This window comes from Sceloporus occidentalis, unplaced genomic scaffold (genome assembly GCF_023333645.1).
Source record: "Sceloporus occidentalis isolate IW3139 unplaced genomic scaffold, rSceOcc1.0.p SCAF_5, whole genome shotgun sequence".
NCBI classification, from domain to species: Eukaryota; Metazoa; Chordata; class Lepidosauria; order Squamata; family Phrynosomatidae; genus Sceloporus; species Sceloporus occidentalis.
Genome location: NW_028316985.1, coordinates 46,901,007 through 46,973,095, shown reverse-complemented (window position 1 = coordinate 46,973,095; position 72,089 = coordinate 46,901,007). Strand labels below are relative to the sequence as shown.

Sequence of the window (72,089 nt, the reverse complement as noted above, 5' to 3'; positions counted from 1 at the left end):
TGAATTGCCACTACCACTACACTTGCTGAGGCAAAATGGCCAAATAATCGTAATCCCAAAACAATTACTCTAGATCAGGAGTTCCCAACCTGGGAGTCGCAACCCCTTTGGGGGTCACTTAATCCTTTCTCGGGGCCCACCAGGTTGGGATTCCCCCCTGCCTCCCCCTCCTTCTCTTTTCACCACAGGTGCTGGCGCTGGTGCCGGCAACCACAAGGAGAAGGAGCTGGGGCTGGGGCCGCTGCCTCCTCTTCCCCTTCTCTTCATGGGTGCCAGCAAAGGCACCCACGAGGAGAAGGGGCCGGGGCCACCTCCTCCTCTTCCCCTTCTCTTCGCGGGTGCCAGTGAAGGCACCTGGAAGGAGAAGGTGACAAGGACGGGGCTGCAAGCCCCAGCGGCCTTTGCGGCCAGAAGTCCCGCCCCTTCTTTGCCAGTGGCTTCCCTGATTGGATGGGAGGCCAGGAAGGGGCAGGACTTCTAGCCGCAAAGGCCGCTGGGGCTTGTAGGCAGCCAAAGGTCCCGCCTCTTCCTGGCCTCCCAACCAATGAGGGAGGCCACGGGCAGGACTTTCGCCCGCAATGGGGGTCGCGGCCCAACAAAGGTTGGGAACTGCTGCTCTATATCATGTCATGAATAACCTGCAGGATAACGGTTTTACCTTCCAGCAAACCTAAATCATTTCAAGGATGTGTGGCAGAACCTTTAGTCCTCCATGCTCAGTGAGTGCTTCAAAACACCAAATGCGAGAGAGAGAGAGAGAGAGAGAGAGAGAGAGAGAGAGAGAGCCAAGACCTGCAGGACCTTAAATAACCCTTCATCTCATCTCTTCACTCCCTGTGACACAATTAGCATGGCCTCTCCTTCCCAGGAACCAGCAAAGCTGCATCCTCCTCCTGATGGCTGCACCAGATGGGGAAATCCAAATTCTATTCTTTTATATTACTCAAAGCACCTTTGTCCAAGACAGTATAAAAATGTCACTTGATTTTGTCTGTTCTACACTTTCCACTTTTGCTGCTATATCATCAATGCACTCGTTAAGGCTACCTCTTTTTCATGATTTATACAGATTGCCAGAAAAGTGGCGGGGGGGGGGGGGGGATAAATCATTCAGGGATGGAAGGCAATCTTTGACACTGTGCTGTGAAATGTGTCCATCTCACCATCCTTGAAAAAAATGTAATCCCCACTTGCCACCCCTATTTTGAGGCTGGAAGCAAAACTCTGATTAGGGATGACCAGTAGGCACTGAAATTCTGATATATTTAATTATTTAGTTCATGTTTCTCATGCATACTCAGAAGAAACATTGCCACAGGACAGGTCTGTTAACAGAGAAGGGGGATTGTTCTGTTACAGAGTAACAGGTGTGAATTGGAGATCCTTGCTGAAACATAAAATGAAAGTCAGCCTTAATTACTGAGTCACAACTGGCACTCTCAAACTCTCTGGAGATACAAATAAACTCTGCAGAGGCCTTGCCTTGTGGAGTTTGTGAAAGAAGATTAATGATCTGCTGTGTTCTACAGTTTTGGAGCAAGGCTGCCCATAGAAAATGTCAATAATTTTGCTTGTTTTATCATGTGCTGTACAGTTTGGTGATTTAAGAAACAAAAACAACAACAAAACTATGTGAGAATTCCTGGGAAATAAATTGCAGACTATGGGAAAAAAAGATATGGTTCCAAGGTTATTTAAACAACAATGGTAACCAGAAAAACATACCATTTACTTCAGATTTGTTCCTCACATTCATACCATTGATATTTATAATGTTTCTTTAGATTTTTATTTTGCTCAGTTTCTGCATTCAGCAAACAAGCTCTCTCTCTCTCTCTCTCTCTCTCTCTATCCCTCTCCCCCCCCCCCCCCCCCACACACACACACCACCATTGTTTGTGGTCCATAGCTTTGTCAAAGTTCAGAAAATTTGTCTGAAGCTGTAGATAGCAGTGTTGTGGTTTATTCTCAGATCAAAAAGATTGCTGATTTAAAACCTGTGAATATGAACAGTGCCCTATATAAATCCTGGGGCTGAGACTGTTCATTTATGTCCTCTCTTCTACTTGACTAATAGTTACTTTAATAGTATCTATCCACCTTCAAATCTGAAGCAGCAATTAGCTCTAATTGCCATGAAACTACACATATTTAAAGAAAATGTACTAATCAGTAGTCATTATTGCATATTCCTCCATTGTATGATGCTGGTCATTATCTTTTTGTTATGTACAAAGTAGTCAAAAGTCAGTGCTCAGTGCATTGGGTGGAAGTTTTGATATTTCTTCATCTAGAATTTTGCCTTGTTTTGAGACAAACTCAAAATATGGAAACATTCTTTAACTTTTTTCTTTTTTTTTTTTTTATTTTACTATAGATCCAAGAACCTGCCCAAGCCCTGATCATATAATTTGTCCAAGTAGCCTAGCATGCTTTATGTTGACTGGCAGTTTATCTCCATGACCTTGTTCACATCACCTGGTTATTATCTACAGAAGGGAATATGATAAAGGAGCTTATTGCTCAGCATTTTAAACCAGCTCCAGCCTCCCGGGCTGGAGCCGGGACACATGATGAAGGCAGGGATTCTCGCACAATAAGTCACTGCCAAACTACTGGCCACCATTAGCCCAGGTCCTAGTCAGGTCCATATCGTGCTTCTCCAGCACTTTTTAGAAGTTGGAAAGTGCTGACAGAGCACAGCTGGGACCTGGGCTGATAATGGCTGGTATTTCAGTGGTGATTTAGTGTGTGATAATCCCTGCCTCCATTCCATGTCTCGGTTCCAGCCCAGGAGGCTGGAGCTGGTTTAAAATGCATAGCGATAAGCTCCAAAGACTGATTTTAAGACAGACTTTCCCTACCTGGTGCATTCCAGATTATGCATGCAAAAAGGAATGACTTCAAGCCTCTTCTCCTCTTAGGTGAGATTATGAGAGTTTTTGAGCACTTTTAGTAGCTGTTTTGTGCTTTGGAATGCTTGTGTGAAAAATGCATTTGCACAAGGAACTTGTTTTCTGTGTAAAAACAATTGGGTTTTATGGGAGAGAAACAACATTTTTGAACAGAAAACAGTGTAGTTGTGCAACAATCCCATAATCACACAGCCTGGCTGTGAAAAGGTTATGTGCTTCTTTGAGGGGGGGGGGAATATTTCTAAAAAAAATTATTCAATAATAGCCCATTCAGAAAGTAAAAAAATATCAATAATACCCTTCTGCTTTTAGCATGGCTGTTTGATAACCACTTGCAAGCTTACTATCAATAGCTCAGCATGGATGCGTGGGGAAACTTTAGCCTTTGAGACATTCCTCAGCAACAACTCCCAGCATCCCTGACCATTTGCCATGCAGGTAGGAACTTGAGCAAAGAGGAGTTTCATGTGTTTGCTCTATCCCATAAATGGCATCCCTTCAAACATTCTAAAAAGGGTTTTATGTCACCTCTCACTGAGAGAAAACATAATAGCCATCTTTAGATATTTGAAAGGATGTCATGCAGAAGATGGAACAAGCTCGTGGGTTCAATTTAGGGGCTCATCTGCACTGGCCACAATACTCTGGGAGCAGCCCAGACTATTCTGGTTCCTGGAGGTGCCTCAGACTGCACTGTTACCTTGGCACTTTACAGCGACACTGGGCAGCTATCTACATACAGTATATATCTCTGCTGTGTTGCCCAGCATTGCCACTGCTGGCTTGAGTCAGAAACAAGATGCCCAGCATCTATCACATGGCTGGGCACTTTGTTTTAACTTCAGAGGGTGCAACACATACCAACAGCAACAGCAGTAGACAACACAGTGGAGATGTATGTGTGGACAGCTATCTGGTGTTCCTGCAAAGTGCTCCAGGTTTCCCTTGAAAATCTAGACCAAAAGATGAGTTATTTTAAACCATTTTAAGGCTGGTATGATGCAGATTCAGTGCAGAACTGGTCTTACATGATGAGGACAATCCACACACAAATTGAAGATTGGGCTTTGCATCATATGGACAGGTCACCATGATGATGGTGGGGAGACCAGTTTAATTGCCCCATGTAAACAAGCCTGTACTAGCGAAAAAAATTCACCTAAACATTAGAAAGAACTTCCTGGTGGGAAGAGCTGTTCAGCAATGGAACAGACAGTTTCAAAGGTTGGTGGACTGTCCATCTTTGGTTGTCTTTAAAATAAAGATGGGTGGCCATCTCTCATGAAGCCTTTAGCTGTATGTTTCTGAACTGCAGAAGGTTGCCCCTTGCAGTCCCTCTCACTCTATGGAAATTATTGCACTGGTGTCCATAATGTTCCGATTGCATCCCAGAAACACTTTGGCGGGTTATAAGCCGCTGCTTTGAGGTGGTCTGCCACCGCTGCCATTTGCTCCGTGCGGGAGCCGCAGCAGCCACACCGGAGCTTCTTTAAGCGGTGCCTCTGTGACGTCGCGAGGTGCCAGGGGCGCATTCGCGACGTCACAGACGCCGCGACATGTTCGGACGCACAGCGTCCGATACGTAAAGATGGCACCAGCCGTGTGGAATGGCCGGCGCCATAACGTACAGACAGAGTCCGTATTAGAGCCAGGGGCGTCTAGAAGAGACGCCCCTTTTTAAAAATGGGACGTCCTGCGGACATCCCAAGTGGCGGTTTGTAACCCGCCCGTGTAAACTAATGATATGGGAATGGGTCTTATCGCATTTGACTTGTAATTATGTGATTTTAATGTGATGACAAGGAATACTATCACACACCCTTTGCTGTTCTAGTGGTAATGGTGCTCAGGTCATTTGTAATGTGTCCCTTTTATGTGCATGCATACTTTTGCTGTGAGGGTTGTAGTACTGAGCTTGCACATGACATCATCATTCTATGGTCCTATTACTTTGTACTACTGCCTTCCTGTGAAGTTTTATTAGGGCTGAGGAAAAAATAAAATTACCTGTGTCACCCTCCTCACCACCAGAAAAAGAGTAGAGCTTGGAGGATGTTCTAGGATAGGAGGGAAGGAGGGAATCCCAATCAATCAGAACATAAGGACAGATTGAGACTGGTAGGATTATCATGCACACATCACCTGGAACAACCCAAAAGCAGTCATGACAGCTATGAAGGGAATTTTCCCATTTTTGACCAGGAATGGGAGAAGGCCAGCCTGGGTGCAGGATAAGTACTGCATGAGAACGGGATGTGCAATGACATTCATTCAGTTCAGGTTACATCTCATGCCCAGCCCAGTAGAAAAACACTGTGCAATAATCTTCCATGTTTTTGCGATTCTGGGAACTCATGGGACTTGAATTGTAACAACAGGAGAGAACAGGTACCCCAGTCCTGATATAAAGATTTGTAATTACTATACATCTAGGCTAACAATTTGAGTTATGCATTTATTGGGAAATAGTTTTGTATCGTCCATGCTGTAATTGAAAATGAAAGGATAATTTGTCTCACCATAAAAATTCAGTGTGAGTAGAAAATGAGGAATGATGTATTACAAGCGCAATAACAGGACAATCCAATTCATGCCTAGCCAAAAGAGAACCCCATTGAGTTTCATGGGACTTGCTTCCAGGTAAATGGATGTACGATTAAAGCCCAATCCATGAATTACTCTAAAGTCAATATGGCAATGGTTGTAGTGACACCTAGTGGTAAATATTAAAATGTTTTAATAATGGTTTATGGTACAATTGAGAATTACTGTTACCTGTTTATGAACTTCAAGAGCCAGCGTGGTGCAGTGGTTTGAGCATTGGACTATGACTCGGGAGAAAGGGGTATTTAAACCCACTCAGCCATGGAAACCCACTGGCTTGACCTTGGGCAAATCACACTCTCTCAGTCTCAGAGGAAGGCATAAGCAAACCCCTCTGAACAAAGCTTGCATCCCAATATGCAGTTTGGCTTGCAAAATACTCCCCAAACCACTGTGGTCAATATGTGTGCATTAGACTTGGACCAACAGTATGTGAAAAGCAACAACAATAGCAGCAGCAGCAACTCTGTTTTTTACTCAGAGTATCTGGACTTGATTTCCACCTCCTTCAGTCTAGCCTATCTAACATATGAATGGAGAAGAAAAGAGACTGTTTTATTGCATAGTAAGGGGATTTTTTTCAATGTACAAACCCAGCTTTTCAATGTTGTTTCAGACTGATTTCTTCACAGATTTTTGCTAACAGATGTTTTAATATAATTGCATTTGTTTTCTCCAAATAGCCATTCTGACATTGGCACGCTTATCCAGTCCTTACTTAAGTTATTCTATCTAGTGAAGTACAAATTAAAATTTTCTTATTATTTGGAACCAGCAAGACTAGTGATTTTCTATACATTTCTTATTTTAATTTACCCAAGTACAATCTCTGCTGGTTAGATCGAACTCTGAAATTGTGGTTGCTGTTAAAATTCAATAGTTGTCCCACATGGATATTTGTATGCAGGGCCTGGAGCAAGAGCTTAAACTGAAAAATACAAATCCTTTCTTTTCTTTTCTGATTTTTTACAGCATCCCTTAAGTCAAAGCAAGAAAGAATTAATTCCTGTATGTAGTGCTTGTCACTTAATACATTATAGCATTGCCATTTTGCAAGTAACTGTAATTTTGATTTGTTGTTAGCAAAGCAATCATTAAGGCAAAGCATTGCGAATGTCAACCAAGCTCAGAGATCTTAAAATCTTTCACTTCGAAGATACAATGGCTGTGCTAGTTCAGTCAGGGGGGAAATCCATTCTCAGGGTAAACTATTAGGCTTAGATAAACATTGTACACTCCAGTGGGCTTATCTCTGGTCTTTTTAAGATAAAGATTCTCTCTTCCCCTAAGGAGGCATACACCAGAGGAGCCTTCCTTTTTTCTTTTTAACCTTGTTCTCCTTCCAGCCAACTCCCTACTGCTGAAGGTCTGTTTTTCTTTAGTCCCCAGCAGTTCAGTATGGCGTGTCCTTTCCTTTTCTGATTCTCCATGACCAAAGGGAAGCTGATGAGATTTCTCCATCATACTAAAAAATGCAATGAAACTAGATCATTCAAACATCTGTGACCAGGACTAACCCAAGGTATAGCAGGACTCATCAGAAGCTGAGGCAAGCAATCAGTCAGAAGGCAAGAACCAAAATGCAAGAAAAGAAAACACCTTGGAATAAGAATTGCAATTTTGTTGAGCTGTTTGTGGAAGAAAGCAGTACAGTGAGAGAGGCTCTCCAGATAGGTCAATGCTTGACAGTGAGAAGAAAGATCACATCAGCGGAAGGGAGAAAAAAGAGATGAATAAAAGTGCTTCAGAAAGTAGCTCTGGTTACAGTGAATGTGAGGGACATGAGGAGTAGAAAGTCAAAACAAGAACATATGTAACTGCTGGGTATGAAAGGCTATTCTTAAAAAGCAGACCGCAGCTTTGTACAGAAAAAAGGCATTATTTAAACATGTGAAGAAATTGAACTGAGTGAACAAAAGCCTGTCAGAATTCTCCACCCTCTTTGTGTGTACAGAAATTGTGAGGACCATTTTGCCAAGTCTCTCCAGGAGGAAGAGAAATCCCGCAGCTGTTTTGTCAATCTAACTTCACCATTAACAGTGACAGTAGTACAGCATCTTTCCCTTTTCCTAACATCCCTGTATTAAAACAAAAACAAAAACAGATATGATTTCCTCACCCATTTGTTAGGTGAGAGATTAAAACTCACTGTCTTCTGCTTATCAACCTGTATCTAGCTAAACTGGGTTACCATTTGGGTCACATGAGCTTCCAAGGTTGTAAACAACAGTATTATCTGATAGGCAGATCAATATCAACATTCCCCTTAAGAATGGAAATGTATATCATAGGAGAATAAACATTCAGCTGTATAATCCATTGTATATTTAATGGTTTTACTTTAATAAATATACAATGGATTATACAGCTGAATGTTTATTCTCCTATGATATAAATAGTTTATGCAGTTACACATTTCTTGGGGATTTCTTCTCACGCATTTCCAGTGTAGGTATATTTACTATCATGGATCTTACTAGGACTGCATCTGCACTGCAGGAATAATGCAGTTTGACAACACTTTAGCTGACTTGGTTCAGTGTTATGGAATTCTGGGGTTTGTAGTTTCTTGTGACATCAGAGATCTCTGAAAAAGATGGCTAAATATCTTGCAGAACTTCAAATCCTAGAATTCCATAGTATTGAGCCATAGCAGTCAAAGTGGTATCTGCACAGCATTATTTCTGCAGTGCAGATACAGCCCAAGTCTAAGCTTATAACTCTTATCATAGACTTTGTGTAGTCTAGGCACATTGCTTTCTATAGACATTATATCATCTAGGCATTTTATATTATCTCTTATAATGCATTTCACACTGTAATGCATTTTTAACAGAGACAAATTGTACTGATAGTACACTGAGCATGGTGCTTGCAGTTCATTGCCATGATAAGGATTATCGTTTTATACAATACCAAGGCATCATAACTCATATAGCATATGTTAAGGGCATTGGCATCCATTGGCATACCTCATATAGGCATTTAGATCTTTGTAGTATTTGCTAGCAATGCAGGACTTGAGTACATTGCATTAATTCAGCATTTTATTACAGGGTTTCCTGCCACTTCTGATTCTGGAAGGTACTTGCTTCTGGGTATCCCTCTATGGTCTTGGATTTCAACTCCAAGTCATAGTTCTCCCATGGATGGGTTTCCCTGTCTCTGCTGCAGATTTCTGCAGTTCCTTCAGAATTACCAATGGCCTCTTGTTTGTTTCTCAGAGTAATGACCTGGTCACTGAGTTTGGGTAGATGGCTTTTTCTAGACAGAGTTGTGGTTGACCCATAATTCTTGAAAGTCTCCCAATTCTTTACTTATACAGCCACAAGCAGCAAATATATATACGCCTCTGACTTTACCATTTCAGATCTGGCATTGAGGGTATGCTCTTTATTCTGCTTTCAGATTCTTGTTAGCTACAGTTATTAAGATCCATTTAATCAGCTAAGACAGGAAATAAGAACTGAGCATTTAATACATTAGCATTCCACTGGCTTGTAGAAAAGAGTTGGTACTCAAGAAATATCATATCTATCACTCTTTAATGCACTCTTGGCAGAGTTCCCTGACTTTTCAAAAATTACACTTAGTATGAAGTACTCCAGCCAAACTTGTCACTTTTACTAAAAATTACAGACACATTAGTACAGTTCACTCCTGATTATTCCAACTTACCCATTAGTAAATGATTAATAACCCAGATATTTTAAATGTCAAATAAAGCCTTTCATAGTAACATTTTCATACAGTTTGGGCATATAGACAGTTAGCTGCTGGATTCTTTCTCAAAATTTACATTCTGATCTTAAAACATGGAAATGTTTCTGAATGTCTTGAAATTTCAGGTTTGACCATTATAGGATAGCTTATATTTTTTTATTCTAGGCTACATTAATAGAAGTATAGTCCCTAGATCCAGGGAAGTAATAGAACCACTCTAGTCTACCTTGGTCAGACCTCACCTGGATTACTGTGTTCAGTTCTAGGCACTACAATTCAAAAAGGATGTTGACAAGCTGGAGCGTATCCAGAGGAGGGTGACCAAAATGATGAAAGCTCTGGAAACCATGCCCTATGAGGAGCAACTTAGAGAGCTGGTTATGTTTAGCCTGGAGGAGAGACAGTTAAAAGGTAATATAATAGCCTCTTTAAATATTTGAAGGGAAGTCATATTGAGGATAAAGTAAGCTTGTTTTCTGCACCTCCAGAGAATAGGACCCAGATCAATGGATTCAAACTACAGGAAAAGAGAGTCCACCTGAACATTACAGCTGTTCGACAGTGAAACATGCTTCCCCAGAGTGTGGTGGAGTCTTCTTACATGAAATAGAGGCTGGATGGCCATCTGTCAGGGGTGCTTTGATTGTGTATTTCTGCATGGCAGGGGGTAGGACTGGATCACCCTTCCAACTCTATGAACTTTTGGAATCTATATGAATCCTCTCACCTCCACAATTTCCCCAGATTTGTACAGCCATGAGATATTGATTAGCTGGCCCTGAAAGGTGCCAGGTTCTTCACATATTTGTGAGTGCAGCCTTTTTTCCACCTGACTAAGATAATTAAACCCACTCTTCTTTCTTTCTGACTCCAACTCCAGGAATGATAGCAATATTGTGTCTATTTATAGAAACACATTTCTGTTTGCATTTTAAGTTGCTGTACCTTATTTTAAAAAGGGAAATATTTCTCCTTAATATGTGCAACTGTGTGGTGAAGAATGTCTCACATAAAGAACATAAGCCAAAAAAATAGATGTGGGGAGCCATGTCTTCAATGTGCATAATTTCCCATTGTGCACAATTGAGTCTTCAATGTGCATAATTTCCTTTTGTTCTTCCATTAATCTTGTACTTATCCACCTCTGTATAATGCCTTTGTCCACAAAGCTCTCTTTCTCAGTACAGCCTCTGGTTCTGATTTGCAATTTACAGACTGCTGTTGTGTGACCCACTGGTGAGTCATCTTGTATTCTGGCCTGTTTGACTTCATCTTTCTGTACATCCTGTCTTCTGAAAATGCCACCTGTGAGTGTGGCAAAGCCTCAAGGGATTCAGAGAATCTGGGAGTTCAAAGCAACCTTGTGGAATATCCACCAGGGAAGAAGAAATCATGCCAGGTACAAACACCTTGCATTTGTATCAATGTAGTCTGATGTTGATTATCAAAAATTCCTTCTAAAGCCATTTGCTTTTGAGAAACATCATCAGGCTTTTCTGATTTTTCTTTTTGAAAGTAGACCAGGTATAATGGTGGTAAGAGTGGTGTGCTTTTCCTTAGAATAGCTTCCCAACAATTAGGTGCAGTTTTCTTTGCTAGTTTGCTGACCATGTCAAAAGAGTTTGCCAACAAATTAGTTTGTAATTTAGGAGACATATGCTTAATGGCTATAGTGTTTGAAGTTTCATCATAAGCAAATTTTGTAGAGTTGCTGCTTTAGTTTCATTTAGAGTTTGGCAGCCAAAAAAAGGTCTGGAAGGGAAGAAAAGCCCTCTTCTTGTTTACATGTTCACTCCTGCCCACAGTGGAGACAGAGTATGAATTAATTATGATTCTGTTTGACAGCAATACCTGGATGGCTAGGTTCTAATATTTTTTATTATAGTATTTTCTGATTACATCTTTTCCTGCCTTTTTTTTCTACATAGTATATCAAAAATGAACTTTTGTGTATAAACATTATTGATTTAAAAAATTAAACATAGAGACATTCCTGGAAAACAATGAATTTGCTGCTTAATGCCAGGCAGAATCCAATAGGGTGGTTCTTCAAAAAGACTTCTTCATAGAGTCATATAATCATAATGTTGGATGTCATGGAACAACATACCCAACTTCTTGCTCAGTGCATGATCTCCTGCTAAAGCAGCCCCAGCAGGTAGCCGTCTAGTCTCTTTGTGAAGACCTCCAAAGGAGGAGACCCTATCATCTTTCTAGGCAATTGGTTCCATTGGCAAACTGCTCTTAATGTTAAGTTCCTTCTAATGTGCAATTAAAATCTACTCTCCTGTAACTTATTACTACCCTCTGAGGAAACAGAGAACAGGCCCGTACAGTCCTGTCTGTGACAGCCCTTGAAGTATTTAAAGAGTATGATCATGTCATTCCTCTTCACCAAGCTGAATATGCCCAGCTCCTTCAACTTTTCCATATATATTTTGTTCTCTATACCTCTTATCATCCTTGTTGGCCTTCCCTGAACCTGCTCTAATGTATTATTCTTAAAATGAGGTGCCCAGAGCAGAATGAAATACTCCAGATGATGCCTGACCAGTCTAAAATATTACTTCAACTTGGAAGCTATGGCCCAATACAGATGGTCAAAAAGCGCCATCCTGCGGGCAGGGTGAGGGCTGAGCATCCTCATGCTCACAGCTCTCCCCACACTAACTGGGTGCTATTTTGGTGTTAACCCATTCAGATGGTGCAACCATGATGACATCCCTTTGGTGCAGCGCCCAAACAACACTGCACCAAAGGGCATGATGAAGCTGTCCAGCAGTGGCTATGGCGCCGCTTCACAGGCACAAAAATGAGCTGGAAAACTGGCTGCTTTTTGTGCTCTGCAGAGGCCAGACAAAACTTAGACTGTCATACTTTAGACACATCATACTTCAGATTTCCTGGGTTCTTTGACCCTTAGACTGTGTAGACTTTGATTCTTCTTGCCTCTATTGAATCTATAGAGGCTTTCTAGCTGCTGGTAATTTACTTCTTCTGCCTGCACTATCAGTCGATGGTTCCCTCCCAGCCAGACTATGTAGGTGTTTGGTGAATCAGGACTCAAAAGCCATGACATGTAGTACTGTAGGCAGAAGCTAAATCAGCCTTCAGGTTCTTTATTTTAATTCAGAATCAAATTTCATAGATGCTTGTTCACAGAGTGCAATTCTGGGGAATCATATGACCTATCTGCACACCTCCTGCTGATAATAGTGCTACTGCTGATACCACTGAACCACCCATTGGAGACAAGAGTACTTTTTAATGTATTTGGACAAACAGAGCATAGAAAATCTGGTGCCAATTAAAATTCAAGTGCTTATAACATAAAAGTCACGAAGGCCAAATACAGTATAATAATAAGTTAAAAGAAATGCTTTTATTTGCATCCACAAAATATTAAATATTTATTGTATATGGCTCATTTGGGAAACTCAATAATTAATTGCTAGGAAAGTTGTAGCTCATTTATAAATATCAAAGACTTATAATAATCACTTTACAAATCCAAATTAGCACACACCATACAGATTTAAAACTATTTTGGGTACAGGCACATATTAAGAAGCTGTGTGAATCCACATTAATTAAAACTAATACTGTTCTTTCTTTCAATTAAAGCTGGTTCACCATACAAATGTAGACATGACCATAGCATAAAAACTTGCTATAGATCAGAGAAATCTTAAATATCTGCAAGTCCATTCTTTGAGGTCCTTCAGAGTTTCTGCATGAATCATTTGAATATCACATCTAATACAAAGAGTCACATTCTGGTTGGTGTGCGCAGGCACAAGGTATGAACCGCGGGAGCTCCCGCAGTTTGCTTGCTGCAGAAAGAAGGAGCTGCTGAGTGCGACTCGCTAACAGTTGCGGCTGTATTGATTTACCAACTCTCTCCCGGGCAAGGGAGAGTCTTGTGCCCTCATGAGGGCTTCTCCTCTCTGGAATATTTTTCATATTGTTAACATCATGTTCACAAATACAACTCTGGAATGGGCTACCAAAATAATTCAAATTCCTAAACTCCAACCTCCTATATTGTCAGGAGCCAAAGCTAGGAAAAATTACCTTTTTGGACTACATTTTTTGTTGTGTGCCTTCAAGTTGTTTACAACTTATGGGTACCCTGTCACAGGGTTTACTTGGCAACATTTGTTCAGAGGGAAATTTGCCTTGCATATGGTTACCCAGAGAGTTTCCATATTTGAGTAGAGATTCAAACCCTGGTTTCCAATCACAGTCCAGTGCTCAAATGCTCAAACAACTACATCGCACTGGTTCCCTCCTGGACTTCACATTCTCTAACATATCACAGACAAAATTGGGATGTGTATGGCCTCTCAGAATGTGGCCAAGATAGCAAAATTTATTAATGAGGAAGAACAGACAACTTAGGAGAGGCAGCAGCAGTTAGCTTTTACCTGAACCAACAAGCAAGGACAAGATTCTGCCTTCTCCTCTTCTGAAAATTTATAACTGAGTGCAAACTACTTTTGAACTTTGAACTCAGTTTGCAGGAACTGAAGTAAGATGATGGCAAAGGAGGATAATGAGAGGAGGAGTAGAAACTGGGACATTTTAGAAGTAGTTGAAGTGGCAGCTGACAGAAGATGGATTGGGGACTGTGACTGCCAAGTCCAGACAGATAGGAGGAGCCCTGGTAGTGCAGTGGTTAAATGCCTGTACTGCAGCCACTTACTCAAAACCATAAGGTTGCGAGTTCAATCCCAGCTAAGGGGGCTCAAACTTTACTCAGGCTTGCATCCTTCTGAGGTCGCTAAAATGAGTACCCAGTTTGTTGGAGGCAATTAGCTTACCATTGTAAACCGCTTAGAAACTGTTAGTTCAGTATGAAGCGGTATATAAATGAAGCTGTTTGTTTTGTTTAGTTAGAGGATATGAAAACAGAACTCTCAACATCTCCCAGACAGTGTGACCACCAGAAGAATAACTTTTCCAATTTGCTCAAGAGTAGTGGGATAACTGAGTACAGTTGCTTCATCTGTGAACTACTGATCATCATGTGGGAGTTTCTTAGAGAAATCTGTTCAGACTCTCATAAACAATCCACCTATTTTATTCACCAGCCCACTTGGTCCTGATAGTTAAGAAACAGTGTAAAAGGTTTTCCTGTTGATGATGTGCATTAGCCTGAGCTTGGCATCTTCTTGTATCTGTGTTTATTTTTTGGTCCTGAGATTTGAATTATCCTTTGCTCTTTGTTCTTGGTCTATCCTTCAGTCCTGATGTTTTGTTTTTGTTTTTGTTTTTTGGTGCCTCGTGAGTAAGGATGATGTAGCAGAGCAGTCAGGTCAGTTCACTTAAGCAGAGTCAAGCAATGAATTCAAACAATTAATGCCTGTCTGGAGTCAGTAATGGGCTGGATGAGGGAAAACAGACTCAGCATGAATCCAGAGACAACGGAAGTACTCGTGATAGGTTCCCCGGGCCCAGGGATGCAAATTTGTCCACCTGTCCTGAATGGGGTCACGCTCCCCCTGAAGGACTCTGTTGGCAGTCTGGGGGAGCTTCTAGACTCGTCGCTCCACCTTACATCTCAGGTGGATGCGACGGTCAGGAGCACTTGTTATCAGCTTCGGCTGATACGCCAGCTGCGACCCTTCCTGGGATTTAACACTCTGACCCACTCTGGGTATCTATCTCCAATGATGTGCAACAGTAACTACTGGGAGCTCTGCATTAGAGTCACGGGGGGGGGGGGTGCAGACTGGAGATCTGTGTCTTCCTGTTCTGAAACTGCCATGGTTTCTTGGCTTTCTTTCTCACTGGCAGCCCCTCCCCCCCCGTCTCACTCTCTGCCATCTCTTCCTTATCTTGTTCCTCTGTCTCACTGTCTGAATCTGAGCCCTAATTGCACCTTAGTCCAATTACTCAGACAGCTGACCATGATCAAGCTCTAACACCTATTTAGATGTCTAAACAACTTGGATTTTTCCTTCCTTGATTTAGACAAGCCCTGATGAAACAAGAGCTGGAATCTGTCAATAGGGGATGATGATGATGATGATGATGATGATGATGATGATGATGATGATGATGATGATGATGATGCAAAATATGGTTTTCCAAGAATATAAACTTCCCAGAATATAAATGTGGTTGCTATCTTTATCAGTATTGATGATAGCTGTTACTGAATCTTAAAAAAATTTCAGAAATATATTATATAAATGGATAAATAAATATTCCCATATATCAGCAATAGTGTTTACCCTTGAAGCTACTGAATATGCAAGAGGAGTTATTAGAAAAGATATCTTGAGTTTGTGGATAAAACACTTCCAAAACACTACTTTGGCCTAATTTTCCAGTATCTTTTCATATTAAAATTAATGAAATATTCATTTTTCATATCTTTAGGCTAGAAAAATAGTCCAGCAATAGATGGATGGGGGGGGGGGATACTTTGGTTTTCTCATTGCAAATCATAGATTCTCCAAAGTGTGATGGTAAGACATGAAGACCATCTCAGACAGCTCCCTTCTCTGACTGCCTTCTTCATTTTGTGCTTCATGGTGTGCAAATTTCTGTGTGCCAATTCCCATGTGCTTTTTCTATGTTGTTTACTATTTTCTCTCTGCTTTTCATCTCTCAGTGGTGTATCTCAGAGGGAATTAATGTCACTAATACAGCAGGGGGGAGTTCTCACTTGCAAGATGTTGTTGACAAGATGCTTAGAACTTTGTGACTTCAAAGTGCATCCCTGCCACCCACCCAGTCCCCAAAAGATGTTCATGATACACCAGGAAAAGAACCTTTCTTTACCCCTGTGAGCAATTTTGCAATTATGTGAGGCAAGGAGGATGCAGCTCATAATTAGCTAGAGGCATTCTACAGATTCAAGATTCACCTTTGGTTCCTCATTCATTTCTAATCTACTGAAGGAATTTTTGAGGAGTTGTTTTGCTATTGCCACAGCCATCCGCTCTTTTGATTATAGCTTTGGTCCCAGTTCTTTGATTAAAGATCATGTTTGTCTCATCTTTGTCACACTTGTTGCTTCTAATTCAGATAACTGTTGCTTCTAATTCAGGCCAACCTAATGTTATTCAAAGTACCAGGTGAGAGGTACAGCAGGGGTTTGGGCTCAGTTGTTCCATTTTTCAGGTTTATCTTCAATTAATTGTTGGTATTAATCTTCTGTGGGTTTTTTTAGTGCTCCCAACAGGCACTTAAAAATACATCTTAAAAATAACATTATTTAATCACAGATCTTAGAATCTTATCCTCTGTCATGAAGCAGTGTGCACCACATCCAAGCCATTCTAAATGAGCTAGAAGCCCAATGTTACATAGTGTGTGTTGATTTAGAAGTGAGTCTTAATGTAATCAGTAAGGATTAATCCCTGGTAATTGTACACAGGACTACTCTCTTATTTGAAGAACAGAAGTATATTAAAATGTTTTTTTGAAAAAAAAATCCCACAAGTATTTAAGAGGGTGAATCACTATCAAAACACTCCTAACAATGTGTTTGTTTGAGGCCTAAGGCTTTCATGGCTGGCATCCATAGTTTTTTGTGGGTTTTTTAGGCTATGTAGCCATGTTCTAGAAGATTTTCTTCCTGACATTTTGCCTACATCTGTGGCTGGCATCTTCAGAGAATGCTTGCCTGGAAAAAGTGGGTGTATATATATATATATATATATATACTGTGTGAACCTGGGAATGCAGGAGTGATTTGCATGTGTATTGTTCTGTGTAATGGCAGGCCTCAGGCTGGGAGGCTAATCCAAAGAGGATTAATGTCTGCTAATTGGTGATCATTATCTGCTGGGAAAGCCCCTGACTCTGAGTGGTTTCCCATTTGCATTTGCTGAGTCCTTATTTTTCTATTCCTCAGGACTGGTAGCCAAATTTTGTTCACTTTAAGGGCTTCTTCTTTCCGGTTGAAATTATCCAGATGTTTGTGGATTTCAATGGCTTCCCTGTGCATCCTGACATGGTAGTGGTTGGCATGGTCCAGAATTTCTGTGTTTTCAAACAGTATTTTATACCCAGGATGGTTTGTGGCATGTTCTGCCACTGCTGATTTTTCTGGCTGGCCCAGTCTGCAGTGTCTCTCGTGTTCCTTGATTCTTGTTTGCACACTGCGTTTGGTGGTCTCTATGTAGACTTGTCCACAGCTGCATGGTATGTGGTAAACTCCTGTGGCTGTGAGAGGGTCTCTCTGGTCCGTGGCTGAGTGAAGCATTTGCTGGATTTTCTTCATCGGTTTGTATACCATTGGCAGGTTGTGATAGTGCTCTACTATTAGTTAATACAGCCTGTGCAGACTGGCCATTAACGCTGGCCTGGGGGCAGAATCGGGACTCCTTTTTGCGCCGCAGAGAGGCCAGATTGGGGCCATGGCGTGCGGTTGTTACAGCCCCAATCTGTCTCTAAAAGGGGTGGTCTGCACAGTCCCATAGTTATTTATTGCAAGATGAATCAGAAGATGCTCATAGCTGTTTTGTCATGCATCCCCAGCATCTAGACATGTAGGTTCAAAAAGCAATGCTGTTCATACAGTGATTACAGAATCTGGCTTTGGCATGCTTTTACCCACAGCAAAGTGTGATCCAGTTCACATCTGCTTGAGAAATTTGCCATACTGAAGCTGTAGTCCTATATGCTCTTACCTGTGGGCAAACCCCAGTGAGCAATTTGAGGTTTACTTTTGGGTAGATACATATGTGATCGAATTAATTTGATCTAATTAAAGATTTCACGTAACCCAGGAAAACATTATTTTTTATGAACTTTAAATCTGTATAGCAGATTGGTGATAAGCACTGCTGAGGTATGAGTAGGAAAGTCTCCTATTCAGATTTCAGATCTGCCCAAAACACACTTGGGTACCTTACATAGGCCCGTTCCGCACGGGCGTAAAGTACGTCCTGGGGACGTACTAGGTTTAGGCAAAGTGCGTGCCTTATGCGTGCACCTAACCCTAGTACATCCCCAGGACGTATAAAATGGCAGCGCCCTATGTACACGGCGCCACCATTACGACGTCACGAACGCACCGCCTCCAAACAGGGCGGCACGGACGTATAGAGCGCCCTTTCCGCGGCGCGAGAAGGAGCTCTGAAACGGAGTTCCTTTTGCAGTTTGCGTCACTGGTGCAGCCTTTAGACGGCTGTGCCAGCGACGCAAGGGAGAAAGGGGCCGAGTGGCCCCTTTCTCCTCCTCCCCACCGTCATTGGGTGTCCTCGAGGCTTGAAGTCCCAAGGACACCCCTTTCCAGGCCATGGGGAAGCGGCCTTTTGCCGCTTCCCCGTGGCCTGGAAAGCGGTGGATCGGGGCCTCGGAGGCTGCCGTTGTGGCAGCTGAGGCCCCGATCCAGCAGGGAAAGGGCCAGTTACAGGCTGCCCCAAACAGGCGGTCTGTAACGCGCCATAGTTTCTCTTACATAGTTTCCCAACTCCACCATGCGTTGATTCCAGCAGCTGTTAAAAGGCTTTTCCCAAATATCAACTGCCATTGCTGTGACCTCAGAGGAAGAAAACTACCACCAGCATTTGCTGGACTTAATCCCCTCCCTCACTGCTATCCCCTTTTCTTGTGTTTCATGTCTTTTTAAATTGTAAGCCTGAGGGCAAGTAATTGCCAAACTAATTATTTGTAAACCATTCTGGGAGGCTTTTTGGCTGTAGGCTGGGGTATAAATGTGCTAAACAATAAGTATTATTTGAAATACATATTGAGACAACCATAATAATGGGATACTCTTTGTGCATACATGCTTTTTTATTTATACGAAACAAGTACAAATGTACACCAATATAATGTATTTATACCAGAGAAGAAATGCAAACCAGAGAAGAAATGCAGAAAATATCCAATATTTTCACAAGACTGTCAAATTTACAAATTAGGGTAGTCATATTTCAGTCCTTAATATCTGGGGATCTAATTTGCATATTATGTAAATTATTATAATTATGCATAATATTAATTTGTATTCTAATTTATGCAAATTCAATACATTAATCATTGCACATTTTTCTAGCATTATGTTTCAACCTCAGTGCCTGTACCAAACTAAGAGCTGGGTTTTTTTTTCTTTTTTTCCGCTCTAGCTGGTGTGAAGAGGGGGAAGTTTCCAAGCAGCTCTAGAGATAAAAGGACTCCCTGTACTCTCTCAAGGCTGTTTGGAAGTGAAGTCACTCCATGCTGCCTAGCCCTAGGCTCAAGCCACTGACACAATCACCACACAACACAAGTCCATCTCTGCTTGCCTCCCTTCCTTTCCTGCCTACTGGCCCTGTTGGGGGAAGGCGAGATGGAAGAATAAGGTGACAATGCAATGCAACTGGAGCCTCCAAGGTTGGATAAGGCTCCCACCAGTGCCAATCTTCTTGCATGATTCCCTACTTCATCACCACTGCTAATTTTAACCTACCCATTGGCCTGTCATGAAGGAGAAATCTGTGATTTACTGCTTCAACTGGCCCAGCTGGCCGGGACATTTTTTTTAGTCAATTCATTTCAGGTTTTCCAGGACAAATGGCAACCCTATCACAAAATCTCTATTAAAAAGAAAAGGGACAATGAAAGACTGCTTCATTTGTCTCACAGATTGATTCGATTCAATACAAAAGAAAGAGAACAAGGAAAACAATTGCACATTACCTTGATAATGTCATTGCAATAATTATTGCAATAATTATTTTATAAAATCTATTTCATGTTTCTCCCTTCTTTCTCTCTCCATCCTAATGTCCTATATTAACTTACTCATACAAACACCTCTATTTTATTGATTGAGACACCAGGGGGAGTTTGGGATTTTCAACTAAGTAGGAACACATGTGGTCCATGCTGTTAAAGGATAAATGATCATTTCTGTATCATTGGCGAGGGTTGTGCTGTTCAGATAAGTCAACAGTAGTGACAACAGTTCTTGCACTTTGGAGAACAGAATCTTCCACCATTTCAGGCACCTTGTTCCTTTCAATAGTATGGAAATCTAGAGTCAGTTATGCTCACACATTGTATTACAGGGAACTAGAAGTTCCCCATGATATTCCCATAGTATCACTTCTGATTGCCCTGTTTTAAGAGTTCTCCACCTTCACCCACCTTGTAGACCAGGCCAAACAGACCTGAGTAACTTTACCCTGTCAACCTTGGACATCAATCACTCAGCTTTCAATGCTACTAAGCACAGTAATTCAAATTATGCATTCAAGGCACTTGACACAATATACCTTCAATAAAGGCTTAACAGCTGCAGCTGTACACATTCCCTAAAGAAGAATAGGTGTTCTTGCTTATCTGTCTTGCAAATCAAAATATGAACACCTGTCTTTCCTTGATAGTCTTCTGAATCTCACATATTGATACTGACCAGCTATGAACTTATGAATCAGTAAACACAATTTCAGTGTAGCAGCAAAAAAAATGCATCATGCAAAGATGTTAATTTTTCACTGAAGCCCCATGTACACCAGTTCCTAGGGCAGAAACCTGGCCCCTAACAGGTATATCTATAACTGGCTGTTTGTGAAATTTACAAATGACTGGAATTTTTCTATTGGGGGGGGGGGGCAAACAAGCTAGAACGAAAAACAACCATGAGCAAGAAAAGCCTAAGATAAAATAGCTTTGTTTCTTAAGAAAATTCAAAGGCTTTTAATACTGACTGTTGCACAAATAAATAGAACTCATATTTTTATCCCCTTCTGGGACAAACAATGATGTAGGGCACACTAAAGACAATTGTACATTGTCAAGTGCATTAGTGGGAGGGAATTGCAATGAGGGGAAAAGAAGGTAGAAATAATGCTTGCAGGAAACTAAATGGTGTAACTGCCTGTTCCTGGCATTTCAGGCTGTTATTATTCTGCAAGAACATCTTCTGAATGTATTATAAACTAATAATTCACATCCACCTACATGTACAAGCATATACACCTACCAAGGTCCATGTAAGTCTTCTTGATCTAAAGACACATAACTTTTATCCTTTTTTGGTGCTGAGATGCATCATACATAAAAGCAAAAACCTTGCATAATGAAACTGATATCATTTCTCTATGACTTCTATGTATTCCTCTTTATCCAACTCCAGAAAAAGAAGTAAAGCATCAGAGTGAGACGATTTGAAAGTACATTTTGGTCATTCTGAAGTTTCATAGCATTTCATCTGTAAGTGGGGTGCTGATGCCAGGTGGCTAGTAGATGGAAATATAGAGAGCTACACTATGATTGTATTTTACTCCTACCAGAGAGAGTGAAGATCACCATGTATATTAGTCAAAACTACTTAATACAGAATTAACAACATAAAATATGGTGAATGTATGGATGGGACAGAAATTTGTTTGATCCACATTTTAATCTTACATAATCTTACATCTTACATAAGTGTCTTCATTGCAACCAGTAGTCAAAACTCAGTTATCCTTTAAAATCTATATTTTTAATATACTTTTTCCAAATAAAAATATAGACAAATGTATATTTTAGGAATAAATCATACAAAGATGTTTATGTTCATGAAAATAGTATTGCAGTTTATTATCTTAGATAAATAGGTTGTCAAAAATGTTATTATTACTTACATACAAAAATGCATGTATTAAAAGCATGTATTATGACAAATGTGTATGAATTATTGTGTGGTTTTATTCCCCTCCCCCTTTAAAAAGGTATCCTATACTTCAGGATTATCCAAATTTAAGAGTGGAAAAAAACTCAATTTGTATGATTCTCAGAGACCACAAAGAAGAAAAACTGAATCTGATACATTTGTCCATCCCTACCAGGGAAATTAAAGTAAACTTTAATCAGACACAGAGAATTCAGAACTGGAGACTGAAATCAAGAATCACACACATCCCAAGTCTAAAGAATAAGTGTATTATCAGTTTAGTGTGCATTTTACATAGCATTACTATGGGCACTACTTTTATCAAAGTATGTCCCATGGTATTTCTTTAATGTGCGCCCTCAGCCACGAGTACAAGTTTTGGCTTCCTGTATTTAACTGTGCTTTCATTCTGCTATTATAGTGGGCCCTTCCCATCTGTGGATATTTGGATCCAACCCACCACTACTACCCCCATGGATGGGGAAAATGTGGGAGTTCAAGCCCATATTAGACAATGGGTGGTGACATGCATGGTGCCATTGACTGCCATTGGAGCAGGACTATCTACAGGAGCTCCAATCCACAGATGGCTAGAACAATGATATGGTGCTCCTACTATATAGTAGAAAACTTTATTGTTATGGCTTTCTTAGGCTGAAGGCCAAGATAAATGTGATACTAATTATGTAAATGCAATTAACATGTTCTTGTGGGGGAGAAGAAATTTAATTCTTAGCTGACAGTCATATATTTATTAATTTATTTATTTAGACTATTTGTACCTTGTTCTTCAACCACAAAGGCTCTCAGAGCAGCTTACAAAATGGTTAATTAGTTCAGTGGTTCCCAACCTTTCTAATGCTGCGACCCTTTAATACAGTTTATCATGTTGTTGTGACCCCCAAACATAAAATTATTTTTATTGCTACTTCATAACTTTAATTTTGCTACTGTTATGAATCATATTTTCATTGTTACAAATTGAACATAAGTAAAGCATAGTGATTAATTGCAAAAATAGCCTCAGAGGATGATAGTGGCAAGCCCTCTTTGGAGAAACCTGCTCAGAAAGCCCCATGATAGGTTTGCCTTGAGCCTTGGGCATGAAGCCACACTATCTCAGCCTCAGAGGATGGCAATAGCAAACCCCCTCTGGAGAAACCTGTCCAGAAAGCCCCATGATAGAGCGGCAGGTCAGTGGTTCAAAGTGAAACTGGAACTCATTGGCTGTGCTATCTCTCTTCCTTTCTGCACAGCTATATGTTCCTGAGAGAGGAAGGAAACGGGATGCTGAGGGCAGTTGCTAAGCAACTGAGGGGCTTGTAGGTGGCTGCTGCTTCAATGGGACTACTGGAGCAAAGGCTTGGAGGACCTTTGTTTGAGAAGTGGTGCAATGGGGGAGGTCCTTGACAACCCCTGTGAAACTGTCATTCGACCCCTAAAGGGGTCCTGACCCCCAGGTTGGGAACCACTGATTTAGATGGTTCCCTGCCCTTAGGCTTACAATCTAAAAAGACACGACACAAAAGGAGAAGGAAATGGTAGTGGGGAAGAGGAACAGGTCCAGCAGTTCTTTGCTCCCTCTGAGGCCTGGACCAATGCAGATGGGCTACAGGGAGGGCTCTGCTTTTTCCTTTAGGTCAGACCTGATGGAGCTGGCAGGCCTTTCTCTCCCTCTGTCTAATGATGTCAGATGGCAAAGAGGGGGGGGGGGGCTCATCTTCTTACTCAAAATTGTTTCTCCAAAGCTGGTATAGGAAACTGATGAGAAATCTAGTTGTCACCAATGAGTGCATCATTTGAAATATGCCATGTCAAAGAAGCCTTCCTTATCACATGGAGGCCATGTTGGAACACATGCTACATTTATAAAAATGTGTCTTTTTCTTAAAGTCTTCCAGTTGCGTCCCTGTTCTGTCCCAGAGGGCGCCAGTTCTGACACATGTACACCACCATGGTAACATGGAGGACACATGTTGTTACACATTGACTAATATGAGATCCGTCAGATTACCACCTTGGAAACCTTTAAGAAGGCTATTAAGACAGATCTCTTCTGGCAGGCCTTTCCAGACTAGGTCCACCTCTATTTTCCTGCCCCCCCCTCCACTTCTCTCCCCTTTTCTCCATCCCTTTTTCCATCCTATCTGGTTCCCGCTATACATTTCTTTTTTAGAAATCTTCCATTGATTTTAACTGTGATTTTATACTACTGTTTTAATATCTGTCTGGTTTAATCTCTTTTTAGTATTGCTATGTTTTTATACTGGGGGGAAGGATAGGGGTTTTATAATTTTAACTGCATCCTGTTTTATTGTTGTAATCCGCTTGGATTCCAAGTGATTAAGCGGACTATAAATTATTATTATTATTATTATTATTATTATTAACTGTTTCTAAGCGTTCTCAGAAATGGTGCCCTCTGGGATGGAACGGGGATGCAACTGGAACACCCGGTGGCAAAGGCGGTGTTCCACTGTGCAGTAAAATTGGGTTCTTGGCCCCATCCCATTCCATGTGCACCCACGCACGCGCACGTTTAGAACACACTGGGCCCAGTTCAGAGCCAGTATGATAAAGTCCTGGATGTCCCACAAATCACTCTGTCCCATATTAGTCAATGGTGACACATGTACACCGCCATGGTAACATGGAGGACACATGTTCTTACACATTGACTAATATGAGCTTGCACTCCCCCATTTTTTCTCATCCACAGATGGTCCTAGAACCAAAACCCCAGGGATGGGAAGAGCACACTGTACTTTGTTTTAAATTATTGTAAACCACCTTTAATTTATTGGAACCCAATAGGTGCATAAATTACACTTACTGTACAGTCGGCCCTTCTTATACATGGATTTTTTTATACATGGATTCAAGCATTCACAGTTTGAAAATGTTCAAAAAAAGTATAAATTTCAAATATCAAACCTTGATTTCCCATTTTTTATAAGGGACGCCATTTTGCTATATCATATTTAATGGGACTTGAACATCCACAGATTTTGTTATCCACGGGGGATCTTGGAACCAAACACCAGCATATAACAAGGGTCCACTGTAATTTATATCTCACCTTTCTCCATTCTAAGAGAAAGGTGATATATAACTTAAGTATAATTAGAAAATAAATAAATAAATAAATAAATAAATAAATAAATAAATAAAGTGGGTGACAAATGGGAAAGGGGAGGAAATCTTACCACCTTGTTGCCTGGGCTCCCATGTCAGTCTTCTTTCAGATATTTTTATTTATTTATTATTTATTAGAGTGCTTATACCCCACCCTTCAACCCTAAAGGCTATCAGAGTGGCTTACAATTATTATTTTTAATTAGATGGTTCCCTCCTCTGTTCTATTACTAGTGTCAACCTGGTAAGAGAAAAGTGCCTGAGGCACAAACTGCATGGAGATGGTAGAAAAGACCTAACTTTTTGCTTTTCAAATGAAACCTCCCAGTCTGTGTTTTATGTACATTAGAGATGGATACAATATTCCAAATTATTGGGAAAATTGAAAGAACATTTTTTAAGTGGTCAGAAACCCTGAAACCCTCCTTTTTGCATCCTGGAAAGGGCATGATAGCCACGGTGCCAGGGTTTTAAGGCACTCCTTTGGTGCTGCATCATGTGGACACAGTGCCAGAGGGGTGCCATGATGCCACATGCTATGTGGTGTGGTGCATGGCATCACACTGCCATGGGGGCAAAGTTGGGGCATGTGTCGTATGGACACCATGCTCAAATCTGCCCCCAGGCTGGTCTTAATGGCTGGTATGCACACACTGTCACTTCTTGGCATATCAAAGGTCCTATGCTCAATTTCCATCTTATCTAGGTAGAGTTGGAAAAATCCAATGTTTGAAACCCTAAAGAATTGCTGCCAGTCAGCATAGACAATGACAAAACAGATGGATCAGTGTTCTGACTTGCATGTTCCATGGTAGTTGAATTAATTGCTTCACAGCAGTCTGCTACTTGATGTGGAGGATCACATAATGAAACCAATTTTAAATGAGAATTTATAATACAGAAAACCTGAGCAACAGTTACAGTTAACCTGTCTTGAGAAAACACAGTTTTTTTAAGCTGAAAGATCCCCTGCCCACCCACCCCCACCCCCCCACCTTCCTGACTTCTCAGATCACATCTACTTTTTATGCCTCTGGTAATCTTGGAAATGTATGTTTTTGTAGATAATGGATTTTGGCATCTGGTTAAAAGGAACATAATTCATCCAAACACTGGGTGGTCACTAGGAAGGTTAATAATGTTTTGTAAAACCTGCATGATATTTGGCAAGGTGACATATCTCCTAAAAATAATAAACATAATAATAAACTACAAAACCATCTTATAAATCATTTGATCCTGCATTTCTGATTGTGTGTGGATATGCCTGCAAAAGTGTTCTTTATATCCAGACATGTATGTTGTCATCAGAACAAGAACTAGCAACAAATTGTTGCAAAGTATACTTGTTGCTAAAAGAGAATAATTACTGTTTAGGACTCCAGGCATCCTAAACAGCTACATAGTGGAGACTGAGAAAGAGAATGTTTTACTTTTTAAAAACATTCCTTTATAGGGCTGTGAAGGAATTCAATACCCTTAAGGCACTAGAACCTGTTTCACCTTGGAAGCTAAGCAGGGTCAGCCTGGTTAATATTTGTATGGGATATCGCAATAAATGCCAGGTGGTGTAAGCTATACCTCAGAGGAAGAAACTGGCAAAACCACCTCTGAGTATTCCTTGCCTAATAGAATACAATGAAATTCATAAATTGACAGGTGATTTGCAGGCACACACACACACACATAGTGGGATGAGGCAATTTTTTAACTTCGTGGCACACACTTCTCACACCAGTCTCCTACAGAAAAAGAGATTCCATTTCAACATTAGGAAGAACTTCCTGACAATAAGAGCTGTTCAGCAGTGGAACACACTCCTTTGGAGTGTGGTGGACTCTCCTTTTTTGGAGGCTTTTAAACAGAAGCTGGATGGTCATCTGTCAGGGGTGCTTTGATGCTGTGTTCCTGCATGGCAGGAGGTTGGACTGGATGGCTCTTGTGGTCTCTTCCAACTCTATGATTCTCTGATTCCTAACTCATTATAATCAGTTAGTGCCTGAGCTGCAACTTTTCTCTTCTGCCTCTGGCCTCCATTTTAATTTCCTCACTCTTCATGGTCTCCCTAGAATTCTATGTCTGAGTCATAGATTTAATTCACAGATTCAGCATGCTTGACTTCTGATTAGTTTAGTCCCTGTTCTGCCACCATACAATGACCTAAAGGCAATTGCTGGCCCCAAACACAGTAGAACCAATTAATCAATGGGCATTTCCTAAGTCACATATGTTCCAGTGTTCTTTAGCAAGTCTACTCTAGTTAAGTCTACTCTAGTTAAGGGTAGCAATTAGATTAGGTCTATAGTTTCAGCAGTCATTAACATCCTGCAGCACTGCAGGTTTTTGCTGGACCACTGTGTGAGTGTTTAAAAGTTTTTCTTTTTCTTTATACTTTATTTTTATCTACAAAGTTTTACTTCTCATGTCTAGGGTGTCCCCAGAGTATATAGCATACAACAGAGTAGTACTTCAAGAATTCACCTGTCAAGTTTATTAGCTGATCTACAAAAAGTTGAAACATGTTGCTACACAATTCTGTGGGTGCAAATCTGAATCTGTCATTTTTCATTTTAATAATAATAATAATAATAATAATAAATAATAATAATAAATAAAATTTATTTATATACCGCTTTTCCAAAACTGATCAAAGCGGTGCACAACAAAGAATACAAAATACAAAAATCAAAAATAACAACACGATATATACATAACATTAAAACTTGACAATAAAAATTCAATCACAATTTAAAACCATAAAAACCATTTAGTCACTACTTCTCTGTATTTGACTTCCACAGAATTGCAGAGAACTATGTGAATGGCATCTGAGCTAACATTCAAACTCACTATACAGGTCCTAAGAATTTTTTTTTTTTTAATAAGCCACATAATTTTTAACTGAAAGGCTGGTTAAAAAGATTTTTCCAATATCTTTCAAACCTCAGAGTTTTTATTCAAAAAAAAATGTTAAGCCTTAAAGCAAGTTAGTATTGCTAAATGTCTGCTGCAATTTCTCTGAAGTGCGGATAAGTGTGGAATATACTGTATGCTGTATATTCCATAACTCTGTCAATGATAGATTTACAGGATTATGTTAGCAAATTTAAATGCCTCAAGGAAATTTAAATTTTCAATTTAAATAAACTGTACTGTCCTTCAGGCAGCAATCACACTTATCCACAGTAAGCCCCATTTAGCACAGTGAGGACATTTTCACACAAGGCTTTTAAAGTGAAGTAGAGGTGGGTTAGCATCAGCAAGAAGCAAGCATTTCCATGTGATGTTGCTGCTGTCCTATTTTCCTGCTTTGTAGTCCCAGTTTTTTTGGCTACAGTTTGTCAACCCAGGCAAGTTATGTGGGTTTTTTAAAATTGGTATAAAATATATATTTTACAAATAGCTCAATTTAGGGATCACACAAGTGTGTTAGGGCTTATGCCTCAACTTCCATTCTCTCTCTATTTCCAATAGGGCAGGTGAAAGGAAGGACTGGGTGGATAGAACCTTGCTTGGGGGTTGCCACAATTTTCCAGATGCTTCCTTCTTGTTCAGTTTTTTAAAAATCTGTTGCACTCTACCACTGTAGTGGTACAGCAGCAAGGGAACCCCAACCCACTCAAGCATGATAAACAAATATCACACTAGTGTAATTATGACAATGAAAGCATTTTTTGAAAAAGCAGGATATGTGGGGCAGGGGGGAATTATGGCAGGCTCTTTGGAAATTGCCAAATAAGAATGAAGAAGTGGTGAAATGTGTGGGGAAAGTACTAAGCAGTCATCCAAAACTGCCCCCAAGAAGAGTTATTGCACAAATGATTGCTACAATCATTCATCTCAAACTGAAATGTGAAAGGCAGAATTACAATCTCAGTAGCAGAAACAGTAGCAACCCCACTTCTTTAGTGGACTATTGCTACACCTCCACTAATGCATTTTGACAGCACTTTAACTGCCATGGCTTAATGCTATTGAATTCTGGGATACCATTAAGGTAATATAAAACTGCATTACATCTGCAATGAAGATGAAGCCTAAGGAGCTAGTGTGAAAAGGCTTGTTTCCAAATATATATGTATAGTTTTGCACTATTAGAAGGAAAGAGACACCATGGCACTTTACAGACCACGTCTGCTGGCACCGGTGTTTGCTACGTGAAGGAGCTGCAGTGGACAAACCGTGCAACTCCTCTGACCAGCAAAAAGAAGCCGCAAAAAGTGGCTTCTTTTTGCGGCATCATAATGACACCGCAAAGCGCCATTGGCACACTTGTAGTGTCATAATGGTGCCGAGACGTGCGGACGCTAAGCGTCCGCTACGCCAAGATGGCGGTGCCCATGTAGAAAGAGTGCTGCCATTTTGTACATGCTCAGCGCGTACTAGGGTTAGGGGCGCCCAGAAAGGACGCCCCTTCCTAACCCTAGTACGTGCCGAGCACGTACTTTTGGCGCATGTGGAACGCGCCCAAGTTATATGTAATTAATATTCTTTATATGAAAGAAACCATACATTTAAGGATGGAAGTGTGCAAAACAAGTCCAGAGCAAGGCTGCAAAATCTGTGGCTTTCAGGATGTTGAGGAAATACTGCTACCCTTTCCCTCCTCCACTAGCCAGATTGACTGGGCCTAGTAGGAACTGTAATCCAACATAATATGGAAGGCAATAAGATACCCAGCCAGCCATGATCTAGACTAAGCTTCTGCCATCACATTTTTAGGCAACATTTGGTTCTAAAAAGCACCAAAATGCTAGACTTTTCAAAAATTCAGTCCAAATTCTGTCTGGCATTAAATATTCAGAAGTTGCCACTGCTTAATAATGAGGTCATTTTTTAAAAAATTTAAATCATAATTTCATTATCCAGTAGACATATCATTTCATGAATTTTGGGAAATAATTTTATTAGCATCATGTCTAGAAGCATCATGTCTGGAATTAGCATTGTCAACATGAAAAGTGGTTGCAGTATTAATATAGTATAATCTAGATGTTATTTTCGGGATTAATTTCAAAAACTGGTCTTGTGGTAGGAGTAGAGACATCCACATATAAAAACAATCCCAATTGACTAATATATATGCAGTCTCATAAGGCATAACTTACAAAATGGGCATTGGCAAAATTGCAACATTGTGACTTCCCATTGTCTATATTTCATCAGAATACCAAGAGAACAGGAATTATTTCTCTCATTAATGGATTGATATTGATCCAGAATGATAGATGTTAGGGTCTAGATAGCTTTTAGGCTATAATCCATCCATCCATCCATCCATCCATCCATCCATCCATCCAGCCATCCATCCATCCATCCATCCAAGAGTGATGAAATCCTCAAATTGTTTGGATTTTCATAAATCTGAAATGTGTGATTTATACCCACCTGCTCCTCACCACCACCACCACAACTAGCACCCACGGTTATATTAGCTTTCTTTTTCACCTTTCAAAACCTACCCCAAAAGACACATCTGGAAAACTTTGTCCCTAAATCTTTCACATAATATATTAGATTGCATCAACATCATATTGGAATCCTTAAAACAAAATTGCTAAATCCTCAGTCTCAAGTCACATTGGCCTGTTACAGACAGCCAAAATAAAGCTGCTTCGAGTCACAGTGGAGGTATGGTGTTTCAATGATGCATACGTCCTAAGAGTCCAGAAGTCGCACCAAAGCCATGCTCCAGTCCTTAGGGCTGGAGCATGGCTTTGGTGCGACTTCTGGACTCTTAGGACTCATGCATCATTGAAACACCATACCTCCACTGTGACTCGAAGCAGCTTTATTTTGGCCGTCTGTAACCGGCCATTATTTGTCTCAACCCCAAAATGAATTCCAATCCAAGACATGTCTTAATTTGCAATTAAAGGCTTTCTGTGCAGTGAATGTCCAAACTGTATTTTGTTATTTAAGCTCCAGTTCCCTCTGCAATAGGTTAAAATATTCTAGCTATTTGACCTGTAAGCCTTTGGGCTGTCATCTGCTGTCACATTTGCTGCAAACACTGTCCAGGCGTCTGTTAGAAAGAATGAGTTGGCAAATGATGTGGCCAACAGAAGGCAGTGACCTTGTGGTGTAATGGTATTGGGCCTAATACCAGATCAGAGAACTGAATAGTTTTCACCTGACTGTGAAGAAACCACACATTTATTTCAGCACTACAAAATGCTTCCACACAATGGCAGCTCATGGAAGCAATGTCATACAGCTCTTAGCTCCTAGGTAGGTAGGATTAATCCCTTAAATCCCAAAATACTCTCATATAGTAAAGGTACAAAACATCTACTTGACAATGACAAATAATATTTTGTCAGTTTTAGCTGTACAGAATTAAATTACTCAATGGCCTGACTCAGTAATTTAATTAAGATTACAGAACAGATAATACTGATATCTTACACGTCAAGTATAGTTAGAATAGGAGTATACATTTTTTCAATGTCAAAGGACCCTTCATCAGGTCAGATAAGGAAACTAATTGAAATGCTAGTTTAAAACCAAACCAGACAAGATGTGAAATGTTTGACTGCATTTCACACATCTACATGTTTTTACTTTTAAGTGCAGCCAAGGTGGGTTAAGGAGAAACAAGACCATAGCATACAGAAGAGGTTTTAATACTTTCTTTCTGTGCCATGGTCTGACTTCCAATGAAAATGCCCTGCTCCAAGCTGCTGTTCACTCCAGAAGACACACTGCCATTTAATGATGATCTGCATTTCATAATTAGTTATTGTAAAATTAAAGGGCTTCCCCTAGCTTTTATTTTTTTCCTAGCTACAAACAGTGCTGAGAGAAACACAATAGAAACTACTGAGATGCATTGGGGAGAAACAGCTTCAAACAAGTGCAACACAACCAAGGGCAAAGGAGACACAAGAACAAAGATGAGTTCAACTTTTGAGGATGTATATTATGCCACAGTTTCTGCACAGGCCATGCTGAGAACTTTTCTAACATGCTAAATCAAAACAGCAGGGTTTCTGTGGCCTCAAGGTAAAAAATATTAAGCATCTGCTAGCTTTTGGACTTGAAACATTGCCATAACCTTATCGGAGGGGGGTTTCTTGCTGCTCCTCCTGTGTGGAATGTGTTCTTGCTGCAATGCTGAGATAAAGGTGTTGGCACTTGACACAAACATTCACTTCCCAATAGTTAATTGATCACATCACTTGGAAATCCATTTTTATCAACAGTAACTGATTCATTGATACAGGTGGGCTGTTCCAGATAGGGCTGTGAAAGTCTGCCAGTTTCATTTTCATTGCATTTCTCAAAATCACACTAGCATTCTCATCCTAATTCCATGGTTTGTGATTTTTTTTCTTCTTTTCACACTGGAATTTGGGCATATTCCAGTACATGCTTTTCCTTAAGATATTCCTTTTTTACATTGTGTCCCACTAATTAAAACATGACTGTTTCCCTGTTTCAAACATATGTATGTTTGACATAGACATTTGCTTCTGTTTTATTCATAGGTGGGGAGGGGGGACCTTATCATAGTTTTCGTCTGATTAAAATCTAAAAGATGCATGTTTACATTAATAGCATTGCAGCTGGATTGATTCATGGGGGGAAGAAACCTCAGTTAACACTATCATTTCCATCTCTACTTCAAATTCATAGCTACTACAAATGGTATGTCTTTCAGAAAAAAAGAGTCCCCTGAACACATGGCCATTGTCTAGCCAGTACAGTAGATGGGATAATGTCTGTTACTCTATTCTACCTAACTTTTATATGCACACTATGACAGAACCACAGAGTTGCTGGGCAATGAAATCTTTCTCATTTATTTCATTGGTGGAAGCTGATCCCCTTGGGTGCAGTCTGCTTGTGAACAATAAATTGTTGTGATTGAAGGCTTTTTCCATGTGGCATTCTAGCTTGGGATAAAGCATTTCAAAATACATAGTCAAAATATGGGTAACATTAATATTAACAATCATTGTTTTAAATTACTTTGATCTGACTGGCAGCAGCCCTCCTATCCCAGACAAAACTTGCTGGAGCTTAAAAATAGCAAACAGAACTGGAGATGCCAGTGAGTGAATCTGCAGCCTTCTGTAAGCATGGCATAAACACCACCACTAAGGTCACAATACATTCATCTTTGAACAAACATACATAGTATGTGGTTCACAGTCTCTCAGAAAACAGTGCACTAAGCAAGTCTACAATGTAAATAATGCTGCATTTGTATTTTATAGGAATCTGGAATACATACAGTATATCTGTTGTGTTATCCTAGCTTTAGTATAGCAAGGTATTGTGCATTCACTCTCTTGTTCTCACATGCTCTCTCACTCTCTCTGTTTTAACCACTTTTTAAAAGTGTATCAAAGGACATCTATATGCAAGTTTCTTGGTAATTGGTGATCTAATCTGCTACTTTATGTTGTCAAGATATTACCATTAGGATGATTTCAGCACCTGTCCAATATATGTGCTTATATTGCCCTCTGGTGGTTACTCCTCTGTTATCAAAAGTCAAATTACTTTTTTTCTTCAGCAGTTAAATTATTGTTGACACTTTCATTTTAATTTAACTGATAACACAACATTGTCTACTATATATCATCCCTTTAAAAAGTGAAAGAATTCTGAAATTTGTCTGACAGATAACAAATTCCTTAAACAGAAATGGTCATGCCGTTCATGATATGCAGATGAATTTCAGGATAGCTTAATTTTATATCATATTATATCTTCTTAGACCAATTCTGATTATTATGGAAACCACCATCAGCCCTAGTCATCAATCAGAGAATAGGCAGCATTGTTTCTTTTCATATCCAAAGAAAAACTTATATGGGGGTCCATACATGTCAAAAGAAGATTTCACACATCCTGTAGACAATTGTTCTGTTGTATATTACAATGATGCTTTGTCGACTTGATGTACATGTCACTTCCAAACCTGCCAAACTGTGTTTCCTCTCACATCCCAAACTGTGTGTGTGTGCATATATCTTCAAGTTGCTTGTTGACTTAATGGTGACCCCATGAATTATATTGGGTGGTTTTGGCAGTTTCTTCCTCTGAAATACAACACTGATCTTCATTGGTGTCCTCCAATCCAAGTATTAACCAGGGCTGATCCTGCTTAGCTTCCAAGATCGGACAGGATCTGGTGCCTTTAGGTTATTTAGGTCCTACATCCCATACTACCAAGGAAATAAAGTATTACAGTCACCAAGACAATCTTTAAGAAATAGTCTTGAACAAGTGTAGTAGTGGGTAGTGGTGAAGCAGATCTAGGTTTTAATCTGAATTTTAAAGGCACTTTCTGAGGACCTGAGACTATTTGAGGGATAGAGTTCAGTTCCTTGATAGTCTTGTAACTGACATAAAAACAAATATTGCTACAAGATTTAATTACATGGACCCATAATTTGCAAAATTCCAGTCATAATCACTACATGTCAGTACAAGAACTCTGTCCTTTTTTACTTTTTAATAATTAGCATTGGAAGCCACCCGTCAGATCCACAGATAAATTTCCAGTGGTTCATAGACTGTGGGAATTCCTTTTATACATTACTTTGAATCAGAGTATATATTACTTTGTGGCAAACTCACATTTAAAAGAAAGAAATTTTGATCTACCTTGTAGAAGTATAGAGCTGTGTCTTCAACCTCAGCTTTTTCTTTGTAGCTTTGAACAGGAAACAGTGTTTAAATACTATAGAAAGCTTCATATGTTTATTTCTGCAGATTGAGCTGCAATTGGAGCAGTCATTTGATAATTTTGTACATATGCTCTTGTTTATCAAAGGCTAAATATGTCCTTTTTTCTCACACACAAAACCTGGCTTGATAAACTCCTGATTTGAGTTGGAAATACCTAAAATCCCTGAAGACTCTTTTTAACCATTCCACTAACTATGGCCTGGGACAGACCCACCAAAAAGGGCAGCCTGCCAGCAGCCTTTTTTCCTCTGGAGGGAAGCCGCAGCCGCCAAATGGCATGGCTTCACTCTGGAGGAAAAAGAACCCGCAAAAAGTGGGTTCTTTTTCTGCCATGCCAGTTACGTCCGAGTGCACCAATGGTGCACCCATTACATAACTATCACGGCGTGACATGCGAATGCTATGCGTCCTTTATGTCATAATGGCGCCACCAGTACATGCTAGGGTTAGGGACCGTGCAATTGCTGCATGGTCCCTAACCCTAGCTACACCGCCGCCATGCCACAAAAAGGCCATCTGTCCTGCGCCTAAAGGTCTCTGACAAATGGGGCAGGAACCCATGTCTGCTATAACAGTGCTTAACCTTTACAGTGAATAACAGTTCCCAGCTTACAGACTGGGAATATATATACATGAAATAGTAACATTGTTCATATTATCATCATAAAATATTTTTATACCAAACTACAAAATGCTTAGCAGTTACTAATTGCAGAACTCCACACTTCTGCCTTTAAATGCCCTAACAGTAGTTTTCCTGTTAACGAGAACTACACATGAGGCTCTTTTGAATTAAATTTTAAAATTGCTTTAAGCTGTCAAAATGTGAAATATGGCTACAGGGTTATGTGGCCTAGAAATTCAAATTGAACAGCATCTAATTAGGGAAGGCAAAAGAAACTGTTTCAACAGTCTACTGCAACATTTGAACGTTAAAATTTGCCCCTTTCCATTTTCCATATTCTTGGTCTCAAAGCTGACACAGAATTTTCTTTTTTTTAAAAAAAAGAAGAAGTTAAGAGCAAGTTAGAATGCAAAAAGTTCAAAAGAGTTCCAAAATATTGTAGGGGGCAGCAGAAGGCCTATACAAGCAAGCATTTTCAAGTCCAAGTATGGACTTCTTTGTTGTTGTTGTTGTTGTGTGACTTCAAGTTGTTTCTGACCTATGGTGATGCTGAGGCAAATTTATTACATGAAAGAAAAAAGGCGAAACTGATTGGAAGAGTAGCGGCTTTCTCCGTGCCACTACACTTGATGTCATAGCACTTGTGTTACCTTCCCGTGGGGATACAGTTGTCAAAGCATGCCATTTGCTGAATGGGGGAAAAATCATTCAACAAAAGACATGCTTTGATAACAGTCTCCCCTTGGGGGAAAAATGGAAGTGCTACGAGCGTATTCAGAATGGCATGAAGAAAGTCCTAAGACAATATGATTAAGTTTTCAGTCAGTTGCATTTCCATTGTTTAGAACATGCCTGAGAAAGCACTATTAGAATTTGACATCATGAATCAAACACTGGCCTCCTGAACATGGAGAAGTAGCACTTTCTGATTCATCTCTGTATCACAGTGTTGTCATTATCTAAATATAACCTTTTTGGGAGGGTGGGGGAGAGGTGTCTTTTTCAAAATGTACTTGGTGATCATTATCACTGTCTTTGCAAACGTGATATTCTAAAAGGGATAGGAAGGGTCTTTTAAAATCTTTTATTTAGCAACTCTTCTTTAAAGATGGTTAGGCCAAACCAACATGGTGCCCATGAAGTATTTGAAACTTTCAAACTATATTAAATGTCAACAAAAAAGAACTTATTCAGAAATGTATGCCTCATTTAGACACTTTAATGCACATGTTTTATCAGCTCTGTACTTCTGCACTTAAGATTATTAATTTTATCACCTTGCATCCCAGTTTTGTTTCTTGATAAGCATATCATTTGAATTTGCAGCTTGTTTTACTCTTTTGAGGGTAAACCATAAGAGCAACAACTTCTATATATCAATTCCTTTTTCCTCTCTGTCAAATCTGTTTCCATTTTATCTGCTTCCATTTCTTCTGGATTCTGAAATGAAGATAGGAGCAAGTCTGAAAATACTGACACATGACATGCAAAACATACAGGATCAAAGCATTGTGCAACAAGTTGCAAACCTGTCCTAGATAATGTCTGGACCTGGAACAAACATTAATAGTATATCACGCATCTGAGATGTGGCCTCAGAAGGACAGAGAATACCAGCTATCCATCTAATTATGGTTGCTAGAACTAATGGCCCACCAGGTACCATATTAGGCTGCAGTCCTATAGTCATTTATTTGGACGTAAGCCTAACTCAATACAGCAGCATGTATTTCTGAGTGAATAATATGCTGAGAATTATATTATGTAGCACAGTCCATTTATTTTAGAACCTTTCCAGGGAGAAAAAAAGATATACACACTTAGCATGGAATCCTAAGCACAATTACTTAGAAAATTAGTCTACCTAACTCCACCTGAACTCATGGTTTGTTTTCTTTGTCCTCAAAGAGCTGATTCTGATCCTGATTGTGTATGATTACTCATTTTGTTCCATCACCAGAATTGTTTTACAACCATGGTAACCTTCTTCACAAGTGGAAGTGACCAGACAGCCACTTACAATTTTGAAGAAGGTTCTCCATGGGCCTAATGCAGGCTATTCACAACCATTAGCAAAATGACCAGTTGTGATGCCTAGAGAATAAAATTGACCATTTTTGAATTATTATTTTTTTCAGGATAGATGACACAAGTGGGCAATACTTTATTCATACCTTATATTAACAGAAAGCAATTAGTTAGAAATCACAAAAGCAGTGGCTGGAAAGAATAGTATGCTCCTTCATGTCAACAATATCACTGCCTATTATTGATTTTTTTTTCTGAGTTCCATATTATTTTGCCAAGGAGAAAACTGGAAGCAACAACCTCTCATACAACAAACAGTCAATTGGAAGGAAGATGGTACATCTGGCCTCTAAAACCAAAATGATGACTGAGAAAAATGACAGTAGATCTCTTTACTTCGAGCAGGGACGTAGCCAAGGGGTTGGGGTCCATGAGGTCCAGACTCCCCCTTCAGTTAGATACAATGAATGGTGTGTGCCGCTGCGCCACCATGCCCAAGCCCCATTATAATGGTGGCACTTAGTCTGGACCCTCCCCCTTCCCAAAATCCTAGCTACATCCCTACTTCTAGTCAGTTTGCACAAGTAAAGAAATACAGTGCTAAACAACAAGATCTAACTTCTACCAGCTCTTGGATGTGGATATTTGTCCTCCTTATCCATGACAGGGCTTTGAGCACAAATGTATAAACTTTTAAATATTTAACATGCTTTGAGAGTTCTTCCCTCTTAAGTACCAGCAATCCATCCATCCATCCATCCATCCATCCATAAGAAGTTAAATATACAATTTAAAAACATTTAAAAACTATTTAAAAACCATTCTAGACCACTTTCACTTTTAACAAATTAAGACATCTCTGGATTAATTCAATCAAGGAAGCCACAGCCCTGAATTTGTAAAACCTGAACAGAACTGATGATGATTAGGGTCCTTAGACATCTCTTATTCATAAGTTCACAATAAGTTGAAGTTTGTTTGACAGCAAAAAAAACAACAGAAATTTAATCACTTTAAAATACCTGAATGTGTTTTTTCAGCTTTAGTATATACTTTAAAATGTGGGCTTCTTTTTCTCCAACCTGGTTTATTACATGCTGAAGTGCATTTTTCTGTAAAGGAAAACACAGCTTGCTTAACATGTTCATTTGCAAGTTTCATTCTGACAGTCTAGCTGAATGCGCACACACAGAAGCTAGCATCCTGTCAGGGGCATATACAAGAATACTTCCACCTTATACCTGCATAGGTCTGTTTTCATTGTTGCAAAAGTTGGTGTTCTCTCTTCCCCTCTCTCATTTGGTATGAACAATCCATTTTAATATTCAAATACACTGTGCCACTACAACAAGTTTATGCCTAAAAATGACACCAAAAACAGATTGAACAGGGAGGGAAAAAGAACAAATATATTGAACTGAAACTGATAATTAAGAAATTCCAGATCAATTATATTCTTGAGTATAAAATATTTATTAAAATAATAATCAAAGCCTTTACTCAAAGCAGCACTTTTGGTATAAATTATATTTCCGGGGGGACATCCTACTTTAAATAAGTTTCATATATTTTACTTTAACAGTTTAAAAAGAATTGTAAACATATTTTAACTTTTTCTTTAAAACTCAGATGATGGCCCCTACAAATTTAGTTATTTCTCTGGAAGACATGAGATGCCTATGTAGTTTACAGATGTTTGTGAAAGACACATTGCCTTACAAGGTGAAGAATTTTCAGATTTTAAAACCTCCTTTGGGTATGGTTCACACTAAAAATGAAAGGTGTGAAAGTGTTGTGTTAATGTCACAAAAGATTAACATCTGAACATGTAAAATGGGCTTCAACTTGACATAAAATGGTAGCTGTGCAAAATGCAAGAAAAGAAAAAAGATTTTTAAAAAGCCAGACAGTGCAATCGTAATTCAAAAACATGCTGGCTGTTCTGCTCACAGAAATGTTATTTATTCTAGTCTATATATTTATTTGATTGGGAGAAAGATGGAATATCAGTCAATCAAAGTGGGACTCAAAGCAGCTTACAATACACATTAAAACAAAGTAGTTAAAACCAATACCAGGTAGAAAAGTTCAAACATCATTAAACAATCTGATTAAAACATTATTTTTAAAAAATCAATTTACAATTAATGAAAAGCACATAAAACATAAAAAATATTACTTTAAAAAAAACAACTAATCCATTACACAGGGGAAGAAAGCCTTTAAATAGGAAGGTATTTGCGTGCAAGTGAAAAGGGAGCAAAGAGAGGGCCAGCTGAGCTTCTTTCAAGAGGGAAGACAATGTCCTCACCATAAAAGCCTGGAAGGGTGGTGAAATCAAGAGACAGTCCTTGCCCGAATATTGAAAGATTTGGGCAGGCTCAGCTAGGGACATAGGCTTTCAGATAGCCTGTACCTAAGCCATACAAGGCTTGACCATCTGTTTACTTCAGCATCCCATCTCCTGCTATTTAAGAACCAAACCTGACCTCCAGAAGGTGATGTCATGCAGGTGCATCCTTGAGACCTTAAATAGCTGGGATAAGGAAAAATTGGGATGTAGGCTGGTGCTGTTTCTAGCTCAGCTGATTATGGCAATGGACCCAAAATCTGTCTAAAATTCAACCAACTAGATAATTCCATAACCCAAAGTCAGAGAGGAGACAACATTTTCAAATGAAAAATGTGTCCATGGCTTCAAGAGTTCTTGCCATCCTTAACAGGGCTCACATCCCACGTGGCCTTACCTACAGTACACATGACACATGGAGAAGTTTTACCTGGCCATCTACTGCTACTTGTGGAAGGCACACTGCCAACTGTTGTGGCACTTCCCAGGCCCTGCATTGCTGATGCCAGGACTTGTCCAAAAAGAAAAAGAGCTTATGAGCCATGGTACTGACACTCTACTCCCCACCCTGCCCCAAGTGGCATGATGTCCCTAAGTGTCTGCACACAACATCTTATTTCTGGCTCACTGATGCACCTGTAAGTGAAGCACACATCCAAACACTGTCATGATGAGCTACTCCTTGGTACCAATTAGAAGTACTTGGAGAATAATAATAATAATAATAATAATAATAATAATAATAATAATAATAAATTTTATTTATGTTTCCCCGCCTCTTCCAGTGGATCAAAGTGGGGTTACAGACTAAAAACAACTAATCCATCCAAGATGTTCATGCTTTAAGGCAACAATCCCCCCCCACACCCAAAAAAGCACACCTAAGTTCATTTTCCCCCCCTCATGCTTCTTATTCTGAGATTGCTGTCCCCATCTAGAGAAGGATGGGAATTCCCTGAGACCAGCTAGCAACCCTAAATCTGGCAACCATGATGCTAGCAGAACACTTTTCCCAACTCCCAAAAGAGCACTCTTGACAACAGAATTGCTGTGCCGTCTAAGATGTGCTAGCAGAAGAGCCAAAAAAGAGTCAGATAAGGGAATGAGGTTAGGGAGAAGCTGAGTTACACCAAACTAAAACCTCCTCTACTTGAGGGATATAGCCACAATGTTAGTACAAAGTTAGAATGGGCTGGAAAATGATCGTTTTGGGATAGAAAGAGTTTAAATTCATCACTGGTATGGATGGCCTAGTATAAGCTTAGTTGGCTCTTGGACATCTTGGATAGTTTAAGCTCTAGTATTGCACTGTATGTGTGATTTTCTGCCTGCCACTACAGGATGTTCAACTTTGCATTAAAGTTAGCCATATTTTGCATTTCTAAGCATTTGCAGTGTTTACTTATTCTTCTCCTAACTCTGCAATAATAGATCTTCCCTCACAAATGACTGCAAGAGTATTTTTCAGCCAAATAAATAGTCTCTGCTCCATTCACAAGCAATGAACTGGATAGCTTTCATTGCTGCACTGAATATCACTGCCAGTTTCTCAAATGAATCATTAAACAAGACTGAGATGTATGGTCCTTTCACCGTTTGTGGTTCTAATCTGGATTTATTTTTCTTGCACCCAGCCTTGCTTCAATCTCAGCTCAGACATTTCTAAACTATAAACATCTGCTTACACTCCTGCAATCTCACATTTTTACTCCCTCAGGATCTGGAATCTGACCTGTACTTTAAATTCTGAGCCTTTTCTGCACAACTTCATAAATTTAATCAGGCTTGCCTAATTCTCCATTACAATACTACATTCTGGTGTGTCCTGATTATGATGCCAGCCTGTCTTTTTAATGTTAACCCTGATGATTCTCAAATAAAGTTCTATCCAGACAGTTTCTTATCCTTTGGTTAAACTTGTACTTCACTTGCAAGTAAGTTCCACTCTTTCTTTTGGGGGAGGGAACTGTCACATTGAAGAGAAGATAGTAATCATAATAGTCACAAAAATACACCTGTGTTGTTCAAAAATGGAACAAATCCCTTCACTTATGTTAACTGATGTCAGGCAAGTAAGGATGTGGACAGAGAGCACTGTAACCAGAATTGGATACAATGGAGAGTTCCCTATAATCTAAATAATCTAGATGTTTAGCAATAAGACATATATTAGTTGCCACAGTTTGTACTTTTACTAAACATGTTCTTGTGAGCCTGATGCCTAGCATAACAGGTCATTGGATATTTTAAAAGAAACTGCAAATATTTAATTTTTAAATTCAAATCTTTAGAATTTTTTATAAACATTTAATATACAACTTTGGGTTACAGCTATGAACAAAACAGATATATTTCCTATATATTACCAATTTCCCTTAAGACCATTCTCTATATCACTGTAAACACTGAACCACAGACAGAGGTATTGCAAATAAGTTTTCCAATATTTATTTTAAACACTTTTATACTTCCTTTAATGCAAATGTATTCCAAAGATGCTTATTAGACTGAAAAAACACACAAATTACAATTAAAAGAATGGTAAATAGAAGAAACAGTCAAAGATAGTTAGAGGTACAGTAAAATACTTTAAAGCCTGAAGTGATTAAAAGGGTTGTTGATATCATTTTTTAAAATTAAAAAAAAGGCAAAGTATGAACCCAGACAAAAATAATGGCCACGGAAGATCTACAAGAATTCATCCCAGATAATGAGAAAACTGAAATAGTTAAAAAGTTTCCATACCTTGGATCAAATATTGATCACAACGGAAACTGCAGTCAAAAAAGTAGAAGAAGATTAGGGGTGGGAAGGTTAGCTATGAAAGAACTGGACAAGTTCCTAAAGTGTAAGATATGAATCTGAACACCAAAATGTAGATCATCCAAGCCATTGTGTTCTCCATCACCATGTATGAATGTGAGAGCTGGACAGTGAAGAAAACCAATAGAAAGAAAATAAATTCATATAGGGTGTGGTGCTGGAGAAGCATGCTGAGGATACTGTGGACAGCTAAGAAGACAAACAAATGGGTTCTAGAACAGATCAAGCCCAAACTCTTCCTGGAAGCCAGGATAACTAAAATGAGTATGTCATCCCTTGGTCACATCATGAGAAGGCATGAATGATTGGAAACGACATTAATACTAAGAAGGGTAGAGGGCAGTAGAAAGATAATGGCCACATGCCAGATGGTTAGACTCAAAGAGGCCACTGGCCTGAGCCTGCAGGATTTGAGCAGAGCAGTAGAGAACAGGATGACCTAGAGATGTCTCATCCATAGGGTTTCATGCACCCAGACACTGTCCTGAAGAATGACATTCTATAATGGGCACATCAGCTGAAAACACTTTCAGTGAGACAATCCAATTGTACTATTTACTTCTAATTCAGTTTGCTGTAACAAAATACAACTGATTAAAAAAACAACCAGCAAGTGACCCTATTAAATTGGGTTCTTACCTGTAGATAAATTCATCTTGGATTCTTTGGCAACACCAACTTTACCATAGTTCAGATGTGGTGACTTTCCAGCTACTGCAGAACTCAAGGATATGCTCCTCCCATTGGCTCTCTGAGGAGGAACAGAAGAAGCATTCTCAGCATTCTTGCTTTGATCATTTTGTTGGGAATTCCCTTTACCTTTTGGGTTTGAAGTATGCATTGCTGCAAAAAATAATACAAGAACCAAACTTATAAGAAGTTACTAAATGCTACTGATTTTATAGTAAAGGGCTCGGGAACATGTGGCCCTTCAGATGTTGTTGGATTGCAACTCCTATTGTCCCTGTACATTGGCAGTAATTGCTGAATCTGATGGGGTCTGCTGTCCAACAATATCTGTTTCTCTGTTTTTATGTAGGAGAATTAATGGAACATGAGGTTAAAAATAAAGCAAAGATGAGAATCATGCAACCTGTGACTTACATAAGAACCCAAGACTGTTTTTCCACTCACAGGTTGCTCTTGGAACATTTACACTATTTTTTGCTCAAAAATGAGTCCCACTAATTCTCTAAGAGCAGTGATCCTCCTCTAAAGCACATTTTTTGTTCCTATAACAATGTGTGTCCCCTTATTATGCTCCTGCACAATGTGGTTCTCAAACTTTGGTCTTCCAGATGTTTTTGCAGGTCAGAACCTGTGACTACTAACCAAGCTGGCTGGGACTTTTGGGAGAACCAAAAATTGAGAACTACTGCTCAAGAGCATGGAAGTTTTGAAAGTGTAAGGACCAAAACCATCCCAGAGGATCCTGGGGGTAAAAATGGTCCCCAGATCCTTGAAGCCTGACTTGAAATAGAAACTATTTCCTTTTAATATTTGGACTCCATTAATGAAAGTGGACCAGGTAAATTTATTATCTATCGAAACAATTGCTCAAAATACCTTTTGTTGTCAAAGGAATAGGCATGTTTTTTGATTCCTCGGATATCCATTTCTTTTTCTTGACGCCTTTAAAATGATGTTTCTTTATATTTTCAGTATGGTTTATAGCTAAAAAGAACAAAAGTGTTATCGTTTGTTGTTTAGTTCTACATCAATGAGAAGGGAAGCTGATACATTTCATAGTCACAGAAATGGTTCACATGCACACAGTAAGGATCACTATGTCTGGTAAGGCCAAGTCTACTTTGCTATGAATTATGATGGTCCAAGAATTATGTTCATAAGTATGGCTTTGAAAACCAAACATTCTTAATACAATTCAATAAATTTTACTACTAAAACATCATTGAAAGCATTTTCAAACATTTATTTAAAAGTATAACACCAACCATTTAAAAGTCCCTGGTTCAGCAGTGTCAACTTCCAAAATCCCTTCTTAATAAAAAGCTCTTTACTTACTGGTGGAACAACAACAACAAATTGAGTGGTGAATATTTTCCCCAGCCTCCTTTGAACAGAAATTCCACAGTCTGGGAATAGCCATCAAGAACATGTCCCCATCAAACATGACCCCAAAGATGGTAGATCTGAGAGAAGCCTCACCACTGCCCCAGAAGATCTCAGTTCATTCAGGAGAATATGGGTCTCTAAATATATTTTACCCAAGTCACAAGGCGTTTAAAGTTATGGTCAGTGCTTTGAATTGTGCCCAAAAACAGACTGGCAATGAGTGAAAGTGTTATAACAAGGGGATCCTGTGCTCCCTGGAACTGGCCTTGTTCAACAGCATGGCCACGGTAGTTTGGATCAGTTGACATTTCCAAACTCTTTTTGAAGACAGCCCTCCATTGAGTGCATTACATGAGTTCAAATGGAATGTAACTAAGGTGTGCATCATTGTAGCCAGGTTAAACATTTTTAGGAATGGGTAGAGCTGATGCACTAGCTTTAATCCTGCATCCACACTCCTAGCCACTGTGGAAATGTGGACAACTAGATTCAGAGCAGAATCCAGGAGATATGTTTACTTGCTGTCTCCATGTGTTAGCCTCAATAGAATCAAGGAGAAGGAAGAATCAAAATAGACTCTGTACACCTTGTCCCTGGGTACTGACTGGTTCCAGAAGGACACACAGGCAAATGAGCAGCAGCAGCAGCAGCAGCAGCAATGAAGAAGTGGGGCCACTCAAAGAAGGGTCCCCCAACCCAACTGCTGACACTGTTTATAGGAATTCATAGTCCTGAATAGCTGGTCCCAAGGGATTATCATGTGATTACTTAGGTTAACACAGACACCTTGGGGGTATTAGTTGTTGTGATAAACGGCGTAACAATCCAGTTGATTACTATGTGTCTTTAAATATGTTATGAAACTGAGCCTGCTATGCAGTATAGAGCTCATCTGAGGAGTCACTCAGCACAATCTTTTTTTAGTCTCTTGGGAAGTTGAAATGGTTCATAGGACAGTAGAAGATGAGAGCATGGTAATTAACACACTGATCCGTCTGAACTCAAAAGCTTAATTTGGCACCAAAGAGAGTGGAATGTGCCATAGTTGTAAATAACAAACTTAATGTTAAGTGAGATAAGAGAATGAGAGGTTAACATTTACTGTGAATTCTCAATCTTGGATGACTGCATGAGCAGGGTTTATCCTTCATGCCAGCATCTCAAGGCAGGATTCCAAAGTTCTAATTCAGTTGAATCTGTTAACTCCACTCTCCCTCATACCAGTTTTAATTCAAAGCTGTAATAACCACTAAAAGTCTTCTAATTTTGTGGTGTATGTGTTCCCTTCCATGGCCTTGAATGGACTCTGAACTGTGAGCAGCCATGATTCTAGAAGTGGCAGATCATGTACCCAGGGTGCTCAAATAAACATATCAGATAATTTGGGAGCTGCAAGGAAAGAATTTGCACTTCTAAGATGGAAAGGCTAGGTGATTTACAGCCAGGATGTTTTGCACCGCAAACTGGTGATTGCCCATTTACATCCCAAACTTCCACCTCTGGACTTCTATCTAGTGATCTTTCCCATGCAGATTCAGGCCTTTGATGTATGACAAGCACTTTTTGCCTATAAAAGACCCCAAATTTCCTTTGTTTCTGCAGGCTAGTATGGAATACAGGGGGACCCCATGTCTCTCTCTGAATACCTGTTAGTTCTGAGTGCTCCAGAACAGCAGAACCCTACATCCCAGCCATGAGACCACATCTTTAAGAAGCAATCCTGCTGATGGTAACTATCCCATTAGTGAACCCCTTTTTAATTTAGCTTGTGTGTGTGTGTGTGTGTGCTTACATTGCTGTGTGTTTTTCCCCTCAGTAAATTACAATTCATTGGAAGAGTCCTGTCTCAGCAATCCTTTATCTTTCCTCCCTTGGTATAGATATTGAGACACGATTCCAAAGGGCTGTTTGTAGCTCAGCCCAAAGTAATTGAGCTAATTATAAATTCCCCTACTTCACAGCTACAAAGCGTTGCCACTAACAATTTACTCTGCCAAATCTTTTTTTAAAAAAATAGTATTCTAAACTATTAATAACATTCCCAGTGGGGTGGAATGCTCATGCAGTCATCCAAGAATGAGCCTTCATGGTAAGCACCAACTTCTCATTCTCTGGATGACACATGAACAATCCACACTTATGGGACATACCCAAGCTCATTGCAATGAGTGGGTACTATTTAATCTACACTTACTGCCCCTCACTCCTGGAACCTTCTGCCCCCACAAGTGCAGCTCATCACTTCCCTAACCAGTTTTAAAACTGAGTTAAAGACTATATTGTTCAGGGAAGCATTTCCAGGTAGTGTGTGACTGTTTTTGTTTGACAACCTGATGTCTGTTATTTGATGTTTTTAACCTGTTGGTTGCTTATTTTATTCTAGCTTGTATTACTATCTACTGTTATATGCATTTGTTATTTTTTTAGATTGTATGCCACTGGCAGGTTTTATTATTCTTATCGATTTTATCCATGTGCAAATTTACAGCACTTTATAAAAATGTAATAATAATAATAATAATAATAATAATAATAATAATTTATTGCCACCTCCTGTAATACTGTTGCCTGAAGGCTGCCTAATCAGACTTGTATTTATCAATTTTGTAGTGTCTTACAAAGATGGAAGACTCCTTTCACTCAGTTTCTTTACATACTTCCTCCAATGATTTCATGACTTCATATGCCCTAGATGTTACCACAGACCTATTTGAATGCACCCATACATTCTTAGGCCTCAGAATTTGCAGGCAGTCATAACAAAAGAAGATGGAGGCTTTAATGCATCCAGACAATATACTTCCTGTTGCTTTGTTTCCTACAGTCTTTGGATAAAAGTAAACAAACAAGGCTTTTGAACATCTAATCCTTTCCATCCTTTTAACATAAATTGTAAGAGTGACATTTCCTTTCCATTGGATATGATGGATCTGGACAGAAGGTTGGCAAATGTATTGTTCTTCATATCCTCTAATTTCCACATACTTTGCTGCCTATGTTGGATCTAACATTGTTACTTTGTCTTCCTTGGACCTACACAAATTAGGATTGAGTGACAGAGCATCTAGCTCTGACATAACTCTGACAGATGTGATTGCCACCAGGAAAACTACTTTCAAGGACACCAGTCTAAGTGAACTCTCTCTAAGTGGGTCAAAGAGATATTTTGTCAGGGCATTCAGAACCAGATTTACATCCCATGATGGGAATCTGTGTACTGTAGCTCTAATTAAGCTCTATTTTTTTTAAAATGACAGGAGGATGGCTCAAAAAAAAACCTTGTCCTCCAGGTGTCAAAATTGTTGATAGATATGCCACCTGCCTTTTCAGTGTATTAGGTCTTAAAACTTTATTCACTCCATCTTGAAGATCATAGAATCATAGAGTTGGAAGAGATCTTAAGGGCCATGCAGTCCAACCCCTTGCCATGCAGGAACTGACAATCAAAGCATCCCCGACACATGGCATCCAGCCTTTGCTCAAAGACTTCCAAAGAAAGAGACTCCATCACTCTTCGGGGGAGTGTGTTCCACTGTTAAACAGCTCTTACTGTCAGGAGGTTCTTCCTAATGTCTAGGTGGAATATCTTTTCCTGTAGCTTGCATCCATTGTTCTGGGTCTTATTCTTTGGAGCAGTAGAAAACAACCTTGCCCCATCCTCAACCTGACATCCCTTCAAACATTTAAACAGGCCTGTCATATCAACTCTTAACCTTCTCTTCTCCAGGCTAAACATACCCAGTTCCCTAAATCTCTCCTCATAAGACATGGTTTCTAGAACCTTCACCATTTTAGTCACCCTCCTCTGGACATGCTCCAGTTTGTCAAAATCCTTTTTGAATTGTGGTGCCCATAACTGGACACAGTATTCCAGGTGAGGCGTGACCAAAGCAGAATAGAGTGGCACTGTTACTTCCCTTGATCTAGACCAGTGGTCCCCAAACTGTGCTCTTTAAGGGCTTTCAGACTTCAGTTCCCAGAATCCCAGACTATTGGTCAACATGGCTGAGGCTTCTGGGAGCTGTAGTCCAAAATCTCTTAAGGGGCACAGTTTGGAGACCACTGATCTAGACACTATACTTCTATTGATGCAGTCTAGAATTGCATTGGCCTTTTTAGCTTCACATTAGCCTTTTTAGCTTCCGCAGCACACTGTTGACTCATATTCAAGTTATGATCTACTAGGATTCCTAGATCTGTTTCACATACGGTCTTGTTAAGCCAGGTGTCCCCCAACCTATATCTATGCATTTAATTTTTTTCCACCCTAAGTGCAGTACCTTACATTTCTCTGTGCTGAAATTCATTTTGTTAGCTTTGGCCCAGCTTTCTAATATATTAAGGTCTTTTTATATTTTGATCCTCTCCATTCGGGAAAGTCTCAAACAAGTCAGAGGAGGGAAGGGACCCCCCCCCCCAAAAAAAAAACCTGGAGATCAAATGTGAAACTGCAATACCACAGGGAGTAGACCTGAACCCGCATTTGCCAGACCTGTACAGGCTACCAATTTTATCTCAATACCAAAGCAGAGGGCAGAGGATGCCTTAGCATTTCATCCCTATCACCACCATCCATAAACCAGGGATGGACAACCATGGTGGGTCTAAGAAATATGTGACAGATCTACTCTCCAAGTTGGTTCCAGATCTTAGTCTCCTTGTTTTTCACCTTACCCCTTTCCCCCTCAAGATTTCTCCTTGGATCAGGTACCTGTGCCCCAAAGTGATCCCTGTAGTATCTGTGGTGTTCTGTGGGGTTGTTGTGACAAACCTGGCCAGTCCCTTTATCATGGAATTATTAGACATAGTTGTGAGGGGGGGGGGACAAGTGTAGATTAATTATGGGAGCCAGCATAGCATAGTGGCTTGAGTGCTGGACCAGGATCCTGGAGACCAGGGGTTGAATCCCATATTCCACTATAAGCCGGAAAAAACTGGCTCTAAAAGCCACCATCCGGGCAGTATGGGAGCACAGTGTTTATACGTCGCACACTCCCATGCCACCCAGAAGTCGGGTAGATATCCAGATGTGGGTGGCTTGACATGTTGCACACTGCTGCAGCATCTGGGAACCAGCTTTGGGCTGTGCTGGGGCTGGAAAAGCTGCCTTTTTCCCAGTTGAAAAAGAAGCAGATCTTTTTTGGCCAAGGAAAAGGCAGATTGGGGCCGCAGGCTGTTTCTGCTGTGGCAAAATACATCTGGTATTTGCACCTGCTCTGTCGCCACTATCTTTTCATTGCACCATTTCTTGAATTACCGTTCCATCACCTCATATATTACTTGCCTTCTTGAAGCAAAAAATGATTCTACTATTCATATTGAATTCCCCTGATACTTCAAATGTTGCTGTTCAACACCCTTGTGGTCAGTCTCAACCATTCTAGATCCAGATGTATTATTGGACTCAGACATAACAGATATTCCTTCTCTGGTAACTGCCAAACTGGTTTTATTGATATTTGAACAAGGAGTAGAAACCAGAGTCCATATATCAAGTAAAGTGCAATCAAAACAACCTGTGCCCTTTCCATGAACACATTTGACAGTACCCTCTGCAATACTGGTATAGGCAGAAAGGCACATAGAATTTATTTTGGCTAAGGAACCCATAAGGCATCTTACTGCTCTGCACCTGTGCTACCATCTATTGAAAACATCTTTTTAGTTTTGAATTCCTGCCACATGTGAACAAGCCCTTAATGTACAGTTTAATGCATCAAATTCTTCTTGATTTAAAGAACCCCTTGCCCTGTTTTGTTGTTGCTCAAATAATCTGCTTGAATATTCACTGTGTCCTTCAAATAAACAGCAAAAATTGATTGTACTTTTTTTCTCTGCCCGGCTTAATAGCTTGGTCACCTTCTTAACTAGCAAAGAAGAGTGAGAACCTCCCTGATTACAAAGATATAATTTGATTGTCATGTTGCCTGTGTTCACTTGCACATTATAATTCTTTTATTATATTTGTGAACCTCACTATAGCTAGCCAGATTGCTCTCAATTCCAGCAAATTTATATTTTGTTTCACCTCCATTGGTAATCATTTCCCCTGAACAAAAAAACCATTTTAATGAGCTCCCCATCCTGAAAGGCTGGCATTTGTTGTTATTATTACTTTTCTTTAAACGATAAAAAGGAATTCCCTTGTCCAAGTTGTGGTTTTGTACCCACCATCATAAACTTGTTTTCAGCTTTTGCCAAATACCAGTTGACGAGGTGTGAGCCTCTTTTGTGTGTGAAACCTTGTCCAGGGTACTTGCTGTATCATAGAGATTAGGAACACTGGGCTTTAGCTAAATGCATCATATCCACAGAGTTCATAATCTGTAACCTTCTTCCTGACTTATCTTGTAATTTGCTGTATTTTCTCTGAAAAAAACCCACATCTATCTGGACACCAAATTAGTAATGTTTGTGGTCATCTCCAAGTGACTCTTTTTCATGTTTATCAGGAAACCATGATCCTGCAAACAACTCAAGGTGTGTTCCAAATCCTCCTTGGCCTTCTGTATTATACAGCCTAAATAAGGGAATAACTGAATCCCTTTTTTGCCTCAGATTCACTATGAACTCCATCAACTCCTTTGTGAAGAGCCTAGGCACAGAAGCCATGCCAAAGTGCAGAACCTTGAACTTATAGTACTCTCTGTGAAAATGAAAGCTAGTATTTTCTGAAATTCTCAGTCATTGAAATGTGAAGGTATGCCTCTCAGAGAATGATAGAGACCATATAATTGTTTATATGCAGATTTTTCATGATAGTTTACAAAGTCTCCATCTTTAAGTGTTGGCATTTATAAATCCTTTCAGGTATTTAAGTCCATAATTGACCAAAATTTACCATTGGGCTCCAGTACCATAAAGAAAATTGAAAATATTCCTTTGAATATTTGATTCAATGCCACCTTCACTATGGCTGAGATTTGCAGATGATGTTGAATTTCCCTGCAAACAATTTCCCTCTTTTCCTAGGTTTTCAATACCAGAGAGGTAAGGTATATGCCCTTTGGACTCTTGGAAAACCAGATTTTGTGGCCTTTTTGTACAGTCTGTAAAATGTATTATACTGTTGTTGTTTTCATGTTCCATTGATGTCCAAAGTTCACAAACCTTCCACCTCAGGAATCCTGAGCAAGTCAGAACTGTTGGTGACCACACCTTGCTGAGTGAGTGGCTCTTCTCCTAACATGCTGGCTGTTTTGCTGCCTAAACTGGAATATGATCTGCTCCATTGCATAGTTTTTTGTGGGTTTTTCAGGCTATGTGGCCATGTTCTAGAAGCGTTTGTTCCTGATGTTTCGCCAGTATCTGTGGCTGGCATCTTCAGAGGAAGATGAAGATGCCAGCCACAGATGCTGGAGAAATCACAGGAACAAACTCTTCTAGAACATAGCCACATAGCCCAAAAACCCCACAAAAAACCCTATGGATGCCGGTCATGAAAGCCTTCAACTTCACATTGTTCCACTGCAGTTTATAATTTCTAAAATCCCTCTGTCTATTAAATATTTTTCCCTAATGGAAGGAAGAAAATGTATTTCTAAATTGCTATTTATCTGTTTTCAGTCCAGTGTCCATTTAATGGCTTACATTCAGCAGCTTGATCCTGTTGTTTATCCCAGGGCTTCTCCACTGCTGTTCACTTCAAACCAACACGATTTACATTATGTCCTCATGAGTAGGGCATTCCAGAGCTCAAGTAGACAATCTCACGCTCTGTCCTTATACAGAGAGTTTAGCCAGCTGGAATTCACCACCTATCCAGCTGTTTTTGTTGCCAAAGGCGGGATACAGACGGGCAAAAAGGGGTGTGTTCATGACGTCATGAAGGTAGAGCCTTCAGAAAGCCCTTACCTGAATGCCGCCATGAACACGCCGCCCGCACGCCCCAAGCGGGAAGAAGCGGCATTAAAAAGGTGCTGCTTTTCCCCGCTTCTTTTCTGTATGATGCGCAGCTGCGCAGCTCCGTCTGTAAGCTGCTGCACCGGTACGCCAGAATTGTTACACTGCTAATTTAAGTTGCCCATTTAAAAGCTCCGTGTCTGCTGCGTCACATAATGAGTCGGGGTCCTGGAACATGCGCACTTTGCAGTCAGGCTTTAATTGCAGCGTCAGCTGCCATGCAGGTGTGGAAGCTGCAGCACAGCTGCAGCGCATTTTAAGACTCGTAACCCTAACCCTAACCCTAACCCTAACCCTAACCCTAACCCTAACCCTAACCCTAGAGCAACATGTACGCATGCGCTGCTAGAATCGGGGAAAGTTTGGAATTTAAAGTGAACCCCTACACACATTCCTGTACCATTTTCACCTAACAATAAAAAACCCCTAAAACTTTAAATATTTACATATGTACAAGGGAGGTGATGGGGGATGGCAGGGGGACAGCGGTGGCAGCGGCGACAGCTGTGGCTGTGCATTGCAGATTCAGCAAGAGCGTGGGGACCAAAGGAGAGGAGGCATCCATGATGCTGGTGACATTGGCAACATGCAAGCGGACAAGGATGCCAACACCAGCTGATCACCAGCTGGCAGGAGACCACTATTGTTCTTGGGCAGGGCGAGGGAAAAAGTTTTAAAGGGGCTTGGGCGCTTTAAATGTGCACATAAGCTTTCTGCCGCTGCTGCTGAGCGCCGCAGCTGCGCAGCTGCGCATCTGCCAGCCGGCAAAAAAAAAAAAGCCCCGTTTTTGGCCGCCCGTGAGGAAGCTGCCTCTCTCTTTGCAGCGTCCTCTGAGGCGGCGGTTTGGAAACTGCGGGTCCGAAACGGCCCCAGGTGAGGCGTCTTCACTGCCCCCCATGTGGAAGCCCCATCTCCTGAGCCACACCCCCAGGGTGGGCAGTCTGGAGGCTCCGTATTCAGCAGAATACACCTCCAAGACGTCTTCCCCTGCCCGTCTGTATCCCGCCAAAGAGTCTCTGAACTCTGCCAAAGTTTTGTTGCTGTCATGGAGCTCTGCCATTAGTCTCACCAGAAAGTCCATGTAAAGGATATCTTAACTCAGTTTGCTGTTTGCTGAACTAATGTTTAAATTTACTGAATTAAAATTAGAAAATAGATTTGTGCTTAAATTATTATCCATATACTGATTTATATTAGCTTTATTTAACATGCTATGTGTATTTAAAAGCCCTACAGAATTTTTTTGTTTACATTCATTATAATCTTTGAGTCTCTCACCAATTTGTCTATCTACCATTTCCTTACTTCTATCTTTCATCTCATATATGTCAGACTGGGGCTGCTGAACAGTGACTTCTCTGTTATTTTTTCCCCTCATAGGTATTTTATTTTATAGTTCATAATGATGATTTATGAAGTGCTGCTGTTATGACAGCAGATCACTCTGGGTATATGTTGGAGATGTATGAGGTTCCACTGATATTATTGTTTGTAAATATGAAAAAAAAATCCTCTGCTCCTCTTGGTGGTGTATCGTTGCTACAGACTAAACCTCTCCTCTGTTTACTTGAGGTGATGGTGCATTCCTTGAATTATCTTCTCCTGAGAAGTGGTATATCATCACATTATCATTATCTGTGCCCTCTAGCCTTAGAAATAGCTGACCATTTAGATTTCCTTTATCCTGAACAGAATCCACCTTTTCAACATGTTGGTTTGAAGAAGCTACTGATGACTTTGCTTACTAACTTGTTTTTCTGACCCAAACTGCACCAGTAAGCCTCTATATTTTGCTAAACCTTTGCTTTTAACTTTTCTGCTTTTATTAGATTCTTCTACCCCTCTTTCCTTAAGTCTTACTGCTCTGTCATCTCCACTTTCCTTCCCATCTCTGTTTTTCTTACTGTTCTGTCTTGCCAGCCGCTCCAAATTACTATTGCTTGATGAAATGAAAATATTTTCAATATTGACTCCAGACTTTGGGCAGTAGTCAGCTGATCCATTAAATTTTTCTCTTTCCCTCATTCTAAAACTTGATGTGATGCAGTTAATAGAACAGTTGGGAGGGGAAAGTTGCTCCTCATTGGTTTACTCTTTTTTTCCCCCTAAGGGCAAAAATGAATCTCCATTTTCTGTTTCCAGTTCAGCAGCTTTCCTTCTTTTAAGGCGGGGTAGGCAACCGTTTTGAGCCGGGGGCCAGGTTGCTGTCCCTCAGACAACTGGGGGGGCCAAAGCCAAAAAATAAATAATTAAATAATTTTTTTAAAAAATTAAATAAATAAATAAACCGGGACAAATGTAGGACAACATTTTCAAATGGTGGACACTTTTTTAAAAAAAGTGGAGGACACGCAAAAAATTTTGCTGATTTTTTAAAAAATGTTAATACATGTTTCTGAGGCATCTATAGACAGTTACCCCCCTTGCCCCTGCGCATGAGAGGCCAAAGGCCCCGGCGGCAATCAGCGGCAGGACCGGGCTGGGGCCGGTCCCAAGGCCTCGCCGGGCCGCATCCGGCCCGCGGGCCGCAGGTTGCCTACCCCTGTTTTAAGGCATCCCCATTAAAAGATGCTGTTCTAGGCTAACTAAATTTTATATTGTTTATTAATTTTAATAGGACTTTAGTAGAGAGAGATATCAGAAACTAGTTTGAGGGAGAGTGAAGTCAATGGCTGCAACTGAATTAGAACTTTAGACTCCTATCTCAAGATGCTGGCACAAGGGATACACCCATAAATGTGGATTGCTCAGTCAGACATCTTGGCTGCATCTGCTCTGCAAATATAATCCAGTATGACCCCACTTTAACTGCCATGGCTTAGTACAATTTTGGGAATTTTTGTTTGTTGAGGCACCAGAGCTTTGAAACCAACGATTCCCAGAATTCCATCGCAATGTGCCATGGTGGTTAAAGTGGTTTCAAACTGGATTATTTCTGCAGTGTGGATGCAGCCCCAGGGAATAAAATTAACTATCAGTGCAGTTGAAGCCTCTGACACATATTAGATAAATCAAATACATGTCTTGCCAAAATGTATTATGAAATTGAAAAGGGAAAGGAAAAAAAAGTGTTTTTAAAAGGAAATTTTCCCAGATGAGACATAATCTCCAAGTACCTTTAATGTCTGAACACTTCAGCACATTAAATGCTTTTTCTCCACTGAACATTTTGCTTTGTATTGCTCCAATAAATATACTTCTTTGTGGCGAATAACAATCACCTCCTGTAGGGGAGGGGAAGCATTACAGAGTTAACCAAGAGAACAAAATAAATAAATGTATAAAATCACAAAAGAAAGAAATCAGTAGAAGTCTTCCAAAGAACTATATCAAAATATGTACTTTTAAACATATGTATTAATAAATGGAAAAGGGAATGAGCAATCAAATGAGGAAAACATATAGCTGAAGCATCTGAGGAAGTAGACTGAAGTCTAAGGATCACATCATGTCACTGTGGTCAAGCTCCAGATGTTCTCCATCATATTGTATTGCTTTGTCCATTGTATATAAATCCAAGGGGAAAATTGTTAAGAAGGTTATTGGAAATGAATATCTGTTTGGATGGGTTATCAGTGGTATACTTATTGGAAGATCGGATCCGCTAATGGCCAATTTTCTGGTGGAGGCAACAAGATTATGGCTTAAATTTTAATAACAATCCTGAAGTTTTATTGTAAATGTATGCTGTTGTTGTATGCCTAATAAAGGTTGACCGACTGATATCACATGAGGAAAATCACATGAGGGTTTAAACAGACATTAGCCCATGAAAATCGTGTGATCACAACAAATCATTCATGGGATTTCCCCATGAATTGTTTGTTGCTGATTATTACCTGTTTATTGCCAGGATAAATCCTCTTTAATCATGATGCATGTGAAAATCTTCACCGGGATTGCACAATATTCATTGGCTAATGTCCATTTAAACCCCTGCTTTTCCCCCCATGTGATGAAGTCCTAAGAAAGTTCATGCTGCCAACTTCTTTCTTTCAGTTACTCTCAAAAGGTGCGACAAGAGCTCTTTACATACTGATTTTATAGACTAACATGGCTATATCTTTGAATTCTACCAGCTGAAGTTATTCAAAGTTTTTTTAAAAGAACCCCCCATCAAGGTTGAAATGATAATATGCATAACTTTGATTCTGCTCTTTCTTGCAGGCATGGAGGCACAGGGTGGCATCCTGTGAATGACACAGTTTTATGGACGTATGCCTTACACAAATATTATGTCTCCTCTTGGATGGGACACAGAGAATTATTCTCCAGCCCTTTGGACACCATTGAAAACATCACCCAGGACAAGCCCCAGGAGGGCTTGTTGGTTGCCGCCCGTGAAGCTGCTTGCCTGACCACATGGTGGGCAGCTTTGCGGTGCTCCAGCAGTAGTGGTAGTGGCAGCAGTGGCAGAGGCAAAAAATCCAGTTTTTTGCTGACTCAAAAAAGGATCAGCTTTCTGCTGCTTCTTTTTGGGCTGGCAAGAAGCTGGATCAGGGCTGCAGCATGTGGTTACTGCAGTCCCTGATCTGGCGATCAAAGGGGCAGTGTGAAGCCACCCCTTCAAGGCCATCTATTTCGGCCCATGGTTTGACAGTCTGATATATTATTGAACTGATGTGTTCTAATAGAAAAATATGTGAACAAGCTCTTTTTCTTGCCCAGAAAAAGAAGGGGGAAAAGGGGGGGAGGGGTTAGTTTCAATTTTTATTAATAAATTTAAAATAAATAAGTGTCTTACACATTGTGAATGAAAGCCTTTGATCAATCTCTATCCTCCTTGATGACAGAGATACAGATTTCCATTTTCTGTTGAAAGAGTTCTCTAACAGATCCTTTAAATAATTTATTACACTATAACAAATCATTAAGAAAATCCTGTGATGTTTGGTTTTCCCACTAGTCTTCCTTGCTGCTGCAGATACCATTTTCTGCAACAAATGCCAGTATTATCCATATGATCTATCAATGCAAAATTGTTTCAGTGCCAATTCCTAGGTTGGACTGGCTCAATTTTTAAGGATCATGTGTTCGGTCTTAAATGTATGATTGCATGTGTTGAGCATCTTCTGTTGTTCAAGGATGGAATTGGATACTGGAACAACATTTTGGCATCATGAAACATCCTAATTCTTAATTTCATTTTTTTTAAAGCAAGCTATTGAAGTAAAGGCAGATAGGCAATGCTTGAAATATAAGAAGCCAAAAAAGAAAACAAACAAACAAAACTGGCCAGGACTTCCATACATGAGAGAAAATGTGATATGAAATAAAGCTAATATACAGTGGACCCTTCTCATCCATGAGGGTTCAGTTCCAGGACTCCCTGCGGATGCAAAATACATGGATGCTCAGGCCCCATATTATTCAATGGTGGTGACCTGCACACACTAATACTGAATAATATAGGGCATGGTGATCCGCAGATGGTCAAATCCATGGATCACTAGCCCACCATTATGGAGGGTCCACTGTATGTACATTTGCTTATTTGAAAATGATGGGTGGGCAGCCATTTATTGTGTGTGTGTGTGTGTGTGTATTTAAATACAGAATATAGTTCTGTACAAGCTTCCAATTCCTTTTTACTATTTATAAGAATTAAAATACTGAATATATCTTGTAAATAATTACCTCCGTTTTCAAAGGCGTTTAGATCAGGTCTAGACTTACTGTCTAATGATGTTGTTCTCTCTGATTGCCGCTCAGTAATATTAAACTTTGATGGAACTGCAACACCATCACCTAGAAGAGCAAACAACAGAATCAGTGAATTTATTAAACTTTACCTGATAAACAGAGAGATTTCTATGGCACATGTATTACCATATTATTAATTAAGCAAACTATTATTATGTTAACTTTAGCACTCAACCAGCCTGCACTATAGATATCACACTACTGGTTTAAAAACAATCCTAATTCACCAATATGGCTAAGGATCACCTTCGTTGAAGGGCCAGCTGAACTTGTATTAAATTCAAACTCGTCTTAGACTAGAGATGTTGGAAATTACTGATTACTACCCAAATTTTGTACTGGCCTTATGTGTGTGTTTATAGGCCATGGGAGATTTCACTCTGGTATAACTCAACTCCTCCCACTATCCAACCCACTCTTTTGTTGGTTGTTCTTCTGGTTGATCTCAGAGCAGTTACTCCATCAAAGATCATCCAGCAGAAGGTGATTATGCAGGCAAAACACCAGTTCAGGCAGCAGAAAAGTAGCTTAGCTGGCACAAGATGCTTCTGTTTCTTCCCAAACTCTTACAGCAAGTGCATCTTTCAGTTAGGATTGTTCTGCTAGTTATTTAATACCTTACATAAGCAATAACAATGCCTGAATGGAATAAGAGAGCAAAGCACACAAAGCAAATTTTGGTCCTTGAGCTAAAATAATGACAATGTCATAAATCATGATGGGGGTGAGAATCAAGGAGGCTCACTCCTCTTAGCTTTTGCTATACCCCTAACAGAAATGGAAATATTTATGTTTTTTTCAAAGGCTGTGGGATATGATTTGGCTAAGTGTGATAGTGGTCAGGTGTTATTTTTATTTTCTCCCCATAATTTCAGCATCTTAAGTCCTGATGTCATGATGATAGAACTTTATAATGAAAGAATCAGAGGAACAAATGGTTTGAAAGTGAGGTGTCTGCAATGGGAATATCAGTTTTCTAGCACCACTGCTCCTATTTGAGACTGCAAGCCAATCTTTTCCTCCAAATATTTTTTTTAAGTAAGCATTCTTTACTTTATAGCTAGCAGGTATAATTGTCTCAGATGTGCACTGCCATTATCTTCACATGTATAACTCATTGTTGTCAGCTCATATGTTTCCAGTTTGACCACTTGCTACTCCTATCTTCCCAGCAATAGCAGGAGTTCCCAAAGTAAGTGCCCTGAGAGTTCCTTCACTATTTGAGAGACCAGTCAAAGGAGTTGTTTAGGGTAGATAGGCTGATGTGGCTTCTCTTTTTCCCATCCCAGTTACATATGTTCATGCAAACACACATCATGAACTAGCTCAGATTAAAACACAACACAGTTTTACACACATTTACTCAAAAATAAGACTAAGTTTGTTGAACTGATCTGACTCATAGATAATTGTTTGTAGCATTTAAGTTCACAAAAAACATAATTGTGGCATGTTACAGATGCGCAAAAAGTACGTACTAGGTACATACTAGGGTTAGGAAAGGGCGTCCTTTCCAGACGCCCTAACCCTAGTACGTACCTAGTACGTACAAAATGGCAGCATCCATTCTGCATGGGTGCCGCTGTTTTGACATTGCGGACGCTTAGCGTCTGCATGTCACGGTTATGACACCGCAAGTGCACTGCTTTTTGCTGGTTCTTTTTGCTGTGCCAGGGAATTGCGCGGTTTGTCCGTTGCAGTTCCCTGGCACAGCAAACACGGGTGCCGGCAGAGCACCCTTTTTGGGTGCTCTGTAAAGCGCCATTGTCACTTTTGCATACCTAGGAACAAAGAAAGGTACTTATACCAGGTCAGATTATGTGATTTACTATGATTGGCATGGCTCTCCAAGTCTCAAACATGATTCTCTGGGATTCAGGCAGGTATCCTATTATCTGATACCTCATCTTGCATGTACATTGAGAAATGTCATAACCATGATTTTCTAAGTATATATCTATATGTGCGTGTTTGTATATAATATTTAAATATATATAATTATTAACATTGCTATAAACACACACATGTATCTTTTAAAATATTTATCTCATATCTCTATCTATCATCTATCTATCTATCTATCTATCTATCTATCTATCTATCTATCTATCTATACACTGTTATAAATAGTAATTATAATTATAATTATAAAAAAAATCTATGTATCATTTATTTAAAACAGACATTCAAGCCATCCTCTGTTAGACGTTCTGTTTCTCATGTCCTTGCCTTCTTGTAAATCTCTCCCAGTTTCCATGGGTTTCAAAAGTTCATTCTCCAGCGCTGAAGTTTTGTTTTTTGTTAAGTGAATTTCCTGAGAAGTTTGAATTCTGTAATATTCTCCTGAAGTACACCCCAACAAGGAAAAGAACAAAAATTACCTTAGTGATATCGACTTTAAAAAAAACAACCAGGGCTAGAGAGTCTGTAATAAGGTTCCTACCTGATTTATAACACATCTCTTTTATTGCCTTTTCTTCTTCTATGTCTTCTGGTGTCTTTGATAATAAATAAGATGCATCTGTAAGAAAGGTTTTTTTAAAAAAAGAAAGAAGATCTTGCCCGATTTCTTCCTAAACCATACAAAGCATAAATGAACTGGAATGCATTTATAGTATAAGTCATATGTGGTCACAGAAAGGCTAGCTGTCATCACTGTGATCATTTAATGATAAGAGAGATCCTTGTTTTTAAGGCAATTTTTTTCTAGGATGATTTGGTTTACTAAAAACATTCGAAAGGGAAACACACAGTCTGACAAAATATTTACTTTGCTCTTCCTGTTCTTCTTCTTCATCCTCCTCAAGATTGATGGTAATAATCAATGGTGGATGAATAGGTCTTAATGTATTTTCTTGACCTTTGGTGGAATCTTGATTTTGGTCAAGAGGTAAAATTCCTTCCTCAACTTCCTTTTGCAGTGTAGAATCTACAGGAAGGAACTTTAAGTTCAGTATAAAACTGTTGAGTAAAATATCAAAATCATCAAATACAATTACATTAAATCACTTCCCAAAAAACTGACGCTGTTTTGTAAAACAGTCACACACACACACACACAAATTGGTATGTATTACTATTAGAACTACCAGCCCATTAAATACAACTGTTGATTGAGCATAAGAGTTTTATAGAACTCTTTATAGAATCAGGTTCACCTCTTGAGGTCAAAGTGGTCTTTTGGCCACCAAGTTAAGGTACTTTATTCTCCAAGTTCTAAATATGGTCTTGGAATATTAGATCTTGTACTGTTCTTGATTTTTATCTTACTTTTATCCTGTTCTTTAATTAATTAATATCCATCTTTCTCTCAAAATGGGATTCAATTTAATTTCTAAAGGTTTTTATATTATTTATTTATTTTTTAAAATACTATATGGTTCTTTTTTGTGAAAAAAGAGCTTATGATTAGACAGCTTCAGCTACTGGGTCTTATACAATGTTTTTTAAAACCAATTAGATAAAATCTGTATTCTCAGTTACATACCACATTATTACCTCAATGATGCTAAACCTTCTGCCATAACTACGGTCATATAGTTTTTAGCCACATTCTCTCCAATTAGAGTTAGTTCAGACATTTTATTTATTTATTTAAAATGAAAAAATATGTATGGAATCTAGTAAAACTAGAAAAATGCACATACATTTTTTCAGGAAATATATATGGCAGTAATCCATATTTGGATCTTTTCTGCAATATCAAAATTGATTTCTTCCCAATTTTAACACAATATTTTCCACATGTATGTTCTCCATAGAGTAAAATCCATTGTATTAGCACCATACTCTCATAACTAAATATAAAATACAACATTCATCTTCTGACTACGTACATGCAAATACGAGATTTCTAAGTTACACAATCCATCAGTTATTCATATTGTTTCTCATTCTCTTGTCTTTGAATGCTCAATCCAGCTTTCACATGGTAAATTTGCTATGGAGGAAAAAACACTGGATACTTAAATGCTCCTATAATAATACTCAGTTTAAGCAAGCTCTACAAGTTAGAGAAGCAAGCTGTCTGACTAGACAGTCTTTTAGTCACAAGATAACAACTGTACCTTGAATCCCCCAAAGTGTTCTGAATTATATATATATATATATATATATATATGGGACAGTAAAACTGGTTTTTAGTAACTCCTGATTTATGCTGATTCTTGCAATTCAAGATACATACCAAGGTCTGCGGTTAGCTGATATATGGGTCAAGTGGCCATTAATATGTATTTCCACTAAAAATAGCCAATCTATACAAAACCTGCCAAAAATAGTTTTGTTGTTGTCTGTTTCAAGTGGTTTCAAGTTGCTCAGAATAATGAGTGGCTGCACAGAGCAAAGAAGAGTAGTTTTCCATGAGTGGTTTTCAACTGGAGTATTGTTTAAATCAGCCACATATAGTCCTTTAAATCAAAGGAATTTAGGAATTATGGAGCTCATGGATAGAGAGGTAAAAGAACTGTCCATCCAGGCTGAAAGCCTATGTTCTTCCTGGTCTTGCTTGGTCCTGTTTGAATGATGCAGGCCAAAACCCGAGGGCTAGGATCAGGAGAAATTTTGGCAGACCAGACATAGATCTGGTGGATCCAACCTGATGCCAGGGTAAACAGCCCTTAACATAGGTAATTTGATCCCTGGTTTGCTGCAGAGATTCCTGAAAACTTGCAGCAAACCCTGTCTGTTTAGGCGGACTCCACACAATCCTTACCTTTATGCACACACACACCCCCAATTGCCACATCTGAAACAGAAATTGGGTGCCTTGCCACATGGGTGCAGCCAGGTGCTCACTTCTGCATCAGATACAGCAACGAAAAGCTTCTCAGTATGAGCAATACCATGGAAAGATATGGAGTATGCACCAGTAGCAGATCGCCAGGACAGTGGAGGGAAGGATATGTAAACACCTGACCATCCCCATGCCAGCCCAAGGACTAACTTGGGTGAACATTCGGGCCAAAATAGCACAGGCTGAACCTGTACTTTTCTGGTCCATCTGTTCAGGGACAAAGAATACTTATCCATGATGATATAGGATATCTTCAAAAATGAATGTACCCCATCAGTATGGGTGGGGGGGTTTCACTGTTGTTGCTCTTGTTGAGTTTTTGTTGTTGTTTTTGGAGTTTCAGCCCTTTTTTGTGAACAAAAACCATCTATGCAAAAAAGGAAAAAACTTGGAAATTCTCTTACTTCCTTAGATTTTTTTTAACCCCTCTAGATTCACTGCTTTAGATAGTCACTTTGTTTTCTTTATCTGAGAAGAGAACATCTATGGGACTTCAGCCCCAATAATAGCTACTAGGAAATCCCCGCATGAGAGACAGCTTTTAGAGGCTCTTCTAACCTAGTATAGATTTACTTTTCTTGTTTTATTTTCTTGTTCCTTTCTTATGGTAAGATGGATTTCCTGAGTTTTCCTCTTTTTTTTTAACCTTACAAAAGCATCATTGAGTTCCTGCTCGAGGTTCATATTGCACTAGATCTGTTATACTCTGCTTAATGGAGATACCAAATATTCCTATACATTTAAATGTTTCTATTTCAGTAAATATTTGTACTCACCACTACTAGGTGGCAAAAAAAGTCCATTTATATTACGAGGTTTCCTGTGATGGAAGACACAACTGATTCTTATGCAGCCCAAAGGCTGTGTTTCCCAGAAACATGAGATGCTGTTGTATTTTTGCTATGGAGAAACATAGATGAGTCCATATTTAATACTTTTCAGATGTTATACAAATCATGGATGGAGCTCATGAAACAAAACTACGAAAAACAGTAGATGAGAAATAATAATCATCAATGACTCTGCTAGTTTCTATTTAGCAAGGAACACTCCGAAGACATAAACAGAGACCCACAGAAGTGTGATCTAGAAGTACAATCTAAATTGCTCTAGCCAGTTTTCCAACTGTTTGCAACATAAGTTTAGCGAGAAGATCTTAAAAGTATCAAAAAAGAAATGGGCTTCTAGTTCTTTCCATGTTACACACTCCCTTTACACAAGTGGACTAGACCCAAAAGTTTATTTCCACTTATAGAAGATGGCCATCCCTACATACAAGGTCTATTTTAATCTTTCCACTGTAGCATTTTGTGAGAAAAGCTAAATCAAACCCAAATATGTTCTGCTTGTGACACAACTTACACTCAAGTCATGAAAACAGCTACAGAATGTACCAGCTGTAGCACTCTGTAAGCTTTTTCCATTAAGGCTGTTTTGACTCAATCTATATGTCCTGCAGTAAAACACTTTTACCAGGTTCCTTTAAATCACTGTGACTGTAACCATGAATCCTTTGAAGCCAAGAACAATGTCGTTACTAGACTTAATAAGACTTAGGACTTAAAGATAGCTAATTTTTCTTCTGTGTACCCTCAGATATAAAATGTTCTATTACCATAGCTCAAAGAGGAGGGTTATGGGAGTAGAAAGCTGAATCAAAGTACAGATGGAGAAGCCCTTAAAATGTAATGCATTCATTCAGCTTTTCAAGCTGGGCAGAAAATGTAAACCAATGCTATCTTTAGTTGATAAAAAGATGTCTGATTATTTCCAAAGCTGTTATCTGGGTGTCACAAGGGACATTGTGCTTCATAAATGTGAAACTAAGATGTCACATTTGCATTGGCAGAGGTGAGAGACAGCCTATAAATACTTATAATAGCTCTACTTCAAGAGAGGCCACTTCAAAGAGCTTGTCGCGTCTACCTGTATTTCCATATGTCTAAATTTGCAAAGTTGATGGGAACATCTTCCCTCTCTCCATAATGAGCACACAGTGTCACTGCCAATGCCTTTTTCACAGTGACGGAATCGACACTTTGATCCCTGTATAGGGAAGAAAAAAGGGTTTGAAAACAGCTATGCAGTATGCCTTGTTTAAAATGTGGTTTTGGCCAGACATCAATTATGTTCCACAATGAACAGAATATTTCATGTAAGAACAATTAGAAATTAAAAATACTCAGTCAAAAATTGGTTGTATTTTAGTTAAGGGATAAAGGATGGAATTTTAGTTTGTATACATTATGTACTATTTACTGTTTAGGTATTTTATTTATTTGCTTATGTAAATGGTTTATGCATTTTATGCATTTTTCTGTAATTTTGTAAACCACCTTGATCTTTTAGAAAGGTGGTATATAAATATTATTATTATTATTATTATTATTATTATTATTAAAAACAGCTAATAAAATATAAAACAACTCATTTCTATGACATGTTGGAAGGTGTGAACAAATAAAGGGTCTTTGTCTAGTACTGGAAATCCATCAGGTTTGCTGACAGGCAAACCACCTTTGAGAGAGACTTTTACAAACATAGCACAAGAACCAGCAAAAGTCTCTCTCCCATCACGGTCTTCTACCTCCAGGAAGCACTGGAATACCTCTGATCATTTTAGAGTATGAGCTGACTCATATGGAAGAAGACAGTCCTTCCTACACCCAACCTGTTTATCATATACTAATTATAGCATTTCGATGTCACTAGTTGAAATTATTTTTATAAAAGGCTATAGCTACATTTGTTCTCAAAATTATTACAGTTGTATGTTCCTAGCCTCTTGTCCTTGGTACAGATTCCTCATCAGGACTATCAGATGTAGTGGCACCCCCATGCCTTTGAGTGTGTTCCATAATTTTTCATGATCTATACAATCAAATTCTTTTTGTAGTCTATGAAACACATGCTTATTCTTTTGGTGCACTCCAGGATTCAGAAAAGGAAGAGGCACTAGGGACCATATTGCAAAAATATGATGGTATGCTGAAAACATCATAAGAAAAGCAGAATTAGAATCAGAAAAAGGAGGAGTTAATATAGGAGTAAAGAATATTAACAACCTAAGATATGCAGATGACAACATAATATTAGCAGAAGACATTAAGGAACTGGAACAATTAATAAGGAAGGTCAAAGATGAAAGTGCAAAGGCAGGTCTGATACTGAACGTAAAGAAAACAAAAATAATGACCATAGAAGAAATACATACATTCAGTCTAGACAACAAGGAAATTGAAAAAGTTAAAGAATTTCTATATCTAGGATCAACCATTGACCAGAATGGAGACTGCAATCATGAAATAAGAAGAAGACTAGGAATGGGAAGGGCAACTATGAAAGAACTGGACAAAATACTGAAGAAGATATACATCTGAGCACTAAAATCAGCATCACCTAGACCATTGTATTCCCAATTACCATGTACAGATGAGAGAGCTGGACAGTGAAGGAAGCAGACAGAATGAAAATCAATTCATTCAAAATGTGGTGCTGGAGAAGAGTACTTAGAATACCATGGACAGCCCAGAAGACAAACCAATGGGTTCTTGTACAGATCAGACCAGAGCGCTCCTTGGAAGCTAAGATGATCAAGCTGAGACTACTGTAATTTGAACACATAATGAGAAGGCATGGGTCACTAGAAAAATCAATAATGCTGGGAAAGGTAGAGGGTAGAAGAAAGAGACGAAGACCACAGACCAGATGGATAGAGTCGATCAGGGGCAAGGGCTGGCAGGATCTGGGCAAGGCAGTGGAGGATAGGGATTCTTGGAAATGTCTCATCCACAGGGTTGCCATGATCAGGAGTTGACTCAGGGACAGCTAACAACAACAACAATGTTCCAGGCATAAAACTTGGAATCATAAAACATGGCCACACAGCCCAAAAACCCCATCAAAAACTATGGATGCTGGCCATGGAAGCCTTCGACTTCACAAACTTGGAATCATTTTCTTACTACCGCTAGTGAAATATCAGAAATTCCAGAAAAGTTACAAATACAGAATTGAAGAGAAACAATTATACATTAATCTGAGCTATTGACAAGAAAGGGTATATTATTCCACCAACTCTACTGTGCAACCTCTCTTCAGCTGAACTGACTTGCCCAAGCAATTTTCTGATAGATCTGACAATACATAGCAAATACAAAGCACATTTATTAACATCTTCTAGCAATCCCCTGTTGCTACAATGAGATGTAAGAGATTATTACACTCTATTTAAACTGACGGGATAAAGTCAAATTTAAATTTAAAAGTGGGTGTTATCACACTCAGCCAAGGCCAGGTGAGTGCAACCTGTCTGCAGCCCAGACCTCAGCCATGCTTCTCCAGCAGCTCTTCAAAAATGGGAGCTTGCTGTTTTTGAAAAGTCACTGGATAAGCATGAGTGGTGTCTAGACTGCAGATGGGTTGCACTTGCCCAGCCGTGACTGAGTGCAATAACACCTACTTTTAAATTTAAATTCGACTTTATCCCATGAGAGATAAGTCAGTTTAAACAGAGTGTGATAATCTCTGTAGTCTTTCCAGATCCACCACTGTGAGGAAGGCTGAAGTTATTAGTGAGGTTTACAAATGAGAAAGAAGGAGGACCTAGTCATATATGATACTAAATGTGATGGCAATCATATTTACATATGTGCCTAACTACACGTGATATAAATATCAAAGTTGTGGGGCTTTTTTAAAAAATTAACTTCCTGATGGTTTTATTGGGCTTTATTGGACCACAATGGTTGGGGAGTTTCCACACCAGCTGTGATCTCCAGGAAAAATCTCCCTTCCACTGAAAGCAGTGATGTGGGGAGGAGACCTCATTGGCAAAAATTGAACTTTTTTCTTATTGCTAATTCCAGCTGAGGAGGGAAGGGTAAAACCTGCTGCAATCCTGTATAAATGTACAAGGGAAATGTAGAAATGTATATAGAAATATACTTGCTATTGCTTGTTATTTCTATAGAAAGGGGAAACTACTAGGGGATGTGAGGGAAGCAGTCTGACACAAGATAGAGATTAGCAGTTTGCACCCAACAAGGTTGCTTTCCAAAGCTAGACCAGAAATAAATGCAGAGTGACAGCAATAAGAAGGGAAAGGTATCTGTTCAATAATTTGAAACAGATTCAAGGAGCTTTGTGAAAGGAACATACTGAGATTCATTTAAGGTAGCTCTGAGGATCCTGGCAAATCATAATTTTCATTCACAAAGAAAATCTGACTGGAAATGTGCCTAGGTGGAATCTCTATAGACAGGGAGCTCTACTCAGACAGAAAGCAAAGAGAAGCAGAAATCATCAGAGGAAATATATTTAGTGGTTGTTTTCTAGACTAAAAGTTCAGGGTGCTTGTGACAGGATGGTATTCTGATTGCATGCTGAAAAAAGGCTGATATCCTTGCTCTCCTCAAGAGCAGCCCAAGGTATTTTGCTTCTTGGGGCAATGTAAAAAATGGTACACTTTTATTCCTTGTACAGAAGTCAGCCACAGTAATAGTTGGATGTTCCTTGTATGCTGGTGATGGAAAAGTGACCTCCATCATATCTGAGGACAACTTGCTTGGGGGTTAAAGGGCATGCTGCATTACATCCATCATTTTGTCTTGTACTCATGCCAGTGAAACCTGTTCATCTCAAAAAGCAGGCCAAGTATAGGTTCTGGAGGTACTGCCATAGGACAATTCTCACTATTTTTGGTAGGTTTTTTTTTTAAAGGGAGGGAGATATTGGGAGTCTGAAGGGATCATCTTCATGTAATAGTGCCTCTTTCTTTTATTAATACTTATATTCCACATTGGTGAGTGGGTAAGTAATGTAGAATCTAGATACCAGGCAAAATTTTCTAACATTAGATACCCATGTGTTATTGGATTATGCCTCTCACCATTCCTAATCATTGGAATGCTCAGTGGGGATGATGAAACTGTAGTCCAACAATAACTATGAAGAATATGTAAGAAACACTGTAGAAGAAATGCATCAACTATTAATGGGAGAATAACAATTAATGGGAGAATAACACCGTTCTGTTCTTAATTTTTGTTAACATGTTACTTAGAAAGGCATGGAGCCACAAGCTTGTTAATCCAGCATTAAATGTATGGAAGCTCTTCGGGGAAGCGGTGGCATTAATGGATGCTGGGTCTACCAGCATGCTAGACTAATTGTCATTAGTAGTGCTAGTAAACTAGGATAGCCTTTTATTGTTCTGAATGAGACACAAGATGGAACTTGAAGAAGATGAACACTGATCACAAGAGGCAAGAAGGCAGAGGGAGAACAATAAAACATTTTTGGGACTCAGTTTTTTCATGTGAGAGGATCAAATTATTATCTCTCTGATGAAGGATGGCAGAGAACCATACCAAAAAACAAAAAACAAAACAACAACAACAAAAATCAACCATGGGAAGTTTTAAAACATGAGAAACAAAGTGAAGCAGAGTAATTGCAAAACGCAAGTAACAAGACAAAGTTAAATGAAATTGGTGTGTGGACTGAGGCAGGGTTTTGTATGGGAGACTTTTTGTGAGCTGTAGGACTGAGGCCCTGTACAGACCAGCATTTTGTGCTGGCTTGTGGGCAGAATCAGGGTGCAGTGTCCTGATGCTGGATGCCCTAACTCTGCCCCCAGGGCATCATGGAGTGACTCTGGCACTGCATCCACATGATGGCATCCTTCGGAGGGTGCAAAAAGGAGCTGATTTTTGCAGCTCCTTTTTGCGCTCTCCAGAACCCAGATCAGAGCCACAGCATGAGGTTGCCGCAGTCCCGGTCCAGCCAGGAAAGGTGCAGCTGTATGCCGCCCTTGAGGGGTGGTCTACATAGCCCCTGAGTGCTGAAGAGAAATCTTCAAAAACTAAGGAGTCTTGTAGTAGGTTTTACAATACAGTGCCAGATGGACTCTGGCTTGGTAGCTCAGGATTCCATATTTAACAAGCAATTGAACCAACTTTATTAAGGTGCAGTACAGAGCGCCAAAAAGAGGTGCTGGGGAAGTGCCTCTCCTTGCTCCGCAGCAGCGCCATAGCAACCAAATTGCACGGCGCTGCTGCGCAGCAAGAAAGGAGCACACTGAAGTGGCTCCTTTTTGCGGCACACTTGCACTGCACCAAAGCACCAGTGACAGCGCGATGACAGGCCAGAAGCACAGCCCTGTTTGGACACTGTGCTGCTGGCACTTCATCGCTGCATGTACCATCTGGATGGTGCCACACAGCTGCAGCGCGCCCATGACATGCTTGGGTTGCAGGGCGTGTGTACGCCCCGTCCCCGAGCAACCATGGAACGTCATGGGCACGCTGCAAAGGGCCCATCTGTACCGGGCCATAGGTTCCTTAGAAAAGCATGCAGTGGCAGCAATTGAACAATGAAAGGCAGTGGCATATATTTGCTGATGTGTGCCTTCAAGTCATTTTTTATTTATAGTGACCCTAAAGTGAATCTATCACATGGTTTTCTATGGTGAGAGTGTGTGATTCACCCAAGGAGCAAGTACTATTTCCAAACTATGTATGTCCAGCTTGTTCTTTGTATTTTATTTCAGTAATCTAGGTATTATCATATCATATCATGCCTTGGAATATGACAGAACATTTTGTAGATGTTTAACCTAATTTAAAATCACTATAAATTTACTGTACAACATTTTATGTCAAAGCAAAAGGTTTCTTCCCCATGACCCTACCTCATTTAAATGTTGTGATCCCTTTCTGACTTTTCTCCTTCAACACCCATTTGTTTCCATGATGCAAAAAAGATTACTCTTAAAAAGTAGGGTTGCTAGAGTAAAACGGAAGAGTGCTCTTGTTTCTTTAAGGGTTGTACAGAAGAAGAAATTTTAGAGGTTTTGCTTTTGTGAAAAGCAACAGCTGCCAAACTTTCTTCTTGTATACAACCATTAAAGATACATTATCTCATTCCCGTTTTCAATTTGGCAGCCTTAAAACAACACTGTTAAGTCTCCAGTCATTTTGTCATCCAAAGATAACTGAATCTGCAATCTTATGCACACTTACCTGGGAGTAAACCCTGTTGAATACAATGGAGTTTGTTTCCAAGTAAAAAGGTATAGCATTGCATTCTAAACTTTATGGCACTCTCTATTAGAATACTCTGGATCTAGAAAGGTTGGGAGTGCATAATAATATAACAGATGCAAGCCATTATAAATTGTGTAGTATTTACCTTTATACAGGTGGAATGAAAATAGAAAGAGCAGTCATCCCCAGCTTCTGTCATTGACACCTCTTGTGCTTCCACTGCCTTTAGAAATGTCTCAATATAAATGTAAGAATTATCAGCGTGTAAGGGCAGAATGCTCCCTTTTGTTCTGAATATAGATGTATTCAGGATCTAAGTTCTATTTCTTCTTAAAGGGATACTCTAATTGACAGTCCTATTCAAAAGCCTACTTATAGTAATTGTAAAACAGATGGTACCTTCTCCAGGTTTGTTGAAGTGCTCACAAATTGAAAGTGGTTGCTAGACAGTGTACAAATTCAAACTTCCAGAATTTCTTTCATTGTTACCTTAGTTCTTATGACATCATCACAAAGGACAACACATGACCCCTCCAGGTGGGAGTGTTTGCTTATTTTCATCACTCCTGTGTCTTTCAAAACAGGAAGAGGACAGCAATTTCCATGTTGTCTGTTCATTGTATTGCTATCATATACATAAATGCTTATCAATTAAGAGGAAACTCATATAATTGCCAGAAGCACAGAGATGGAAATGAGACAAGTAAGAATGTCACCATCTTCCTCCTGTCCCCTCCCAATATCTTTGTCTCCTGGGCTTACTGGTTGCCACTTATAATGACAGACATACCTGTGCACAAACTATGTCTGGGGACCATCTGTGTTAGATCTGGAAGTACAGTCTTGTTGCCAGTGGGCAGCAGCAGAAAGTCTCAACTTTGTAAGAGATGCTTGGTCATAAGAGGCAAGAGTAAGTACAACTTCCTGCTTCTTCTTTTTCTCCCAGTCAGGCTGCTTGTATTAAAAATTACTGTCAGATAAAGGTAGAGTAGGAAAGGCTCCCACTCTCACCTCCCTGATATGTATCCAGGTTTTCTGCACAGAACAGTG

At 39.6% G+C, this 72,089-nt stretch overlaps 1 protein-coding gene across 1 annotated transcript; it reads right to left on the bottom strand.

Annotated features, from left to right (window-relative positions):
• Positions 1 to 36,653: 36,653 nt before the first annotated feature.
• Positions 36,654 to 71,238, bottom strand: ZC3H11D (zinc finger CCCH-type containing 11D). The gene is made up of 12 exons (XM_089526796.1): positions 71,185 to 71,238; positions 64,918 to 65,037; positions 63,768 to 63,891; positions 60,967 to 61,125; positions 60,640 to 60,717; positions 60,426 to 60,539; positions 58,131 to 58,241; positions 55,610 to 55,717; positions 44,082 to 44,189; positions 43,155 to 43,358; positions 38,365 to 38,454; positions 36,654 to 36,754 (listed from the first exon to the last, which is right to left on the bottom strand). The coding sequence occupies exons 1-12, from the start codon at positions 71,236 to 71,238 to the stop codon at positions 36,729 to 36,731; spliced, it is 1,296 nt and encodes a 431-aa protein (XP_089382922.1). The 3' UTR covers positions 36,654 to 36,728.
• Positions 71,239 to 72,089: the final 851 nt, after the last annotated feature.

What these genes read in the sequence shown, in the direction of transcription:
- ZC3H11D (XM_089526796.1), bottom strand. Translation starts at nt 71,238, where the DNA reads ATGACAGAAGCTGGGGATGACTGCTCTTTCTATTTTCATTCCACCTGT. An exon ending in TTTTTTGCCACCTAGTAGTG is followed by an intron (nt 61,126 to 63,767) that starts GTGAGTACAAAT and finishes TCCTTCCTGTAG; the next exon opens with ATTCTACACTGCAAAAGGAA. An exon ending in AGAGATGTGTTATAAATCAG is followed by an intron (nt 60,540 to 60,639) that starts GTAGGAACCTTA and finishes GGTGTACTTCAG; the next exon opens with GAGAATATTACAGAATTCAA.